At 54.6% G+C, this 69,743-nt stretch overlaps 1 protein-coding gene across 1 annotated transcript; it reads left to right on the forward strand.

The window, feature by feature from the left end:
• The first annotated feature begins 5,514 nt into the window (after nucleotides 1-5,514).
• On the forward strand, nucleotides 5,515-43,576 carry RAB11FIP4 (RAB11 family interacting protein 4). Its single transcript, XM_079725784.1, has 13 exons — nucleotides 5,515-5,595; nucleotides 30,584-30,813; nucleotides 32,460-32,654; nucleotides 33,199-33,333; nucleotides 33,592-33,627; nucleotides 34,794-34,893; nucleotides 35,177-35,280; nucleotides 36,374-36,514; nucleotides 38,470-38,551; nucleotides 39,386-39,523; nucleotides 39,614-39,772; nucleotides 40,911-41,054; nucleotides 42,129-43,576. Exons 1-13 carry the CDS (start codon nucleotides 5,566-5,568, stop codon nucleotides 42,243-42,245), a joined length of 1,611 nt encoding a protein of 536 aa, XP_079581910.1. The 5' UTR covers nucleotides 5,515-5,565; the 3' UTR covers nucleotides 42,246-43,576.
• The last annotated feature ends 26,167 nt before the right edge of the window (nucleotides 43,577-69,743 follow it).

Consider the following 69,743-nt stretch of genomic DNA (forward strand, 5'->3'; position numbering starts at 1 on the left):
CTGCCGATGCAAGTCAAAGACCTTGTTCCATTTCCTCCTCACCTGCCACCATCTCCTCTTAGATGATTGGATGAGTCAGAGGAAATGAGGTTCTCTCACCATTTTCCCCTCTTACTGGGTTTGTGTGAGTAAGAAAACCCATTGTTTACGTCTGCACAGGTTGACAAAAATAGAGCTCAGCCTTTCTGAACACTCAGCCCAGGTCTAGAGTCAGTAAGACCCGGCCCTTCCCCGTCTGCACAGTGTCCAGCCAGACATCACGCAGGACCCCAGCCCCCAGGACAGACTGCTGAAGGCATCCTGGCCAAAGGGCGGCCACCAACCCCGAGGTGTTTGCCAGTGGAAGGGGGCTCATGTTTCTGGGGCTCACAGCTGGTCCAATATCTGCTCCTGGGAGAGCGTGTAGCTGTAGGATGGGAAGTAATGCGCTGTCCAGACCGCAGCTTTCCAGAGGAAGGGATGGTCCCAGATGCCTCCTCTTCCCTACGCAGTGCAGACCCGCTGGACAGGCCCCTGCTGGAGTGCAAGGGCTCTGTTTGTTGCAAGCGGGAGATTGGGAACAACTGGGACTCGTTGAGGTTAAGGGGCGTCTCTAATCCCAGTATCCCACCTGCGGCCTCAGTAGCTGTTTCTCTTTCTGAAGCCACTGCTTAAGTCATCAGACGTTGAACTTGTCTCCTGGGATGGAAAGCTGAGACTTTTAACAGCTGGGGCTGATGCTTTCTGACTCCAGAGTCAAGGGACCTCTGAAGAGGAGGTTGGAGAAAACAAGTGTTTGCAGCAAAGTCTGAGCAGGCTACGCGGAGGGTTTTTCCACACAAAAAGCAGCAGCTGGTGATACCGTGTTTGGACAGAAATAAGGTCCAGTGTGTGACCAGGTGTGACTGATGTTGACGGTGCTGATTGATAACTGATGTCTGTCTTGGAGAGTACTAGACAGAGAGTCTTGAGTCCCAGCTCTGATCCCGGCTCTGCCACGAATTGTGAGCAGCTGTGAGGGGAGAAGCCCTTTCCCGCCTCTGGGCTTGTTTCCCTGTTTGGTAAATGAGTGGTTTCACTAGACTAGTGATTTAAAACACCTTTTAAGCCATGGAACTCTTTGTTCATGTGAAATTTCATGTGGAAGTCTACATGTAAAGCAGATAGAAATGGAGCTATTCCTGTTGCTTATCTAGAGCACACTCCGAACCCCACTTCTGCAAGGTCTCCACAGAACTGTGAGGGTTCCAAGGAACCCAGCTTGAGAACCACTGGACTTGATGCTTCCCCCCACCCCGCCCGCAGCTCTGGGGTTATTTGTGTTGCTGTTTTCTGTCTGTTCATTTGGCTAATGTTGGTTGGCATCAGCTGTTTGGCTAATGTTAACACTGGGTAATGCTCAGAGGGCTCTTTCCTGGTACAGTGATGCCCTTTATGCTTAGCCTGGCCTTCCATATGGCCCCAGACATGTACAAAACGTTGCCTCTTTACACCCTCTGATGTTGCGCTAACTCCTGCGTGGTGACAGCAGAAGGAAAGTAGACATAGGTAGATAGCTGGGGTACAGAGAGAATTTACTAATCTCTTCCCTCACCTGGATCACCCAGATGACCATGTGTTTTCCACCCCCGTAAGTTTCTGGAGGATCATTAACTCCTGCTTGTCAGTGTTCTGTTGGCTTTTCTCTGGCTTTGGCATTCAGCAACACCAGAGTATTCTTGTATCAACAATGGAAGAATCAGTTTCCTGACATAAAAAGAATTAATCAGAGTGACTTGCAGTCTAAAAATTACTCTTGGGTACATTCCCTGGGAGAGGGTTTCTGATTTTTTTTTAAAGCCTTTATTTATTTTAAAAATATTTCTTTATTTTGGCTGTGCCAGGTCTTAGTTGCGGCATGCGGGATCTAGTTCCCCAACCAGGGATCGAACCCAGGCCCCCTGCATTGGGAGAGCAGAGTCCTATCCGCTGAACCACCAGGGAGGTCCTGGGTTTCTGATTTTAATGAGACTGTTCTTTCTCTTGAAAAGACAAGTCAGACCCCTTAGGAGACTCACAGCGCCAGGCAAACGCTGTGAGGGAGTAACCTCCCTGCCACTCCCCACCCCCAGCCTGTCTGACCCCATCAGTAGGAAGGAGAGGGTCCGGCACTGGCAGTCAGGAGCCTGAGTTTCAGTCCCTGCTTATCTGGTATCTCACTGTGTGGCTTTGGACAAATTCCCAGCCTTCTCCGAGCCACTGTCTTACCATCCATAGCATGGGGGACAAGTGCCTTTGATACTTACCCAGAGAGTCTTCCTAGCTTAACATGGTTAGAGTCTAAACACATCTAAAACACATCTAGACATCTAAAACACAGCTATGCTAGGGGACCAGAGTAGCTAACTCAAGACCCTCCTTGTCCCAGCCTCATAGGTGGGGCTGTCTCAGAGGCAGAACTCTATTGCTTAATAACTGTGTCTCAGGCCCCACTTGATCAGATGACACTGAGTCCTCCATGTGCCCTAGTCTGGGCTGGAGCCCTTAGTTCCCACATTCCATTTCAGAAACAGTAGTTCCCCACACCCCCTCCCGCCTGCCCCAAAACTAGCACTGCTTCCCTGAACACTATGGAAGATGACAGGGCCTCTCCAGAAAGTCAGTGGCCTCAGTTCTCCTGAGAATTCTAATCCTCCTGAGGTTCTAATCCTCCCCCTAGTTCCTCGCCAGCCTCTTGCCATATGGTAATTGATAATGGCTACTGTTTATTGAGCACCTGCTATGAGCCAGGCCCTGTTCTAAGTATTTTATGGGTCCCGATTATCTTCATCTTCACACCAATCCGAAAATATGTATCACTATTATCTCCCACTTACAGATGAGGAAACTGAGACACTGGGAATTAAACCTGTCTGGAGTCATCCAGCTACAATGTGGGAAAGCCAAGAAATGACCCTCAGTTCTGGCTCCAGAGCTCTTGCACCTAATCAATCACTGGGTCAGACTGGGCCTCATTCATGCCACTGGGAGTAGCTAGCAGCTGGTATTTACTGAGTGCTTGCAGCTCAGGAGGCATTATAATAGCTACTTTTGTTTTTGTTTTGTTTTTGGCTACACGGCATATGGATCTTAGTTCCCTGAACAGGGATCGAACCCACGCCTGCTACACTGGCAGCGCGGAGTCTTAACCACTGGACCGCCAGGCAAGTCCCCTAGGCACTTCTTTTATCATTCCATTTACACCTCACAACTGGAAGAGGAAAGGTCCTGTTTCCATTTTATAAAGTTGGAAAACTGAGGCTCTGAAACATTACATGACTTCCCCATGGCAAATTGTAGAACTGGCAGGCTTCAACTCAGTGCGTCCTATGCTGATGTCTTGTGACACTCCTCTCTGTCATACTGCTTTTCAGGACAAATACCTGGAGATGCTCCCCACCCCACCAGTTTTTGGGAAAAATAAAGAGGGACCACTAGCAGCCCCTCTCCATGGAGCTCTGGACCATGTCCATCACGCTCCCCCCTGGTGGGGGTAGGGAAGCCAGGTCTGACTCTCCACTGACCTTCTCTGGGAGAAAGCCAATGATCACCTTAGGTTTCTGCTTCTCTTCCCCAGTTCTGCGTGACCCTGTCACGTGACCTGCTTTCTGGAGCCCCACACTGCTTAGGGGCAACATGAGACGCAGAAGGGTAAAGGGGAAGCCGAGATAGAAACCCTGAATTCAGCCCCACCCTAAAACCTCACCTAAGGCAGTTGAGCTAAGGCCTCAGGTTGCAGCTGGGAAGGCAGAAAGAGCAGGCCCAGGGTGCATGGGCTCATTCACACACCACACCTTTGATGAATGCCTAAGATCAAGTGTACCCACTGGGCCAGGGTGCAAAACAACCCATGAGGTAGACTGTGCCATTCCCATTTTACAGATGAAGACACTGAGTCTGAGACGTTATATGACTTATCCTAACACTGACAGCTGGCAAATAGGATTCAAACCCAGGTCTGTCCGATTCCAAAGCCAGTGCTCTTTCTGGTACGCCACAGTGCTCCTGCGTGTTTAGGGACTGTGGGGGTGGACACAAACTAGGGTGAGAAACAGCCTGTGGCCTCCGCACATAGATCTCTGAACTGCAGGGCATAAGCAGGGAGGAGAGGGCCAGCTGTGATGGAGTTTCCACCTCACCCACACTACCCCAGCCTCCCCGCCACATGTAGCCCTTGCCAGGAAGCCCCCCTCTGGCTAATGCTGTCCCTTTTGGAGAGTCCCCAGCAGGTCTGGGAACCCCAGTGGGATGCTTTGCCTCAGAGACAGGCCCTGGTAAACAGAAAGGTAGCTGGGAATTTATTTGCAAGGGAGATACTGGGGAGAAGGAAGTTGAGAGCAAAGAGCCAGAGGCAAGGGGGCTGAAAAGCTGTGTGTGTGTGTGTGTGTGTGTGTGTGTGTGTGTGTGTGTGTGTGTGAATTGGTGTACCAAAGGGCCCTGCCCATACCAAAATGCCACCTTGTTGGTCAGTGAGGACTCAAGGACCGCAAAGGTGGCTTCATACGGGCCTGAACCAGACAATTAGGAAGATAAATCCGCTCCCCACCCTCCCCCAGTTACACAGTACAACGTCAAGTCAAAGGGAAACCACACTTGCAAAATTTGCTGGTTTACAGTTTTCCTTCCTTTAATCCGGAGCATAATGAAGAGTTATGAGGGGGCACATTTTGGACTTAAATTATATTTACTAGGATCCAACAGAAGGAGTCCGTTCCTTCTTTTGTTTTTTAGTTCTTGTTGCCGCTTGGTTCTTCGTATTCCCGTAGTGGTTATAAAGACAGTTTTGACTTTACACGAAAAGATTGGGAAAGTTGTGGGTGGGATTCAGGATGAGAATCAATTTAGGAGTCACCAGACTCAGGCTGCTGGTGGTGGCGGGCTGTTGGCAGGTCTTCGTTCGCGTCCGCAAATGTGAACCAGGAAGCGGGGACAGCAAACTGAGAGTAGCCTGGAACTGGCAGCGGCGGCCACAGCGCCCGCCCGAGAGGCGTTTGAATTTACAAACTTCGTCTCCCGTAATCCCGAGGCCCCGGCCGCCCAAATCCCTGCGGCAGTAACCTTGCTGCGCGGGCTCGACAGGGCCCTGGCGAGCTCCACCTCCGGAGGCGCCCCCTGGGGCCCGGGAGCGGGTGCAGTGGCCTGGGCCCGCCCCGCGGCCACGTGGCCAATGGTCGGCGCCGCCCCAGACACCTGCCCCTACCTTAGGGGGCGGGGTTACCTGGGCCCCGCCCCCCGCGGCTCGGATTCCCAGGCCGCGCTTCCTCCTCCTCTAGCCCCGCCCCCAGCGCGAGGCCCCGCCCCTTCGAACCCTGAGCCCGGGCGCCTCGTGATGTCACGGCAGCTTTGATACAAAGAGCCCTTCGGCCCACGCGGGTCTCCCGGCAACGGGCTCGGGTGGGGGCGGGGCCGCCGCCTTCAACTGGGGCCGAACCGGGCAAGCAGCCGCAGCTCGGACCGGACAGTTTCTGCGCCCTCCGCTCGGCCGGCCGCATCCCCGTCGGCCCCGCTGAACCGCGCCCGCCCACTTCTCGCCCTTCGGCAGCACACCGACCCGCGGCCGGACTGGGGATGCGCACCCCGCCGGTCCCCGGGGGCCAGGTAAGCGGCGGCTGGGAGGCTCGGGGTCGCGGGGCTCCGGCGACACGCACCTGGCCCGGCCCGCAGCCTCGCCACCGGGGAAGTTGCCGGAGCGCGGAACTTCGCCCGCCCCGGGAGGGTCCGCCCTGTCGGCCCTGGCCGGGGAGGTCGGGTTACCTGCCCCCGGCTCGCTGGGCCACAGCGGGAAAGTCGCCCCCCCGCCTCCCCCTCCGACCCTCTGCCGGCGCCCAGGTGCGAGGTTGGGCAGCACTAGCCCCGGGGCGCGGGGAGACGAGGCCAATTCTCTCCTCGGCGCCGTTTCAGAAAGTGTTTTTAGGGGGACCTAGTTGGCCGGGAAGGAGGCTCGTTTGCCCGGACGCCTCCCTTGGGACATCCCGCGTCCTCGCGTCCCACCTCGGCTCCCAGCGCGCCTGCCCCTCCGGCACCAGTGTTGCCCCAGCTCCCTTCCCTTGGCCCCGCCGAGTCCCGAAGCAGGCTCTGCACGGCCGAAGATTTCCCGTAGCTTTTGGAGGCTGCACCGTTCCCGGGCTTCCCTCGTTTCCAAGGGTCCCTGCCAGGCAAGAGGGAGGACCAGCCTAGTTCGGGGTTTGGGGACAGGGCCCTGCTCCTTCCCAGCCGAGAGGCTGCGGAGGCCGGAGGTGTGCGCGGGCTCCCAGCTCGTAGCTCTCTGGGCCGCAAGAGCCGGCAAGTCCGCCCCGGTAGTAGTTGCTGTTGTCACAGCCGCTTCTCTGCGGGCGACAAGCGTCTCTGAGGTCTTGGCGGAGCAGCCTCTGGAGAACCGTGTGTGTGCTGCAGGAACCCTCCCCAGCCCCAGACTTTATTTATTCTCATCCCTGCATGCTCCAGTGTTCGTCTTTCCACATTTCCCCTTCTTGCTAGCCCTGCTCTCCCACAGATGGCTGGAGGTGACACATCTTTCAGCCCTGAGGGACATGCCAGTGTTCCTTAACTGGTTGATAGGCCGCCTCCTCAAAGGAGTGTAAGGGGGCTGAGTTCCTGCACTCAGCCTATAGGACTTGGGTGGGAGCCCTCTGGTCTGGTTTCTGTGGATCCACCAAACCTCTGGCCTCCCTACCTGGAGGCGGGTGCTAATCGCAGGGGCTCCTGGGAAGGGGCACCCCCAGGTCCTTTCCCTGGTGCAGTGTGGTTACAGTGATTGCTAGGCGGCGGGGGGAGGGTACCAGCTGTGTGTGTCTCAGACCTCTGCAGTAGAGTTCTCTCTCTCTCTCCCTCCCTGTAACCGTCTAACCCAGCCTTGGCGGAGTCCTTGAGTCACTGCCATTGACTGGGGTCTTGCCACCCACCTGGCACCAGCTTACTCAGATAGACTGGCCCAAACCTTACCCTGCTGGCCTGGCATTCGTGAAATGCTGATTATGTGCCCAAGGGCTATGACATGCAGATACTTCCCTCCCCTCAAGGTGTTTGAAGGCTGGTGGGAGACTGATAAACTGGGTCTAATCACTCCCTGCCCAGCCCTCAGGCAAAGTTGATCTGGGTTGTCTATGAGGTCCCCATGACTAGGCGTGTGTGTCCCCTGTGGGATTCTTGAGTAGCAGGCAGATGCTTGGGCACATGCTTGCTGGGGAACAGCTTTGTAATTTGGTGACTCCGGCTTTGATGGAGGGGTGGGGTGGATGACTAAGGCGGGCGGGAGATCAGACAGTGCTCAGGGGAGGGACAGCACTAAGCAGGCCAGGTGAGCAGGCAGGAGGCGAGACCTTTGCCCCAAGGAAGACCAGTAAGAGAGACTATCCGGAGCCTGTGCATAGAAAGGACTTTCAGTCTAGCAAGGGCAGGAAGGAGGAGAAATGAGCGTGCCTGGAGCAGCCTGCACTGGGGAGGCACTGGGCTGCAGCTTGAGAGCTTGCTGGTGGGTGTTCTCCTGGCCCCCACTCTCCTTCCCTGCTGGCCTCTCTTCAGAGTGTTTGGACCCTCCCCAAAGCACACTGGCCCCTTCATGGCCTCTCCTAGCCCCCTCCCCTCCTGGTGGGTCCAGCTACCCTCACACTCAGGGCTGTCTCTTCAGCTGCTTATGGGGGGCCCTCACAGCTCTCACCTTCCAGCACCCTCCCCACCCCACATCAGAGTGGCTGGAAACTTCCTTTCCTAGGGCTGCGTTCCCTCCTCTGAGGTGGCCTGTTATGATGTTTTCACAGCTGATCCTGCTCTAAGGGGCTTCACGGTTTCACTTCACTTCTTATATTTTAGGTGTGGATAGGGAGGAGGCACGGGGGAGCAGGGGGAGAGGCTCCCAGTAAATAGCAGGTGAGCAAGTCCGGAAGGCAGGCACCTCAGGGACTCAGGACCTTAGGCGGGGAAGGGACAGCCTGGGCAGAGGGAGCCCACCCTCTGGCCCTGTGCCCTGGCCCTGTCCCCCGGCGCAAGGCTTATTGCCTTTGGAAGAGGAAGCATCTGTCTGATCTGCCTGCTGTCCGGCGTTGGCAGCGGGCACAGTGCCCTGGCCTTGCTGGGCGTGCAGGATCCCTGGGGTTGGGCTGTGGTCCTCTGTGTCTTGACTCAGCACCTGAGCGTTGATGGCATCAAGTCACTGGCCTCTCGAATGAGGAGGACTGCTCAGGTCTTCCTGCTGCCCAGTCCTGCGACTGGATAATGTGCCCACGGCCAGCCGGGCATGGGACAGGCGTGTGGACTGGGCACATCCACCTGGCATCCTTCTGGACGTTGTGTGAACGTGTCTCCTGGCTGTGGTACACGGTCCCCTCCATCAGGTGGCTTCCAGGGCACAGATCCTTCCCCATGTCTCTTCACCCAGCCCCCACCAGGCACATTGCCCAGTACAGGCAATTCATTCATTCAGTAATATTTGAGCATCTAATTCGTGTTAGATTCTTTGCTGGGCACTGGAGACACAGCAGTGAACCCGACCGGCAACAATCCCTGCCTTCACGGAGCTCATATGACAGCAGAGGGCAGGCAAGCAGGTAAAACCTGCAGCGTGAGAGACGGCAGGAGAGAACGCGGGGTCCTGGGGAGTGCTGGGCAAGGAGCTGTGTTTTTAAACAGTTGGCAGGGCAGTCCTCGCTGAGAAGGTGGCCTCTGACCAAAGAGGCCCAGGCAGGGGAAGCAGCAACCGCAAAGGCCCTGAGGTGGGGCCGCGGCTGGCGAGGTGTATCCACGGACCTGCAGGGAGGCCGCTGTGATTGGAGAGTGAGCCAGGGGACGGGATGGAGAGGCCAGGGGGCGCCTGACGCTGCCAGGCAACAGCCGGAATCCCAGGAGGAGAACAGTAGCACAGCCGAGATTAGAAATTCCCGGGCACAGAATGCACTTCAGTGCCCTGTTCTCTTTAGCCCCTTGCTGTTGAGGGGTTTGGGCCTGAAGGCGTTCCTTGGGGAGAGGGGCCTGCACGTGGCCATCGCTGCATGGACTTCCTGCCCTCAGCGCGGGTCGGCTCAGACGAGCCTGTCTGAGTGGATATGGAAACGGTCCTTGCCAGACTGTCGATACGAGCCCAAACCACTGCAGTGCTGTCCGTACAGCTGTCTAAGCAGGCAGATCACGGTCGGGGCTGTCCCCGTCCCCACGGGCCAGTGCTACGGGGGTGCAGCAGGTGCAGCGCTCAAGACCCACGCGGTAGCAGGCAGCCCCCACTGGTCCGCGCTCTGGCCAGCCACCCCCAGGGCTCTGCTTCCTCGTCTCCTCCTTGGGCTCCCTCTTCACTCCCTCTACTCATGGCCAGGCGGCAGCTCACTTCTGTGCCCCGGTCTCCTTAGGAGCCCAGCCGAGGTGCTCACGCACCTGATCTCTGTATAGCTGGGGGCCCCAAGTGTGTGTGTGTGGGTGTGTGGAGAATAGGCATCCACAAATCAGTGCATCCTCCGAGGGGCGCGTGGAGGTCTGAGGAGGCAGCTCGGCGGTCCAGGGCCGGGGGCTCCGGGTGACCTCAGCCCAGCTTGGTCTGGCAGGCGGTACGAGTAATACCGACTTTTCTACCCCGCTTCTTGACTTCCTTCAGAAAAGGGGAAGTTGCCCGACTCTTGGGCATTTTTTAAATTGATTCAACCTGCTTCATCTTCCCAGACAAGTGGGTTCTTTCCCAGCAATGTAAACACGACTCAAACGAAAACAAAGCTCCGTAGCAGTTATTATTAATATCTGTGGCTCTGCTCGTGGGTGCTTTTCTCTTGTAAGGGATCCAGAAGAGGAAGGCCTGAACAGAACTGGAGTGTGGGAGAGTGGGTGGGAACCCTCTCACTCTTGAGTCATCTTTTGTCACCCCGACCCTCCTGCACTCTGCAGGCCTAATTACCATAAAAAGGGGGGGGTCTCACGTGTGTCACGTGGCCGGCGCTGTCTGCAGTGGACCCGGGGTAAGAGAGCTGAGAGGGCTCTGCTCTCAGCACCAGGCTTCAGTCTCCCTCTTAGGATAGGAGAGACACGGGAGCAAGTTTCTCCTTCCTGCACGCCGGTTTTCCTGGGAGAAACACCTGCCTCAGAACACAGGTGCCTTCATCTCGTGCTCGGTAACCCAATGCCTGTTTTCTTAAAATAGAAAAGAAGTGTCAGAGCAAGGAAACACCTGGGTCTAGGTCCTGGCCCTGCCGCTTGCTAGTTGTGGGACTTTGGGCAAGCTACCTCGCCTTCCTGGGCCTCAGTTTCCCCACTCCCGGCATGAGAGTGGTAATAGTATCCACCTCGCAGGGTGATGAAGCAGGTATAATGAGCTGCTGTGACCTAGAATACCCAGAGCGGGTTCTGACACTTGCTTGGCTGGGGCCTGGTGGACGGTTAGGTAGCTAGAAGCAGGATGGCGGGGTCCCTGAGAGCCTGGGCTCCGGAGTCGGGCTGTCTGGGTTCGGGTCCTGGTTCTACCAGTTGCTCTGTGTGGAACCTTAGGCAAATCATTTAACCTCTCTCTGCCTCCGTTTCCTTGTCTGTGAAAAGAGAGTGATGCTGTTACCTCTCTCATAAGGTTGTTACGTGGCTCAAACATGTAAAGGTATGAAAAGCACTTAAGACAATGCTTGGCTTACAAGCGAGCTGTTATTTTTAGTTCCTCCAGGCTTCTGCTGGTTTGATTCTTGTGACTGATAACCTTAGCTCCTAACAGAACTTCTTGCAGGGAAGATGTCAGCCCCAAAACAGGAAGGTGGCAGGGGAAAAACTCGGCTACCCGAGGGCAGGAGGAGCAAGATTCCACTTCCTCAGCTTCCGTGCTTTTAAGTAAACCCACTTGGCCTTTGCGGATGCAGACTCTGGGGCTGAGTGAAGTGACTGGCGCCTGCCCGAGAGGCAGCCTGTGAGTGAGATGCAAAGCACGTTCCCAGGTGAGGGCCGTCTCCCCTGGGCTCGGTGTGGAACAGTGCCTGGTCCTTCCTCCCAGAGGCCGCCTGCTCTGCCGGCCGTGGCCCCTCTACCCAGGAGGGTGGGTCCGCACCTCTGCCCACTGTCCTTCGCCTCCAGCCGGGACCTGCCTCTCTGTCCACCTGTGCTCGGCTGGAAAAGCCAGCTTGGAGCAGGGCTGCCCATCTGCCGCTGCCAACACAGTCCCTGCCTTATTGAAGCACTTTGCCTCTGGCTGGCTGCAGGCCCCAGGAGATCTGGAGAGGGGCCAGGTAGAAAGGTGTGGGCTCTGCAGCCACCCGGCCACGTCGAGTGACTGCCCTTGGTAGTTTTCCAAGGAGCAAACCTGCCTGTCTGTCTAGCTTGGCTGCTCAGAGGTCTGCAGCTCCACTGAGGCGAGGCTGGCCGGGCTGACTGGTCAGGTGGGTGGTGGTGAGGACAGCCTCTGGCTGACAGGGTTGAGTAACCTTGAACTGATGGCCTCCTGGCGAAATGAGGGTTCTTGTTGACAAGGCAGGTCTGGCCAGCACATTGTTGTGTGATTATCTGCAAGAGTTACTAGCAAAGAAGGAGCTCACAGCAGCAGGTGTGTGCGTGTGCGCGGACGTGCATGCACGGAGTTGTCATCACCCTTAAGTGTACGCACGCGCACACACAGTCAAAGGAACTGGCTGAATCCCTGTTCCCCACCAATAGTCACACTGTATTTTATAGATTCTAAGACATAACTTCTTCCTCACATTTTAACATCTCAAATTGCTATGTGTCATACATTTGCTGGTAGGTTATAATTTAATTGACAGTGCCGTTTCTTGGTACACTCGAAATAACAGTGCATCTTAAAATCAAAGACATCTTGGATTTGATGAAACACGGAAACTAGGTAACCACTAGAGAATGTACATAATTTGCCCCGTTTCTTTGAGGAAGGACGTAGAGCCACCTTGTAGTGGTGGGAGGATTTATAAAGCAACATTGATGTGGTTCAAGGGAATGAGCTTGGATACTGGGCAGACCTGGGCTCAGTTTCCAGCTTTATAGCTCAGAAGCTGTGTCACCTTGGGAAAGTAGAGCAACCTCTCTGAGCCTTGAGTTGTTCCTCTACCAGATGAGGGTCACGGCTCCACAGTCATCAGGAGTGTGTGCGAGGCACCCTTCCCTGTTTCTCTCTTGCTGGGTACTGTCTCAGGTACTGTTTCAGCCCTTCCACCTGGGCTGAAAGGGAAGATGAAGGCAGGGAGTGGGTCCTTGGCCTTCCCAAGGTAGCAGAGGGAAACTGGCCTTCATATCTTGGCTTCCTGACTCAGTTTACAATCCTTAAACATCATCTTTTCCTTCCTTCCCTCCTCCTCCCACTTGGTCTGAGTTTTCATTTTCACATGTTTCCCTTTAGCCATTTTCTTTCAAATCTCTCTCCTCTCCCTTTCTGTAAAATCTTCCCCCATGTAGCCTCTTTGAAGCTCCCTGTGGTGGGAAAGGGGAGGAGGCTATGCCCCGTGGCCAGGGTGGCACAAGCCCCAGGAGCCTCAGCTGACAGTAGTCAGTGGTCTAGTGTGCTGTGGTCCCTGCAACCTTCAGCTCAAGTCCAAGTTCTGGTGCCACCAGCCCAGCTAATTCCTGTGCCCAAGGCCTGCAGGGCTCACCCTGAGAGGCTGCTCCAATGCCGAGTGTTGGACCCTGCCATCTCCAAGTGTGTTTAGCATTCCTGCACCTTCCTTGCTGTGTTGAAATCAGACCTTGTTCAAACCCTAGTCCAGCTAGCTCTGTGACCTTTTCAAATTGGTTAACCTCTCTGAGCCCCAGTTTTCACATCTGAACGACGGCTGATGCACAGAAACACCCAGCACATGCTAGGTGCCTAATAGATGCATTCCTTCCTGGTCTTCCTCAAATGTTTGAGACCACCCTGTGTTTCTTTAGCTGGATGCCAAGGGCTCAGGGAGTGCCAGCTGACAGTGTCGCTCCAAGCAAATGCCCTGAGACAGATGGGGGAGTTCAGGGCAGGGAATAGCACAGGTGAAGGCATGGGGACTTGACTGTATAAGCGGGATGTGGTGGGTGGCCTGGCTGGGCTGCAGGGGGAGGGAATGGGGTGAACAGTCAGTGCCTTGGCACCTGTGGGGGGTGAGATTGACAAGGGGGGCTGCTCCCTAAGGGAGGAGCAGGGCTGGGGGAGCCGCAGGCCGAGGCTCAGTGAGAGGTGGTGGCTGGCGGGAGACCCTGCAGAGTGGGCAGTGGTCTTAAAGCTTAGTTTTGTCAGAGGTCTCCTCTCTCCTCTCAAGATGCTGATGAAAGCCAGTAGCCCCACTTCCTTAGTTTTGTGTATGGTGTCAGGGGTTGGCAGCCCAATTTTTTTTTTTAAATAAACTTATTTTATTTATTTATTTTTGGCTCCGTTGGGGCTTCGTTGCTGCGCGTGGGCTTTCTCTAGTTGTGTTGAGCGGGGGCTGCTCTTTGTTCCGGTGCGCGGGCTTCTCATTGCGGTGGCTTCTCTTGTTGCGGAGCACGGGCTCTAGGCGCGCAGGCTTCAGTAGTTGCGGTAGTTGTGGCTCGTGGGCTCTAGAGCGCAGGCTCAGTAGTTGTGGCACACGGGCTTAGTTGCTCCGCGGCATGTGGGATCTTCCCAGACCAGGGCTCGAGCCCACGTCCCCTGCATTGGCAGGCGGATTCTTAACCACTGCGCCACCAGGGAAGCCCTCGCAGCCCTCTTTTGATGAGGTGGTGTTGGGTCTCTGGCATAAAGGTGGACCTCTGTCCTTTGGGTGTACCAAGGGGTGTAATGAATTAAACCAGCCCTAAGAGAAACAGAGCTGCAGGTGGGGCAGAACTTTGCTTTCAAAGAGCCTATACAGGGCTTTCCTGGTGGCGCAGTGGTTGGGAGTCCGCCTGCCGATGCAGGGGACACGGGTTCGTGCCCCGGTCCGGGAGGATCCCATGTGCCGCGGAGCGGCTGGGCCCGTGAGCCATGGCCGCTGAGCCTGCGCGTCCGGAGCCTGTGCTCCGCAACGGGAGGGGCCACAGCAGTGAGAGGCCCGCGTACCGCAAAAAAAAAAAAAAAAAAAGCCTATAATACCTGGTGCAGTGGCCCCTATGGGACCCCCAGGAGGCAAGGCTACCACACAGCTCCTGGCTGGGGACAAGGGGAGCCAGTGGGTGAGCTGTACCAAGGCTGGAATGGAAAAGCTTCCCCCTTCTCTCCTTAAAATGGTACAGGAGGGGCGGGGGAGGTGAGGATGAGGACCCAGCCTGGCGTGTGCCTCCTTACCCGGTGCCCCAGGGAGAGTCACGGGCAGAGACAGGGCTCACCGGAGGGAGGGTGCCCAGAGGTGGCTGGAGGGCTCTAGAAGCTCATTTCTGGGCCTGGGGGTGAGGGACATAGGTGGAGGGTGGAGGGAGGGCATTGGCCTCCCAGATACAGTGACTTTCTAACTGGGGCTTGTTTAGGGACAGGCATGTGTGACCCAGGGAGGAATTGTGTTTCACATAATAAGGGACGTCACGTGCCAGGGCTTGGGGGCTGGGGGGTGAAGCTGGACAGGAGCTTGGGGTATGAAAGGAGCGGGAGAGGCAGTGTCGTGTCCTGAGGCCGAGACTGCCGCGGGGCCTGTGTGTGCTGGCCTGAGGAGTCAGGACCTGGTTCTGTGGCCACTGGGGAGCCCACAGGCTCTTTGAGGGGGTCTTGAGGGATTTCAGTACTCTAGGACTCCCTGGTGGCCTCCCCGCTCTGAGCCCCAAGCTATGGCTGCTGGCGGGACCTAGTGCTTTCCCGTCCCCACTGTGGGGGGCGCCTGGGAAGGGACCTGAGCCCTGGCCAGCTGTGCGCCGCTGGCCCCAGTGCAGGGCTGCACCCCTGGAACCGGCAGCTTGGGTAGCTGGACCTGGCAAAGAATGCAGGACAAAAAGGGACACCTCGACTGAGCCTGCCGGGAGCACTGCCGGGGACTCTGGGCTGATGGAAGGTGCCGGAAGGTTATAAAAACAGAGAGCCTGGCAGGGGTCTCTGTGGGGTGGGGAGGAGGAGAGTCGCTGTGTCATTGGCCTGCCTCATCCCACCCTGTCCACTCCAGGAGGATGGGTCAGAAGGAGCCTTGGTCATCAGCTGTGGGTAAACCCTGGCACCTGCTTGGCCTTTCAAGGCCCGAGGCTTTCTGTGGCAGAGAGGGGCTGGAGTGGGCACCCAGCCTCGCTCTGGACTGTCAGCTCCGCCCAGGTTTGCCCCCTGGGAGGTTATGTCACATCGTTGGAGGGTGCCCTGCTGAGGGAGTGCGGCTGGGCCCACCTGGTGGGCTCTCGGGGGCGGAGGACTGGCCCCTGCTATCCCTTCCCCAGCCTTCACTTTAAACTCCTCTTGTCAGGATGGTAACCCAGGGAGCCCCCAAGACAAGCCCCACAGACTCTTGGCTGTGTGAGTAATTAAGCCCTCACTTCAGACGGCCACATCTTTCAAAGCTATAATTTGTAGCCCAAAATAGTTGCCTGTTCAGAGAGCCAGGAGAGCCCTTGATGGGCCCCCCTTTCAGTGTGCGGCCTGTGGATTCGCTTTTTGCCGTTTGAGTTGCTCTCCACCTGGCCCGTGGTTTCCTCAGGAAGAGCCGTAGATATGATGGCTGGTGGGAGCTGGGGCTTCCCGGCGGGTACTTGGGGAATCTTTTTTTGAGAATTTGGAGGGGGCAATGGAAGTTAAGGCTCCTGATTCAGGTTCCCATGGCTCCACCTTTCTGTGTGATGACAAATGGGCGTGGAGAGAAAAATCACAGCATCACTTCAGGGCAGAGTGGATTAAATTCTCTGGACACCGGGTCCTCAACTGTAGGGAGGAGACGGTATTTACTGGCAGGATTTTTAGGGGAGGAAAATGAGACCCGCCCCAGTAAAGCACGGAGCAGACGCTGGCCACGTGGACGTGGTCGGTGCTCCCGTGTGTTACCTTCCTTTCCTTGCTTCCTCTCAGGTGTGGCTCCACCTGGCCTCTCGTAGACAGATCTTGCGTGTGGATTCGGGGAGGTGGATGGGGGGTACTCGACTCGGCCAACAGGAAACACCTCCCTTGACCTGCAGCGTCTCCAGGCTGACATGCCTAGAATTCTTGGGGCTGGCTGCTGGGTTTGGTTTCCAGATGTGGAAGCAATTTAAGTTCTGTTTTCATAATCCCCAACAGTTTGCCTCCAAAGTCCATGTTCTCTTTTGAAAATCAAGACCTTTGGCTCTGTCTACTTCAGGGGCAGTGGGGGAGACTAGCTGGCCTGTTGGAATCCTTTGTGTTCAGAAGGTAGATTCACCAGGGCACTCAGATCTGGGACCCTGGGCTTTGTTGGGACAGTTAGACCCCATCAAGGGCTTGATGCCCGTGGGAGCAAAAGTTGACCCTGAGACCACCTCCCCTATGGGTTTTCCTTGGAGGTGGGTCGCTTAGCCAAATTCAGCTGCAGCATCTGCCTGGCCTCTTGGTCACCATCACTGACCCTAGACAGCCAGCCTTGCGGCGGGGGAGGGGACTCTGGTTCTGGCAGTGTCGGGGGAGGCTGGCATCACAGCCGAGGAGGGTGCCCACATGTTCCAGGAGTGGTAGAGTACCCTCCTTCCTAAACTGACCACAACACAGGGAAGAAGTCTGCCCTGGATTTCAAGTAGCCAGAAATACTGCCTGGCATGGAGAAACTGGTAATATCTTGCTCAATTACTAGGCACTGCTGGCCACAGAGGTGGCCTGGCCCAGGATTAGAGGCTCTGTGGTTCCAGAGCTAACTGTTGGTCTCTTGTCAACCAGTCACTATTTAGGCAAAATAACTTTTATATTTGTACTATAACTACACTGTGTACAGCTCTGGGCAAACAAAAATTGCCTTTGCAATTTTAAGTGCCCGTGATTGAACTGCACACACGCATCTCTACAACGAAACTATAATACCTGTGCTATTGAGAGAACACAAGAAATGGAAATAATTTACTTAGATCCGTGTATAAAGTGCTCATGAAACATTGTCCTGATAATCGTAGATCCACCAGGCTTCAGCGTCAGCAAAATACAGTCTCTTTAGAAGCAGCGATATCCCAAAATGATCATGGAAGGGAGGCCAACAATTCCTTTGACCAAAAAAAAAAAAAAAAAAAAATCCCAAGTTTCTTGACAAGGTTCTGGAGATTCAGTAGTTAGTTCTCTATGGAGGTTGAATTGAATTGACCTTGAAGGAATTTGCTCTTATTATCCAGGTGGGAAAGTGGGCGGAAAGCACAGACCTAGCTGAGGGGTCTCCACACAGCCTTCCTAGAGGAGGAGGAAAGAGTATTAGTTCTAGGGCTGCCCTAACAGTACTCCCGGGTCGTGTGTGTGTCTGTGTGTGCGTGCCCGTGTCCGTCCACATCCTAATTTCCTAATGAGGACGCTGGTCATACTGGATTAGGGCCACCCTTATAATAACCTCATTTTACTTTAATTACCTCTTTGAAGACCCTGTCTCCAAACACAGTTACATTCTAAGAGACTGCTGGTTGGGGGGTGAGGAGGACACAATTCTGCCCATAACAGAAAGGTTCTCCGGAATCATCCTCCAAGGGGGGAGGAGGGGGAGGAGGAGGAGGGTGAGCAGAGCCTGGCACCCAGGGAGAGCCCAAGAGGAGGGGAGGTAGCTCTGCCTTCAGGCAAAGGCCCGCCATCGATGAGGGGCCCTTCACATTCTTACAGCTTGAGCCGCCCCTGCCTCTTGATCTAGTCATTTGTAACCTAGACTGCTCACCCTTCAGCTCTTATTCTCAAGCGCTGGTTTTACCCGAGGATGTTGTGCTGGTCCTCTGAGCTCCCTCTTTCCCCTGACTCTACCTTTAGGGTAGCATTTTTAAAGGGTGGCTGCCCCTTTTCATAGTTCTTTTATTTTTGAAAACTTTTTAAAAGTCTGTTCAGATCCTTCATGCATTTTATCTGTTTTATTAAATTTATTATTTTATTATTATTTTATTAATTGATTAATTAATTTGGCTGTGCCACGCAGCATGCAGGATCCTAGTTCCCCAACCGGGGATCGAACCCGCACCGCCCTCCCGCACTGCCCCCCCCCGCCCCAGTGGAAGCGCAGAGTCTTAACCACTGGACCACCAGGGATGTCCCCCCATATTCCTTTTAAATGGAGCTAAGTTTGTAAGAGATTTTACACTTTTCCTTAACCAGTTCAGCAAGTTTGGGGCAACTGTCTTTCACGCTCTATGTAGGTAAGGTTTACTTCTGACGTGTTGAAAAAAATGAGACCTGTAAGAACTGATTATGGGAGGCCACTGCGGCTGGGATTGGCCCCCATTCTCGGCCACCAACCTGCACGACTCCCATAGGTTTTGCCGTAAGCAGTGCCCTGCAGTGGCTCACAGCACCTGCTCCCCAGCCCTCGTGGCTCCAGAGCCCACCATACAGCCCCTGCAATAGCCGTGCCTCCATCACCACACAAGGGAACCCCACAGTGTTTCTTGGAGAGCCCAGATCAACCCCTGCAACCAGGACAGACCATCAGGGAGCTGGTCGTGGAGGGAGACTGCACCGTTAAGGATTCTCATGCCCAGATGCTCCCCGGTGCTGCTACCATATTTGCTTTATGTCTGTGTGGGAGATTTTTCTCTGAGCCATTTGAAATAAAATTCGGCAAGATGTTATTAAAACTAAGGGCAGGGCTTCCCTGGTGGCGCAGTGGTTGAGAGTCCGCCTGCCGATGCAGGGGACACGGGCTCGTGCCCCGGTCCGGGAAGATCCCACATGCCGGGGAGCGGCTAGGCCCGTGAGCCATGGCCGCTGAGCCTGCGCGTCCGGAGCCTGGGCTCTGCAAAGGGAGAGGCCACAGCAGTGAGAGGCCCGCGTACCGCAAAAAAAAAAACAAACAAAAAAACCTAAGGGCATTTCTCCTTCATAACTAGATACCGTTAACACACCTAGCAAAATCGAGCATCATTCCCTAATATCACCCAGTATCTACTCCATATTCCAGTTTCCCTGCTTGTCCCCAAAAGATCTTTTACAGCTAGGTGGTGGTTTGCTTGCTTGCTTGAACCGGGATCTAATCAAAGATAATGTTCAGTTTTTATATCTCTTGGTTAATTGAAAACAACAGTTCTCCCAGTGTGGCCCTGGGACCAGTAGCATCAGCATAACCTGACAACTTGTTAGAAATGCACTTTAAAAAAAAAAAAAACCTACTTCAACCTATTGAAATGCACATTTTCAGACATCACCCCAAACCTACTAAATCAGAAACTGATTCAATCTGAGTTTTAACAATCCACCGCACCCTCCAAATGACTCTAAAGTTTGAGAACCACTCGTCTAGAAGAATCCCCCTCCCTCTTTTTTTTTTTAACATCTTTTTTGGAGTATAATTGCTTTACAATGGTGTGTTAGTTTCTGCTTTATAACAGAGTGAATCAGCTCTACATATACACATATCCCCATATCTCTTGCGTCTCCCACCCTCCCTATCCCACCCCTCTAGGTGGTCACAAAGCACTGAGCTGATCTCCCTGTGCTATGCGGCTGCTTCCCACTAGCTGTCTATTTTACGTTCGGTAGTGTATATATGTCCATGCGACTCTCTCTCTTTGACCTAGCTTACCCTTCCCCATCCCCGTATCCTCAAGTAGGTCTGTGACTTTATTCCCGTCTTGCCCCTAGGTTCTTCATGACCTTTTTTTTGCGGGGGGGAGAATTCCATATACATGTGTTAGTATACGGTATTTGTTTTTCTCTTTCTGACTTACTTCACTCTGTACAACAAACTCTAGGTCCATCCCCCTAACTGCAAATAACTCAATTTCGTTTCTTCTTATGGCTGAGTAATATTCCATTGTATATATGTGTCACATCTTCTTTATCCATTCATCTGTCGATGGACACTTAGGTTGCTTCCATGTCCTGGCTATTGTAAATAGAGCTGCAATGAACATTTTGGTACATGACTCTTTTTGAATTATGGTTTTCTCAGGGTATATGCCCAGTAGTGGGATTGCTGGGTCATACAGTAGTTCTATTTTTATCTTTTTAAGGAACCTCCATACTGTTTTCCATAGTGGCTGTATCAATTTACATTCCCACCAACAGTGCAAGAGGGTTCCCTTTTCTCCACACCCTCTCCAGCATTTATTGTTTGTAGATTTTTTGATGATGGCCATTCTGACCGGTGTGAGGTGATACCTCATTGTAGTTTTGATTTTCATTTCTCTAATGGTTAGTGATGTTGAACATTCTTTCATGTGTTTGTTGGCAATCTGTATATCTTCTTTGGAGAAATGTCTGTTTAGGTCTTCTGCCCATTTTTGGATTGGGTTGTTTGTTTTTTTTGATATTGAGCTGCATGAGCTGCTTGTAAATTTTGGAGATTAATCCTTTGTCAGTTGCTTCATTTGCAAATATTTTCTCCCATTCTGAGGGTTGTCTTTTCATCTTGTTTGTGGTTTCCTTTGCTGTGCAAAAGCTTTTATGTTTCATTAGGTCCCATTTATTTGTTTATTCTTGTTTTTATTTCCATTTCTCTTAAGAGGTGGGTCAAAAAGGATCTTGCTGTGATTTATGTCATAGAGGGTTCTGCCTATGTTTTTCTCTAAGAGGTTGATAGTGTCTGGCCTTACATTTAGGTCTTTAATCCATTTTGAGTTTATTTTTGTGTATGGTGTTAGGGAGTGTTCTAATTTCATTCTTTTCATATAGCTGTCCAGTTTTCCCAGCACCACTTATTGAAGAGGCTGTCTTTTCTCCACTGTATATTCTTGGCTCCTTTATCAAAGATAAGGTGACCATATGTGCATGGGTTTATCTCTGGGCTTTCTGTCCTGTTCCATTGATCTATATTTCTGTTTTTGTGCCAGTACCATACTGTCTTGACCACTGTAGCTTTGTAGTATAGTCTGAAGTCAGGGACCCTCCCTCTTCTTTATGACTTTCTCTTTTGGGAAAGACCAGGCCAGTTGTCTTAGAAGGTGCCACATCCTTTCTGTCTGATTGTTTCCCCGTGGTGATGTGTAACTTGTTTCTCTGTCCCCTGCTTTCCCATTTAGTAGAGGTTAGGTTTTAAGGCTTGATTAGAATTCAGTGTTTTGTAAAGACTATATGATAGGTGATGCTGTGTCCTTCATAATGGAACACATCAGGAGACCAGTGTGTGATTGGTCCTAATTAGCGGTGCCAGGTTTGATCACTGCATTAAAATGACAGTAGCCTGTTTTCTCCATGGTAGTGGTACTGGGGGTGGGGTCAGGGGGTTGCAGTAATCTGTAGGGTGATTCTTTGGTATTGTGCAAGTATCCAAATGCTCATCAACCTTGGATCTAATGGTTTTATTCTACAGCTGTTGGGTGTAATGTTATATTTGTGTCCTGTCAAGCTTGTGTTCACATCTTCTGACTCCCTTCTAATTATCTTGTTTGTGTGCTTTATCATTTACTGAGAGAGATGAGTTAAGTTTTGCTCTGTATATTTTGAAACCACGTTATTAGATGCATAAATGCTTAGGAGTGTTATATCTTGTTAAATTGATTTTTATCATTTTTTTAATGTCTCTCTGTCTCTTGTCTGATATTAATATAGCCCCTCCAACTTCTAGTTGGTGTTTGCGTGGTGTATCTTTTTTCATTCTTTTACTTCCCACCTATGTGTGTCCTTATGCTTAAATTCTGTCTCTGGTAAATGGCGTGTAGTTTTTTTAATCTAGTCTGACAATATTTCTCTTTTAATAGGATGGTTTATTCAATTTTCATTTAATGAATTACTGATATGGTTGAGCTCTTTATTATGCGTCTTTTTGTTTTTTCCAATCTGATCTTTGATTCTCCTTTTCTCCCTTTTCCTGAATCCTTTTGGATGACTTAAGTATTCTCCTCTTCCATTTTCTTCTCCATTAGATTTTTAGCAACACATTTTTATTTTTATTTTTTAACTGATACCTTTTGACGTGCTCAAATGTGTTATTGGAACAGAAGTGGGGATAGAGGGCTCAGAGTGTCTCCTGGGTGGGGCTATGGCCCCGGTGTGAGCGGCATTTCCAGTGGGGTCCAGGGTCTGACCCGTTGCCTAATGGGCTTGGAAAGCAGATCTTGTTGGCCCTTCCCACACCCCTGGGACTCGAGTGCCACTTATGCCTGCAGGTTGTCCCTCCTTGGACGCACAGAGCCAAAACTCCAGCTGATTCATTCTCAGTGAGCATTGCACTCCGGCAGCGAGCTCGGGCAGCCCTCCTCTCATTGTCAGCAGGCTCCTGGGAAGCTTGTCCTGATCCGAAGGCTGGTGGGTGAACTTGGACCCCGGGGAGCTGGTTAGAAGGTCTGAATGGACATGGAGTGGTCTCCAGCTCTGGTGCCAGTTCAGCGAGACCCCACAGCCTTTAGGGCAGACTGGACATTCAGGTCAGCCAGACAAAAGACCCCTGGCCAGTGCCTGGGTGGTCACTGCCAGGATCTGCCTCAGAATCTCGCCCCAACCCTTAAGACTTCCAGCCCCTCTGTTCTGCTGCCCTGCAGGGGATTCGCCCACCTCTGGCCTTCGTTTGGCTGCCAGGGGCCGATCCAGCATCCCTCATTTCTATAGTTTTTCTGGGAGCTGCGTCATGCCCTCCTTTCCCTTGCACTCCTGGGGCGCTACCTTAGCAGCAGCGTGTGTGCTGCGGGGAGGGTGTGGAGATCAGGCAGAGAGACAGTTGAGGAGTTGCAGTTAAAACACTGAAAAAAGGCAGTGTGGGCTTCCACGCCCCTTCCACACCCCTTCCGTCGTTGTGGTGGTGGTGGTGGTGGTGGTGGTGTGTGCAACAGCAGACAGACTCATCTGACCACCTTGGCTTTATGTAAATGGAAGTTCTTGAGAAACACGAGCATGACTTTCTCTTCCGTTCATTACCAGCTTGAGGCTCCACAGCTGGTGGAGGCCAGATCCTGGACTGAACCAAGTTTGCCCGAGAGCCTCAGTCTCCCCATCTGCAAAATGGGCTGGTTTAGTACCTCCCTCCAGGGGGTGATGGGAGAATCAAACCCTCTTAGTATTTCCCACTTGAGACTAATAATAAGCTCCTGAGGAAATCCTGTTGTCACTGTTGTCCCCCTCCTGGGATCTGTGGGTCTACTTTATGATAAAAGTAGTGTAGCTGCTGGGGCGTCTACACTGAGATCCACTCCTGGGTAGGAACCCAGTCAGGGGTGGTCTTCAGCTGCCGGTGGTGCTCTCCCTGAAGTGAGGGTTCAGGAGGTGGATCCTGGAGCCCCTGGCTGGGAGGAGACAGCCTGAAAGCTGCTCTGGGTGCCCCACCCCTGGGAGGGAGCTTAACTAGAGGGGATTCTGCTCTAGCCTTGGGGGGGGCAATCTGTTTGCCTGACCTTGGCCTCCCCATCAGAGTGGGAAGTTTGGGCTGCAGAGCTTTGATCTCACAGTGTGAGGTTAGTCCCCAGGGCTGGCTGAGACGGGTGATAACCTCTAATAGTTTGGTGACCTGGTGCTCCCAGGTTTGCCCTTGGCCCTGTTGTGGGCAAGCTGAGGCCTCGTATCTGAGTCAAGGTTGCTTTTGTTCAGAAGGCAAGGCTGAGGCACCAGCCCCTCTGTGTGGACCCCTAAATCCCTCTTATTCCCACCCTCACCCCTTGACTGGCGCCCGGGCGACCCTCTGCTGAAAAGTCTCCTATGAGCCACTGATGAGCACCAACCGCCTGCAGAGCAAGGCCTGGCTTCAGGACGGGAGTTGGGGACAGCCTGCCTTGCTGCTAACCTCTACTGCCACCATCTCTGCTTGATGAGAGCTGCTGAGCCACAGTGGTGTGTAGTGGATCCTGGCCCAGGTAACCCCATCCCCTCCCTGTGCACCTGGGGCATTGGCACCAACAAGTTAGCTCCTTAACCTGAATCGTCTGCTACCTGGGGAAAGACGCAGCGAGACCCTGACCGGGCCTATCACTGTTCCTGGGCTGTTGGCTGGCTGGGAGGGTGGATGAGGGCTTTGACTGCCCACACCCCCAGTCCCCTCAAGCCTGATCAGCCTCGCCAGGCGGCAGGCTGGCCTCTCCCCGTGCCTGGGCTTAGTTTGTGTCCATCCCTCCCCCCATACCTTCCCTGCAGTGGGGCTCCACGTGTGCCCGCTGGTGCCTCGCAGCACGGGAAGCTGGGATGTGCCCGCCCGAGCTATTTTTACCCAGCCCTGTCCCCATGGAGCTGTTCTTTGGCTCCACATTACTGCCTGGGGAACAGAGCCATTGCCAGGGCTGGGGGTGGAGAACCAGAGCCTGGGAGCCTCGCGGACTCCCTCGCCCAGGCGGCATCTCAGCCTAACACTTAATAAAGGGTATAATTAATGCACAGAGAGACCTTCCAAGACAGTGGGCAGAAGACAGCCCTGGTGGGGAGAAAAGAGGCACCTGGCCTGTTTGGAGGGCCGGCTTTGCACCATGGGGTGTCTGGCTTCCAGAAGCTGCACCCAGCCTACCTTCACACCGTGTGCCACCGGGGTCAGAGGGATAGGATCCCGGGGGCTGGAGAGAGACCACTAGGCCGGCATGCACCCCTGGCTGTCTTTTCTCAATACAATGAAGATAATAATAGCTCAGGTTTGAGCACTTGCTGCTTAGAATATGTACCAACTCATTTCATGCTAATAGTTAACCCCATTCCATAGATGGGGAAACTGAGGCACTGAAGTTCAGTAAACCTAAGAGCGCAGAGCTGGTAGTGCAGTGCAGGTGGACTGACCAGGATTTGAACCGGTCAGTCCACCTGCAGAGCTTTTGCTTCTAACGCCACTCCGCCCCCCGCTCTCTGCCGTGTTTCCAAGCATCCATGAGGTGTGAGGCATTATTATTCTCCAGGGCAATCTTGCCAGGTAGGTATTTCCATCCCTGTTTTTAGATGAGGCTCAGAAATCCAACAGCTGGGTCACAGCCAACCAGCGACCAAGCGGGGATCAGCGCCCAGGCCTCAGGCTTCCAGCGCCGGGCTCTTGCCAGCTGACCATCAGCAGTGCAGCTTGGGCCCAGTTGCTGACCACCTGCCCCGTGCTCCCTGTGACGCTGGCTGTGGGGTTCAGATGTAGAAGTCCTCATGTTTACCCCTTTAGGGGCTTCCCTCTCCCTGGGAATGTGGAAATGAGGTCACCTGGAGTCAGCTGCCAGGAAAATGGGCCAGGTGGGGTAGTGGGAGGACCAAAGGAAGCAGTCGAGTCTGGGCCCTGCTGCACCCCCTCCGAGGGTGTGGCCAGTGGGGCGTTGTTGGCCCCTCTGAGGCCTGGAAGGGCCCCACGGGTACTGATGCTTGGCCTTCTCACCAGCCGTTGAATTCAGCTCGTGCCGACTTGCTACAGAGGAAGACGTGACTTTGGGGCCTGCTGGCGGGTGAAGGCTGCTCCTGAGGCTGGAGAAGGCGGCCCCACAGGCAGGCTTTGTGCCTCCAGGCTCCCACTTCCAGCCCGGGCCAGCGGCATCCAGCCCCAGTCAGAGACATGGGTGGGGGGCTGGAGAACCCTGGTGCCGCAGACCTGCCCTGCCGGAGCGGCTGGCTGGGGCGTGTTTGCCCAGCCTTGGGCCTCAGAACTCTCCAGAAACCCTCTTGAGGATGACCTGCCTCCTGGCCTCCTGTCTGTCCGGGATCTCACCAGCTGACTAGCCAGGGACCCATGGGCTTCAGGGGCAGCTCGGCTTCTGCAACACGCAGCCCCGAAGGAGGCCGGATCAGGATTGAATGCTTCCACAGCTGCCAGCTCTTTGGTGCCTGTGAAAATTGTCACGTGTGGTCCTTAGAGTAGCCTCTGAGGTAGGGGTGACCGTCCCCATTCTGTAGGTAAGGAGTCAGGAGCTCAGAGATCACTTGCCTAAGGTCACACTGCTTGTGAGTGGCCAGGCCAGCCAGGACTAAAAACCTAGTCTGCCAGGCTCCAGAGCAGCACCGTCACCCAGCCCTGCTCACAGGGGTGTCCTGGGGCCCCTCCAGGTGACCTGGAGTGCGCTGGACATATGCCAGCCACGCCCGTGTGGCCCTGGCGGGACAGGGAGCTCCATGTGCAGGACTGGCTCTGGGTCCTGAGGAACAGAGCCCTGGGGACATGAGTCACCCACAGATGTTGCCTGGAGCTACCTGCTGAGGACACTGTCCCTTCCCTAAAGGCCCCCAAAAAATCAAACACCCCCTTTTCTGTGAAATCCCATTACCCACTCCCCTGATCCTGCCACCCCTCCAGAGCAGGCCTAGGATCCGGGACCACCAGGCGTCCTCTGACGCCCGAGGAGCTCGCTGCTGCGGAGGGAGGTCTGGATGTGGACCAGTTGGCCTGGGGCGTGCTGGCAGCTCTCGGGGTTCTCAGCCTAGCAGTGCCCACGAGCAGGAGGTGCCCCGTGGAGCGATGTCCTCCTCCTCCCCCCACCTTCCCCCAGCTCCATCCCAGGGCTGCCGCAGCCCAGTTTCCTGCTGTCGGGAATCAGCCTAGGGTTTGTCTGGGAACTCTGGAATCTTGGAGCAACAGGAGAATCTGCCTCACCGCGCCCAGGCAGATTACTGTTTAGCTCTTGCACATTCCCCAGAGTTCTTCCTCTTCACGGAAGCACATGTGACACGGGGGCTCCATGGGGACCCCGACCAGCCCAGGGCCCTGACTGGAGGGTAACTGGGCCTCAGGAAGCCCCTGCTGTCAGGTGCAGCATCTTCCCAGGCCTTCTGGAAACCTCGTGAGGACGGTACTTTTATTATGGATAAGTTCTTCCTCTTCCTCTGTAACTTTATCTAAAAAATATAAAAGAAACTGGCTCAGAAGGGTTTCTGATGTGACTTTGGTTCTCCCAGCCAGGGAATGATGGCTCCAGGTGGGGTGAGAGGTTGCCTTCCAGCACCTTCCAGCAGCCATCCCTGCTTGCCTCCCTTCCTGAGCTGTCTGGGATCAGAGCAGGCTGTCCCCCAACCTCAGCGGCGCTGCCTCCCCACCCCACCCAGTGCCACACTCAGCCGTTCCCTGGAGGGCCAGGGAGAGTGGAAGCTGGGCTGGGACCCAGGCCCCCAGGAAGGAGCACGGGTGACAGGGCCACTTTTGTCCAGGAAAAAAGCCAAACTGGTACCATCCCAGACTAACCAAGGTATACAGTTAGTTACTTTTCTTATAGCTGTCTTTATATTATTTAAATTGGGGGGGGAACTACAGATCTTAGTGGGATGTAACCCGGTTGTATAGATAAGTGGAAACTGCATTTAATACACCTAACCTACCAAACATCCTAACTTCGCCTAGAATACCTTAAACAAAATCACCCAGCACAAAGCCTATTTTTAAATTAAGTGTTGGATAGCTCATGTAATTGATTGAACGCTGTACCAAAAGTGAAAAACAATGGTTGTAAGCATATCAGTGGTTCACCCCCGTGATCGGGTGGCTGGCGGGGAGCCGCGGCTGCCCAGCATCGGGAGAGCGTCAGACCACACATCACTAGCCCAGGAAAAGAGCAAAATTCCAACTTTGAAGTACAGTTTCTACGGAATGCCTATCACTTTCACTCCATTGTAAAGTCAAAAAAATCGTAGGTCGAGCCATCGTAAGTTGGAGGACCGGCTGCACTAGAAATGGTTTTGAAGTTGTAGTTAAAATTTCCACTTGCCTTGGGCAACCAGTTGTGGCTTGAATGAAGAGGTGTTGACGTAGGGATAGCAGCCGTTTTTTAAGAGAAAAGGCTGGCGTGCCGGGAGCGTGTGTGCACACGTGTGTAGCAGAGGGGGGTGTCAGGGTGGATGAGGGGCTGGGACTTGGCGCGTCGGGAGCCTGGCTCCAGGTCTCAGGTCCCTCTGTAGCCGGGAAGTTCCAGGCAGTCCCCTCCCTCTCCGAGTCTCATCTTCCCTGAGTGTCAGATGGAGAAGATGAATCCTTCATCCTGCCCTGTTCACCCCCCGGAGCTCTCCCAGGGCTGCTGTGAGAGGTGAACGGTGTGTGTGGGAGGCAGACAGGATGCTTTGTCAAGTGTGAAGGGCCGGACAGGTGTGGACTCTGCTTAGTCAGAGGGTAAAAATATGCCCAGGAGGGGTTGGTCTAGTTGGGAGGGAGGGACCCCTGTGGGGTGTCTGACCCCTCCTGCCGCCCCTGCTGTGGCTGAGACAGGCCACCCGAGACCACTCTTTCCACCCCGGGCAGGGCCTTGGGCCAGGTGTCAGGAGTTATGGGTATGTCGCCGTGGGACCTCAGGTGAGGGGGTTGGTCCCCACCTGTGTACCATGGGTTGGGTGTTGGGAACAGAGTGCCTGGCAGAAACGCGGCCTCCGTATCTCAGTGTCCAGTGAGGCAGACGTGAGTTGGCCAGAAGCCAAGCCAGATGCTTAATCACAGGCGCTGGGCTCCACTTGGCCCCCCGCCGGCCTTCTGGGGGCAGGGTGGGCGGCAGCCTCTTGCGGACCCCTGCTGACGCGGTTCCAGGGGGAAAGCATGGGCGTTGGTGACTCACAGTCCAGTCCCAGCCCTGCCACTGACTCCCACGCGGCCCCAAGCAAGTCACTTCACCTCCCTACACAGAAGGGGAAGGAGACCCACCTTTCAGGGCTGTGAAGAGGAGAAGAAACACCCACTTGCAAAGTGACCAAGCCCCCTTGTGAGCCACAGAGCAGGGACTCGCAGCCAGTGCTGCCTTTCCCCTGCCATGTGTCTGGGAGGGTGAAAAGCTGCAGGTGGAGGAACAGAACACACGCCTTGCTTCTCCACGAGCCCCAGCTCTCCACGGAGGGCCTCTCTCCGGGTGACCACACACTAGCCCGGACCACTCCCTGCTGGGGGCCGGAAGGGGGCGGCATGTGGAAGTCGCAGCATTAGGCAGAGTGCCTGGGCTTCATAATTAGTAATGTGTTCCTGTGATGCGTCTCTCCTCATGGTCCCCATGGGGTTTGAAAAATCCGTGAAGCGTGGGTTGCATCAGCGATAAATGGAACCAAGCGAGCGGTGGCCAGAGGCAGGTGGGCCCCTCTGCCTACCGGCCGGTGGACTTCCAGCAGGTTACTCTCTGAGCCTTGACTTCCTCGTTCGTAAAATAAGGATGGGATATAAAGCAGAAACTAACACACCGTTGTAAAGCAATTATACTCCAATAAAGATGTAAAAAAAAAAAAAAGATGAAGAGTATCCACAATATATGATATGGAGCACAGAATGATTAAATAGTAATGATGTAAGCTGTCCTTGTCAGGGGAATATTTAATGTTATACACAGGGGGGTGTCATGGTGCTGTTAAAAAAAAAAAAAATAGGGATGGGAATCCCTGTCCTGAAGGGCCATGAAGCCCAAATGGGGTAATATATTAGTTCCTAACTCCGTCTCCGGAACTCGGTGGTGGTTCTGTAAATGTTGGTTTCCCTTTCTTTCTACTGGGACAGCTTCGGGCTTGCAGACAAGAGCTCACTTAGGACACAAGATTTGATAAGGTTGGGAGCTGTGTGGGATTGATTAGTGACACGTAGGTGCAAAGGGCCGCGTGAACACTCTGGGGGAGTTTAATTACACAGCCCCTCGGCCTCCACAGTCAGAGGCTCCTGGCTGCCTGATGCCGGCTTTATTGGTCCATCTGGTGCTCAGCCCGAGTCATGGCACAGGCAGGAGCCAAGCTCATTAATTGCCATCTATTCTTAGCGCTGGCGTGTGTCTTGGTGGGGACAGACCCCCTGGACAGCTGCACACGTCTGGGCGGGCACAGCCAAGCCGCTCGCTGACCACCTTCCTTGGATGTCCCTGATCCTGTTCTTGTCTGAGATGCCCCGAGGCTTTTCACAGCCCTTGTTACTGTTACTCTTCTTGTGGTCCTGGGGCTGGAGGACGCACCTTTAACGGGGGCCCTGCCAGCCCTAGCTAAGGAGCACGCTGAAGAACCTGGGGAATCGTTGACATCTCCAGTGGGAGCAGGTGGAGGCTGTCACCTCCAAGGTTCCTACCTCCTCAGGGGCAAAGCAGCCCCGAGAAATGGTCTGTAGAGGTCTGCCCCTCGGACTAGGTAAACTCTGAATAAAGCCAGAGCTCTTCTCCTGTAAGATGGGTTTAGCAAAAGGTTTGGGCAAATCTTTATGGTGCGCTGACATTGCCGGGCAGGGTGCTAGGCACCGAGGACCAGTCCAAAGCTCAGACTTGGAAGACCTAGAATTCTTGCTCCCCAGCTTGGCTGTGACAGGGCCGGGGCAGATCTGAGGCCTAGACTTATCCACTGAGGTCCTGCTGTGACACAGCGATCCCTCTGTAAGATTCCATGGCCATTCTCAACTTACAGAGGCCAGAACTGAGGTTCAGAGATGCTGTTTGACATGCCCAGAACCGTGGGGGGCAGACCCCATGCTGGGCAGTCCCTGTATCACGCTGCATCAAACTCTGCTAGGTCAGAGTCATTGTCATTGGGGCTGTGTCTTTTTAATCACTAAGAAGCCGCCTCGGAGTCACTTGGCTTCCTGTGCAGACTTTGTGTTGGGGACCCTGCCAAGTAGCCCAGGTGCCCTGGATAATGCAGCTGGCCTGGCTGTGGCCCTTCTCCATGGAAGGCTGTCCCGGAGGTTCCCACCCCTCACTGGCCTTGCACGAGAGGTACCCGAGGTGAATCATCTGCCAGGGTCTCATACCCGAGGTTTCAGTGTCTGGGCTTCCCGGCTTCCCCGGGCTTCCCCGGCCCTGCTGGCGTCCTTGCGCTCTGAGGAGCAGTGCTGAGCCTCGGGGAGCCAGGCTCACTCGCGCTGCCCCCCTCTGTCTTCCCCAGGGCAGCGAGGTGCCAGACCCCACCTTTGCTGATGGCGAGCTCCTCCCCAGGGAGTCCGGCTTCTTTCCTGTGGATGAGGACGAGGCCATGACGCTGGCCCCGCCCGAGGGCCCCCAGGAGTCGGACATGGACGGCCCCACGGAGAGCACCCGGAGCCTGGAGGGGCCGGTCGGGATTCCCGTCGAGGAGAAGGATGCAGGGCTGGGGGGCCTGTTCCTTCCAGAGGACAAGTGAGTTAAAACTGCCTGGAGCTCCACTTGTTGGGAGAAGGTGATGGTCACGGCCGGAGATTTGGAGAGGGAGGAGAGGGCTTCCGGTATCAGTCTTACCATTTGAAATTGTCAATTTTTAATCATGTTCGACCTTCAAGAAAAAGGCAAGTTCATATGTTTCAACCTAGTATATTTCCCCAGTGCAGGGGTTCGCAAACCCAAGGGTGTCTGGGAATCACACTGTTGAGGAGGGGCCCTTTGGAGCTGTTCATCCGTGTTGCTTCCCGGGGGCGGTCCATCCGCTGCACTGCTGACCAGCCAGCCCGAGGACAGCTGGTCCTGGTCGTATGGCTAATCATCTGCCACCTGATCGTTCCGGTTGTTATCTGGGGCCAGTCATGGCCCCAGGAGGCAGCCAGCAGCAGGTGCCGAGAGATTTAGTAAAATTTACAGGAGAAAGAAGTGAGGAATGTGACTAATTCAACCCGAGGTGCTAAGGAGCCCAAGGACAGATAAATAAGTGAATAAATAAAATAAGGTGGAGATACCCAGCGACTTGATCTTCAGCGCCCTGTCATTAACGCTGTGATTCTTAGATGGAAACCAGGGTTCCTCTGGGGCACAGTTTTAAAATCACTGTTTCCCACTCTTTGCACAGGCTTATCAGTAGGTTGGAGAGATCCCAGTTTATGAGTAAGGATACACAGAAACTGCTGCACAACGACTCAAGGGAAGATATGTTTTGGCAGGTGATGAGTTAGTTGCACTTCTTTGTTCTTAGGTTGTAGACAGCGTTCAGCCAGGCACTGACTCTGTCCCAGGCCACACTGGGTCACCCGTGAGAGGCCTGGGGTCTCTGACCTGTGTTCTGTGGCATTAGGCTTCTTTGGACTAGAAATCCGCTCTGTGGACTAGGAGAAGCATCCTGCCTACAGGCTCATTGTTGTTTATTTTTAAACCTCATTCATTGTTGGAGCATAAGCACTTACACAGGACTTGAAAAAGGGAGGAAAAGTGAGAATGAAGGGCAAATAACTTACTTTACTCGTGGTCCCACCACCCAAACCCAGGACCTCTTACCATTTAAATATTTTTATTTCCTGCTTTACCTTCTTCTGTGTAGACCCTTTACATGCTTAGACTTATTATGTCTAAAATTTTATATCTAACTTTTAGTTTAATTTTTAGTTTTTAATTTTTAAAACTTCAAAATAATTTTTTTGTTTAGTTTTTAGTTTTAATTTTCAGTACGTTCTTCAAAAAAAACTTTCGCTTTTAATTTTTCCACATTACTGCCAGTATTTTTTACAAACCTATCCACAATGATTTGAGAGTCCATACTTTATGTGACCATTTCATTTACTGATATATAGTATAATTTAACAGCTAATTCAGTGTAGCTGTCCGTACACCATTAAGCTGTAAGCAGTGTTTGGCTGCTCTAGGGCATCGGTTTGAACATCTCTCGTGCGGAAACCTTTTCTGTGGTGAGGTGTTTCCCTTAGGATAAGGTCCCGAGAGTGTGCTTACCAGGTCAAGAAGTACAGGCTTCATCAGGCTCCTGGTATCTTGGCGCCCGTGGACCTCCTGGAAGGTGTGGCCAGTTTGGGCCCCGCAGGCTGTGGTGGCGCCTCGTTCACAGCTGACCCTTGTCTTACACTCAGGTCCCTGGGCCACACTCCGTCCGTGACCACGTCGGACCTCTCCACACACTCCACCACCTCACTCATCAGCAACGAGGAGCAGTTTGAAGACTACGGGGAGGCGGATGACGTGGACTGTGCCCCCAGCAGCCCCTGCCCCGACGACGAGACCAGGACCAACGTCTACTCGGACCTGGGGTCGTCGGTGTCCTCCAGGTGGCCCCTTGGTCTGGAGTGGCATTTGGGGTCTAGGAAAAGTGGCAGAACCTGTCCAGCCTCATCCTAGCGGGGGTTCAGCTGGCAGAGTCGTGAGCTAACTGGGTTCTGCTCCTGTAGTGGTGGGGGGGGCCGGGGGGCGGTGCTGCCTTTGCACCCTGATTGGGGGTCTGGAATTCCTCCTTCCTTCTGTCTTGGGGAAGAAACACAACCACCCTGGAAGGCCGAAGGCTCCAAGTGGCGTATTGATACCTTTCCACGCAGCTGAGTCATTGCTCTGACCTTAGCTCTCAGTTGCCTTCTCTGTGAAATGGGTACAACTCATTGGCTTCCTCTCTTTGAGAGCGCTGGAGGAGGGAGATCTATTGCTGTAGTTCCACTCCCCACCCCCCCACCCCCAAACACACACACACACACACACACACACACCCACCCACCCACCTCACAGGTTTTGGAGAATCTAGTAATAAGCTCGGCAGGACGGGGCAGGGCACCAGACTGGACAGCAGTTCAGAAGGTGATTTCTTTCCCTCTCGTGACCCAGCGCGGGGCAGACCCCTAGGAAGACGCGGCACGCGTACAACAGCGAATTGCTGGATGTTTACTGCTCTCAGTGCTGCAAGAAAATCAACCTGCTCAATGATCTGGAAGCCCGACTGAAAAACCTGAAGGCCAACAGGTGAGGCTCCGGGGCCCAGCATAGGGGCGGGTGGGGTGGGGTGGGGACCAGAGGGGGAAGCAGCGGGGAAGGTGGCTGTGCTCTGTCCTGGCAGGTGATCGGGGGCTGCTGCTCAGGGCCAAGCTGATGAGTGAGGGCAGGAAAAAGCCTCGCCCGCGCTTTGATCTCTTGCAGCCGGGGCAGAGGAGGGAGTGGGCTGAAGGCCTCTGTTCAACCATCCCCTCCTCTCTCTCCCCCCACCCCCCTCTCTGTCTCTAGCCCCAACCGGAAGATCTCTAGCACCGCCTTTGGACGGTAAGGCCTCCCTCAGGGTAGTGCGGGTTGAACGCGGTCCCCTTTCACTGTGCTCCTGCTGCCAGGGTGGCCGACTCCGTGCCAGCAGCCCACACCCAGCCAGTGCCCTGCGTGCGTCTGCACGTGCAGAGGGGGCCGAGGCGGCCCCGGCGGTGCAGGCAGAGGAAGCTCCGCTTGCGAGAACGCGGGGCCGGCCTCCTCGCCAGCCCCATCCCTCGTCCCTTCTGCCCCTCTGGCAGCGGGCGGCCTCTCCAAGCCCTCCGTTGCCCCCGCCTCAGGCAGGCACACCAGGGGTGCCCTGAGAGACACAGCCGCCCTCACGGCTGCCGGTGCCTTTCCCTGGGCTCCGGAGCTGGCAGCTCTACCAGCAGAGGCCCTGGGCTTCCCGCTGGCAGAGATGGGGCGTGAGTGTCCCCGCCGGAGCCGGTCCCTCTGCTGCAGGTTAAGTCCTGCACAGCTGACCTCCTGGGCCTGCCAGGGTCCCGCTCCCGCTCTCCTGCAGACTCGCCCCAGTTCCACACCCAGGGCTCTGGGAGCTGCCAGCAAGTGTCCAGGAGCTGGCGTGGGACAGTCTCTTGGCTGAGACCCTGGCTGCTGGCTGGGAGGGGGAAGCGGCTGGGTTCTGCCTCAGGCAAGAGTTACCTGGACAGCAGTGCCCGTTTCCTGTCCCACCCACCGACCCACCGTCCTCCCGTCCTGCAAAGCCTGGGTGGGTCTCCCTCCCCCTGCCCACCACCTGGGTCCCCAGAGATATAGCGGGAGCCGGCTGTGTGGTCTCAGGGGGCCCAGGCCCTCTGCTGGGGCTGTGGTGCCAGGCTGCCTGCACGGGGCGGTTTTCCAGGTGGAAGGGGCCAGGGGTGGGGGGCTCCTCCACCAGCTCTGGTCTGTGGCAGCTGCCCGCTGGAACACCGGTGTGCACAGCGTACTGACGCAGCGGGAAAGAGCTCTGATGGGTTGGCCATGTCTGCCGGGGCTCAGGAGCCCCGCCTGCCGTCCTCGGAGCAGGACGATCTCTTGGGTTCAGAAGTCAGGCCACTCTGCTCCCCTGACTGGGTGAGGGCACCCTCCCTGGGGTCCCGGGTGCTCCCCCAGCCCATAGCCTGAGTCTGGACCCCAGTCTCCCCAGGGCCCCTGCAGCCAGACATGCCTCCCCCCACCGTGTGCAGGCAGCTCATGCACAGCAGCAACTTCAGCAGCAGCAATGGCAGCACCGAGGACCTGTTCCGGGACAGCATCGACTCCTGTGACAACGACATCACTGAGAAGGTGGGCCTGGGCGGGCCGGCAGGGACACAATATGGGCATGCCCCCTGGGGTGGGGGAGGGGCTCCTGACGGCTGCCTGGGGACTTGGGAGACCCTGTCCCTGCCCAGGAGTTGGGGATAGGTGACCCCGATCACACGGGCACATCCACCCCCGGCCCCACCTAGCACGACTCTTCACTCACACAGTCACGCGGGGGTCCTAGCCGTCAGTCCCACCATCGTTAGGTTCTCAGTCCTGTGGACTTAAAGGTTTCCTCCGCCCCACCCCTGCCCCCCTACGGTAGGTGAGTTTTCTGGAAAAAAAGGTGACAGAGCTGGAGAATGACAGCCTGACCAACGGGGACCTGAAGAGCAAGCTGAAGCAGGAGAACACACAGCTGGTGCACAGGTCAGGCCCGGCCTTGGCTGAGACGCGGGCATGGAGGGTGGTCCGTGTTACTGAGCCCCCAGGAGAAGCTGGGCGGCGTGAGGTGGGGTGGGTTACCTGTAGGTCCTTCTAGCTCTGAGGGTCTGTGATACGTCAGCCCCTGGCTGTGGGCCCTGCCCACGCTGGGTGCCCAGGAGGACAGGTCTTTGGGGACAGGGAGACGGGCAGAGCTTGACCTCGGCCCCCCAGTTCTGCAGCCCCAACTCAGGTGAAAGGGAGGAGTTGGGATCCATTTCCTGTCTCTCTCTGTCCCACAACGATGAGAGCCTGACCTCCCTTCTGGGGGAGAAGCTCTGAAGAGGGAGAGGCTGGTGCGAGTTGGGGGTTCACACCTGCCACCAGTGGGGAAGGGTCCAGGCATTGCTGCGCCCTCCACCCAGCAGGCCCACTGACCGTGACTCAGTGCGGTGGTGCGTGTATGGTGTAGTCCTCACAGGATGGCATAAAACTTGGTAAACTGATCCCCGTCCAGGGTCTGGTCCTCAACCTTGTAGCGCCCAAAGATGAGTCCTCTTGTACACCCCAGAAGTTCAGCTCCATGGAGGGACTGTTGCCAGTGAAAGGTGCCCCAGACTGATATACCAACTAGGCCGCCAGTAGTGGGGTTACGATGTCCACAGTGGGGCCTGGCCTTACCCGGCTCTGGCAGGCTCACCACCAGCCAGGATGTGCCTATCTTTGCAGTCAGGGTGCCCAGTGAGCTGAGCTATTGATCAGAGGGGGACCAGCTGGGAAAGAAGGGAGCAAAAAGGGTAGGTGAGGCCTGAGGGCTGTTTGAACCACTCTGGCGAGGCCACCCCTCTGTGCCCACCCTGGGAGAACCCCTTCAACTGCCAGGGCTGCCCCCTCCCGGCTCGGGTGGCGGATGTGGCTGGCACGCCTCTCCTTAGATGCCGTGGGGTCCCTTGTTCATCTGTCAGCAAAGCTGCCAGCCCACAGTCGGGGTGTCAGGGTCTTGGGGTCCGGGGCTCCCAGTGGTCGCAGCCTGGGTCGGGGGAGGAGAGTCAGGCCACGAGAGCTTGCCCTGCACTGGAGTCCTTGCCCCTCTCCTCAGGGTGCACGAACTGGAGGAGATGGTGAAGGATCAGGAGACCACGGCCGAGCAGGCCCTGGAGGAGGAGGCTCGGCGCCACCGTGAGGCCTACAGCAAGCTGGAACGGGAGCGCAGCACGGAGATCGAGCTGCTGAACACCAGGTGGGCCCATGGGATGGCCCAGTGCCCTCCGCCCTCTGATGCGCCCTCACACCCAGCTCTCGCCCTGTGGGCGGGCGCCGTTCCCATTGTATGGATGGGAAAACTGAGCCCCAAGGGGAAGCCTCCTGTAAATCTACTTTTGATACTTGAACACATGGATGTGTTCTCTAGGAAGCAGGTAAAAGAATGTTCCTAGTAGGTACAACTGGAAACAACGCTTGTCTATCGATAGAAGAATAGGTTAAAAAAAAACCCACAGTGGTCTTGCCCTGAGTCCTGTACTGGGTCTGATGTCCAGGCTTGGAGCGCCCCCTGCTGTCAGATTCTTCCCGACCCTGAACACTTGGGCACACTGACCCCAGGCCCCAGGGACCAAGGATAAGCAGGGCTGCTCCTGGGCCTCAGATATGGCTGTTGGAACCTGCGGTAGGCAGAGAGAGGAGGACGGACCTGGGAGTCTGGCTTGGTCACCCGTTAGCTCCATGACGTTGGACATACTCGGTCACTCTCTGGGCCTCAGTATCCATCTGTCAGCCCTCCCTGGAGAGTGACCAGGAAGGCAGGTCGGCTGATGCACGTCAGAACACTGCACACAGGTGAGGGCTCTGATGATGCCAAGGCCCTCCCCCGACACAGGCCAGGGAGGCCCCCTGGGCCCCTGGCAGAGAGGATGGCTGCCCCTGCTCTTCTCAGGCCCCCTGTGGCCCCGGTCTCTGAGCTGAGCCCCCGGAGTCTGACAGGTCCAGCCAGGGTGGAGGGTGGGTTGGGAGGTGGGCTCCCTCCTTGTACCTCACAGCTGGCAGGCAGGTGGTCCCCTGCCTGCTGAGGTCAAGCAGGCCCAAAGGAACTTGGTGGGCCAGACCCCTGTGCAGCTGGGTGAGACCTCCCAACTCCCCGGTGCCTGAGACCAGCTTTGTCCCCTTTATCAACCAGGGCTTCATCTTAAGTTTCCACGGGTGTTCTAGAAGCTGCTGTTTTGCATCTGTTTCTTAATGAGGCAGGTACCTCATTAAGCATCACGTTCTCTGCCTGCTTCTGACAGCCGGCCAGTTGGTTGGCCTGGGAGAGGTGGCTGGGACGCAGGTGGTGGAAGAAGACCGTGGGAGTGTGGACCAGGGCCGAGGCCGAGCACTGTCCCCTAACCCGTGCCCCTGTCCAACTCCAGGGGGCGCTGTTCCCACAGACGCTGCAGGCAGCGCTCCCAGAGTCTGCAGTGTGCTTTGTGCCTCAAGAGAGGTGGCCTCGTCGGGGGGTGGGGGGGTGGTCTGAATCCCCCTTAGGCCCTGGCCCAGGGGCTTCTCCTGGGGAGCCCAGAGGGCAGTAGGGGCCAGGAAGCCCTCTCTCCACGAAGGAAGGAGGACATGACAGTGGGAAGGAGTGGGAATGCCCTACCAGAAGTGGCCCTGCACTCACCTACCCCTCTTCTCAGGTCACTGAAAACTGACCTGGACAGTCCCTGGTGAACATTAACCCAGAGGAACCACTGCCCGTGGGCGTCAGAGGCAGCTGCAGTGAGCACTTGGAGGGCAGAGCCCTGGGGGAGATGCGGGGGAGGAGGTCGCCTTCCAGTGGTGAATCCTAACAGGAGGGCCCTGCCCCGGAGGACTCTCCATTAGCAGAGGAGAGTCCACTGCCTACCCCCTCCCCAACCCCGGGGGGGTTTCAGGCCCTAAGCAGTATGCAGAAAGAACCTTATCTTCTTATTCATTCACAAACAAGTGTTTCCTTTTATCCAAAAATAATAATAACTCAGGGTCTTTACTATTTTGCCTTGGATGACAGGAAGCTCAAAGCCATATTACCATTTGGAACAATTATTCATATTCTCCCTCTCTTTCTCTCTCTCTCTCTCTCTCATTTCTGGTATGTACCCTCCAGGGAGTGGAGAATTGCTGCAAACTCAAATTGTAAGGGAATCTCCATTTTTTACATTCTTGTCCTTCTCCTTTCCCCAGGGTGCAGCAATTAGAGGAAGAAAATACCGAGCTTAGAACGACAGTGACTCGGCTGAAGTCACAAACAGAGAAGCTGGATGAGGTAAGCAGCAGGTCCAGGCATCGCTCAGACTTGGATCTTGAGCCAAATCCACAGAGAGCCTGCTGCGCTGGCCATCGGAGGCCTTTAGTTTCTAGTTTCTGAAATTCTAATAAAATTGCTCTAGCCAAAAAAAAAAAAAAAAAAAAGGCATCAAACATGGATAATCATTCATTTTTCCATATTTCTTATTTTCCAGATTTTCTGTAGTCAATGTCTATTTCCTTGTATTACGGGGGAAAATAAAAAAAGAAAGAGGTTAGCTTCTGTTTGGGGTCTTACCTTCTTTTTTTAAAAATTCTATTTATTTATTTATTTAGTTTTGGCTGCATTGGGTCTTTGTTGCTGTGCACGGGCTTTCTGTAGTTGCAGCGAGCAGGGGCTACTCTTCCTTGCGGTGCGCCAGCTTCTCATTGCGGTGGCCTCTCTTGTGCAGCACGGGCTCTAGGCTCACAGACTTCAGTAGTTGTGGCTCACAGGCTTAGTTGCTCCACGGCATGTGGAATCTTCCCAGACTAGGGCTCGAACCCGTGTCCCCTGCATTGGTGGGCGGATTCTTAACCAATGCGCCACCAGGGAAGTCCAGGGTGTCTTACCTTCTTATTCAGGTCCATCTGGCATCATTGAAGGGCTTCAAAGACCTGAGATTTTTCTAGCTGTGTCTCTAGACTCCTAGGAGATCTGGCCATTTCTTCAATCCGTGCCTCGGAGGGCTCTGTCCAAGGGCTGATCTGATGGCCCATTTGTCGAGGTGGCTGCCCCGGCCCCCAGCAAAGCCCCTGGGGCACAGCGGGCCCCCTGGGAACTCTCCCCCTGCCCCGGTCTCCCCGGCTCCAGGAGCGGCAGCGCATGTCCGACCGGCTGGAGGACACCAGCCTGCGGCTCAAGGATGAGATGGACCTTTACAAGCGCATGATGGACAAGCTGCGGCAGAACCGCCTTGAGTTCCAGAAGGAGCGGGAAGCGACGCAGGAGGTGGGTCCCGGGCCGGCAGGTGCCAGGGCTCCCCCCACCCCCGCATGCCCCGCGCCCCTGTTCCCGCCAACCAGCCTCTTGCCCCCGCAGCTCATCGAGGACTTGCGCAAGGAGTTGGAGCACCTGCAGATGTACAAGCTGGACTGTGAGCGGCCGGGCAGGGGCCGCGGCTCGTCCTCCGGCCTGGGCGAGTTCAATGCCAGGGCCCGAGAGGTGGAGCTGGAGCATGAGGTCAAGCGGCTCAAGCAGGTGGGCCCTGGGAGCCTCTGACCCACGGGATAAGGTGTCCAAGTCCCCTCCGGGTGGGTCTCCTGTGAGGGGCCGAGAGCCGTAGCGCCCCCTTCCCCGACGAAACTGCCTGCTCTTCCCGACACCCTCGTCAGGGCTGCTGGTCCCCGTCTCACAGCTCAGCCAAGGCAGTTGGAAATCCCAGGGGCTCTGCTCAGCATCCGTGAAAAGAAGCAGACACCAGTCTTCTGTCCTGGGCACATGGGGTGTGGGAGGAGACTCTACCCAGCCACCCAGTAGTGCCTCGCTGCGTTGGGTTCTCCCAGGAGCAGACCCTGCGCCCAGGATTCCATTTCAGATGGTTTCCGGAAGCACTCCCATGATTGGAGACCAGTTGGGGGTGGGGGAAGCGGGATCAGGATAGGGCAGTGACCCAGCGAGGGCATGATGGTGCGGGAAGCCTGCACCCAGGGACTCTGAGTTGACCACCCCCCGACCCCCGGAAGCAGAGGTGCTGGAGGTTCTGCTCCCACAGCAATCCTAAACCCCAGCCCTTCTCAGCCACGAGGGGGCGCCCTAGGCCCCAAGTGTGAGCAGTTAGGAGCCTTTAGGCAAAAGCTAGAGTGCAGGGCTGGTCACCAGGGTCTGGGCAGGACAGTACTGGGCCTGCCGTACTCAGGAGCGAGGGTGCCCCTGGAAAGAACTCCCAAGAGCGGGATTCCTGAGCCCGGCTGCAGGAGGAGCCACGGAGATGAGCTGACCTGCCAGCCCAGAGATCCAGAGCATCACTTCTCCTCACCAAGGGCCAGTGTTGGAGAAGGAGCCGCTGGGTGGGCGGTGTCCTCACACAGGGCCTTCGGGGCCCCTCTTCTGACTCACTCACCTCCAGGGAGGAAGGGGTGGCCTGGAGCCATGCCCCTGTCTGGAGACTTGGCTCCCTGAGCAGGGCTGTTAACTCCTTCTCAGACCCCCAGGACCTCCCAGGACCCAGCCCTCGTCCCCCTCAAGCGTGGCAGATGCCACGTCATCTGTGGGTGCCCTGAACGGGCCGTGTCACATGCCCAAGGGGTGGAGAGGGTGCTGGTGGCAGTCAGGGCACAGTGGATGCAGAGAAGTGGGTTCCGGTGGGAGCTGGTATTGCCTTTGTCCCCCTCCCCAGGAGAATCATAAGCTGCGGGATCAGAATGACGACTTGAACGGGCAGATCTTGAGCCTCAGCCTCTACGAAGCGAAGAACCTCTTTGCCACCCAGACCAAAGCCCAGTCGCTGGCTGCGGAAATAGACACAGCCTCTCGTGATGAGGTAATGTGCCCACCGGCTCTTGCCGTGGAGCCTGGCTCCGCATCTGCGAGTCCTGCCCCATCTCACCTGTCTCGATGACAAGCCTCGGGCTGCCCAGGGCCTGGCCCCTCGACGTCCCCATCTGCAGTGACCCCGAGTGACAGGGTAGAGTGGTGAGGCAAGGAGGCTGCAGGTGGAGTTAAATCCGCTCTGATTTCCTATACGTGGTGGGAGGAGCATGGGTTTGGGAGCAGAACGGAGTTTTGAGTCTTCGCTCTGCCAGGAACGTGCCGAAATGGCCAGTTGATTTCATCAACTTATAATCCAGGGGAGGCTGGACGACCCCTCCCCCAAGTCAAGAGGGGAAGGACGCTGGCGTTTCTCGGGCACCTGCTTGCAGTATGTCTTCACCTAATCTTCTGAGAACTCGAAGGCTCTCTGAACACCTGCCTGTCACAGATCGGGAGATCAGGACACAAGATCACCCAGCTTACGGAGGGAGAGGGACCCAGGTCTCTAGCTGCAAAGCCCACTCTTTCTGCCCCACTGGGGTGTGCTTATGAAAGATCAGGCCTCCGAAATTCCCAGATTAGATTTCAACACGAACATGAGTCACTGATCCCTTACCCTGTGCTTGGGACACACAGCTAAGATCTGGCCCCTGGGCCTCAAGGAGCTCCCATGTGAGCTGGGCACCAGCCTCCAGCCTGCGGGCAGAGGCAGCATTTCAGTTACAGCCTAAAGGACACGGCAGGAGTCGACCTGGAGAAGGACAGTGGCAGGGCCGGAGGGTGGTGAGAGGGACATTCCAGGCAGAGGAAACAGCTGGCAGTCTTAAGGACTTTGGATGTCACTCCTGATTATAAATGCCTCTGGCCAGTGTTCTCTACCTTTATCAGAAAATCACCCATACCTGGACTCCTCCATGGGCCAGTGATATGAGACTCTCTGGGGGTGTGGCCTGGGTATTTAACCCTCCCTGGGTGTGACGCCCTAGACGCGTGCCCTGGCTCCGAGCGCTGAGGCTGGTCTTGGGGCACTGCCCGCACCCCAGCCCCGGCCCGGCCTCTCACCTCTCTTTCTTGTTCCCTTCAGCTCATGGAAGCCCTAAAAGAGCAGGAGGAGATCAACTTCCGGCTGAGGCAGTACATGGACAAGATTATCCTTGCCATCCTGGACCACAATCCCTCCATCCTCGAGATCAAACACTGAGACAAGGGGCCTGGCTGCAGAGCGGCCTCGGGACCCCTGGACCCCAGGATTAAGGGCCAGATCCTGCCTGAGGCTGCAGCCCAGGCCGGGCTCCCACGCACACTGTAAATGTGTCTCTGGCCATGGTGGTGTAACGTGTACCGGTGTGTATGTGGGGAGGCCATGTGCACAGCAAGGGGTGAGCGTGGGCCGTGGCCGCGGGCGCCATCTGCGCTGTGAGCCGTCCTTGCACTTTGTGGTCCCTTTGCGAGGGGCAGAGGGTCCCCGAGGTGGGCGGGGGCGAGGTCGGCGGTCAGGAGTTACTGTAGTGACGAGAGCTGGAAGCTTGTGTTTCAGATACTGGATAAAATGATTCTACCTCTGGGGACCAGGATTAAAAAGTACTCCAGTGAGACAGGCTCTTCCACCGCATCCCTGTTTCCCCCTGGGAGTGGGAGCAAAATTACGATCTTTTCCAGGAGTTCAAATGCCTCACCAACCTCTTCGGCCACCTTTCAGGCCAGGTGCTTGAGCTCGGAGAGGAAGAAGGAGCGTATGGGGGGAACGTGTAGGGGCCCCTCACGAGCCCCCCCACCCCCAGCCGGCAGCCCGTGTGAGGCTTGTGCACAGTGTGTCCCAAGGACTCAGGTTTGTGGAGGAGCTGGCGGGGCGACCTTCATCCTGAGAATTCTTGGCGTTTTGAGAGTTCCCTGCAAACTTCTCCCTCCCTGCTCACGTACCTCCCCCTCTCTGTCTTTTTTGTTTTTTAAGACAGTGAAAAAGAAGCAGCGTTCACCTGGGTGTACATGAAGGGTTAAAAGAAAGGGAAAGGAGGCTGGGGACAGTCTCAGGCACGTGTTGGCGTTGGGCAACCAAAGACACGATTTTCGGGCGGGAGCACGCTCAGGTCCCTTTCCCGTGGATGCCTTTTAAGAGAGGACATGGATGGACCCTCTCGACAGCTCCCTCGGGCTAGAAGTGGGCCTTGCTTACCTGTCCCTGGTGATGGCCTTGGGTTTGGGTTTTCAGAATCCAGGCTCTGGGCTTGGCTCAGTTGGGTGGTGAGGGCCCCGTGTTCCAGCCTTTAGAAACACACCTGTACTCGGGTCTCAGCTGCGGGAACAAACGCTGTGCTGGTGGGAGAGACAGTTGTGGAAGTTGCAGGGAAACCTTAGTCTTCCATCCTGGTGACACGTGGTGGAAACTCACCCTCTGGATCTTTCATGTGATGTTTTGTTCTAGGTGTCTGGGAGTAGATATGGTACTTTCCTTTGAGTTTTCCAATGTGTCTCAGTTTTGTATGGCTTGTGAATTGTTTCCTTAATCCAAATACATATAAACAATGTATGGTCTTATTCCCCCCCCTGCAGTTTCTTGTTTCCTTCAGCACTTCTAGTGTGAACAGGAAAGCTTGGGCATCTTGGGGAGGGGTGTATGCAAAGGAGAGAGGGCAGGAGAGGGTGAAGAGGGGACCTAGGGCCTCGAGTGTGTTCCCGCTCACAGAGCAGGGCTATGGCCAGGACTGATCTTCATCCCATTCCAGTCAACGTTTGCTTTTGTTGGATTTCGTGATTTCTTTCTAAGCGTAGGTAGGCATGGGATTTGTTTCCTGCAGCAAATCATGGGGCTGCATTGGTCTGATCCAGGACTTTGGGGCTGCCCACACCAGGAAGATGAGGGCAGGGGTCAGTCTCCTGGGAGTCTCTCAACCCCCGAAGGACACTGGTCTCCTTGGGCCCCCCAGGGGTCTGAGCAGAAGCAGCGGTGGAACGAAGGCACGAGGAGTGGGTCTCTTGAGAATTTGCTAGTCGGAAGGAATGGCATGAGTTAAAGGACAGGAAAGATGATGAATCACGAGGTGGCTTTGGTCTGGGTTTTATATGGGGAGGCATCCTGCAGAGAGGCCAGCCGGATCCGGATCCTGGTCTGTGGGGGACTCGCCCCAGGGATAAGCATTTTATGTGTACCTGTTGATGTGCTGTTTAGCCGCCCTGATGTGGAATTCCAGGGGAGGCCGCAGAGGCCTGAGTTAATAAAGTCACAATGTGGGAAGGAATCTCCGCCAAGGGGAAAGCGGTGGAAGAAGCTGTCAGCCTGCAGGGGGCGCCACGGGAGCGGACTCCCGCGGGAAGCGCTCGTCGGGAAGGCCCCTCGGGACCTGGTCTCTGGAACGGGCTGGCTGTAAAATGAGACTTGAGTTCCACTTAACACACGCCCCATGTTAAATCCAACCTTCTCACTTCAGCCAGAATGTATCAGATTGGCTTTTTAAGAGCCTGTAGCTTTTTAGCCTGAGGGGGGCAGATGCCGGAGGGGTCCCAGCCCCACAGCCTCTGAGCAGGTTCCAGAGCTGGACTGACTGGTCCAGGTGGGGCAGAACTGCTCTCTTCCTGTGTTTTCTCCTTCCTTTGTTTTCCGGTGGAGGGTTCTGCTTTTCTCTCTCAGCTGCGGGGCTGCTAGATAGTATACAGGATGCCCAGTGAAATCTGAATTTCAGGTAAGCAAATGACTTTCAGTAGGTGTTCCCTGCAGTACTTGGGACACATTTTAAATGGAGAAGCTTTTAAAATTCTGATAACTGGGCCCAGTCCCCAGAGGTTCTGATTCCGTCGGTGTGGGGTGTGGCCCAGGCATCAGTGGTGTTGTTTTTTTAAAGAATTCCCCAGGTGATTATAATTTAACTGGGTGCCCCATGTGGGTTTTGGTTTTGCCGAGCCTGGCAACTGTACCAAGTAGGGATTACGGTAACTTGTGTGAAGTTTAGAGGTGTTTGGGGGTGTGGGGGGTAGGCCCTGCAGCAGATTCACATTTTACATGACTCGGGGCTATCCTTGCATTCAATCAGGGCCCCAGCAAAATTCGTTGAACCAGCAAGTGTTTAAAAAAAAAAAAATTAACTTTGAATTGCCAGAGTTAGGCAAGCTATCTTAAATGCGTAGATTCTTCAAGAATTGTCAGAGGGAAATTATCCTTTATCTATAAATATCTAATACACTTTATTTCTCACCTATTAAAAACACAAAGCTGGACAACCTCCCAAAGTACCTGGGCCTGAAACAGGGGTTCTCAACTTGGGCTGTGCATTGGAATCACCTGGGGAGATATTTTAACTGCTGCTGCCTGAGCCCCCAGAGATTTGGATTTAATTGGTGTGGGTGTGGCCCAGGCACCCAGGTGATGGTAATGTGGAGACAAGGAGGTTGCTGGCCGGAGGCAGAGAAAACCTCTGTTGGGCTTGTTAACCCAGGTGCGGGTTCTCCTGCTGGGATGTTGGTGGCTTTTCCTGTAATGATGTCGGGTGGTGAGACGTTAGCCGACCCCTCGCCCCCCAGGACGGGAGGCCAGATGCCTTCAGGAGTGGGTGGATCCAGCTGTTTTCATTAGCCTAGGGGTTAGCGAACCCGAGTGGGCCGGTCTCTGCCTGTTGCTGCTCATGGAGCCGGTGGGTGGCACATGTTGGGATGTATCAGACACAGTCCAGAGTGGGAGTAGAACGGAGTGGGGGTGGGGAAGGGGCGGGTGGGTGCTGAAAGCAGCCTCAGAAACAGCAGCCACCTACTTGCACAGCTGAGCCCGACGGGATTCCCGCTTTGGGGGTTTTGCCTCTGATCTGTTTTCAGGCTGGGGGGTTAAAGGTCACCCCAGCACCTCCCCTGTTAGTAGCCATACCAGCATCCCCGCCCAGCTCTGGAGGCTCCAGGCGCTAATCTGCTGGATTCCTGGCCGAGCCAGGTCCTGAGGGTCAGGACGGCTCTTTTGTTCCATCGAGGGACTTAAAACGGGCAAAGGCCTTCAGGGGCCGGTGGGGCCTGGGGGACCAGGAAGAAATTAAGCCCTCTTTTTGTGCTCCGTGGGTATGTGTGTTTAATGCATTAGCAAATTTAAACCTAAAAGCGAACTTTAGATGCCATGCGATCGGAACAGGGGAAGCATCGGGGTGGTTATAGTGCCAAGGAAACGACTGTTCGCCCGGCAGATCTACAGCGACTCTCTTTCAGGGCTGAGGTGGGTTTTAGATGAAGGAGAGGGGCCATTCGGGACTGCAGCCCTGGCGCCCGCCCCGGCCTTTCCTCCTTTGGGACTAGGCCAGCTCCTCTAATGCTATGCTTCAGGCTGGTGAGAGGCCTCAAGCTAGAGGGGCCACGCCCTCCTGGGTGACTTTGCGCAAGTCCCTTCCCTCCGCTGACCTTAGGGACCTCCGGGCCCTGCCACCCCATTCTGAGTGCGCCCATGAACGGGCAGGGAGCACGAGAGGCCGGAGCCACGGGCCTGTTTCCCTGCCCTCCTGCCACGCCCCACCTACCTGGGAAACAGGCTGCCTTCTAGAAAGGTGTGTTTCTAGAAGCGTAGACCCTGCGAAGCCTGATGCCACATGACGTTGGTGCTCCGACCTCGTAGGCTCATCTTTCCGTTGTGATTGTAACGGAGGGATGTCTGCCCGGAGCCAGCAGCAGGGGGGTGGCTGGGAGAGGCACCCTGGCGCCGACCCTGCAGGATCTCGGTGCTGTCGTCTGGGGAGACGTGCCTTCTCCGGGCCCCTCCGCTTTGCTGTGCTGCACAGGCTGTGTTTTGTCTGCATGGTTTGGGGTCATTGTCCTCGTGCCTTCTCTCCCCTGTCACCACTGTACAGGAGTTTCCACTGCCCCCTTTTCTACGTGCTCTGTTTACCCGAGCCCTGTAAAGTGTACATAGTGTCCCCTTCGCGTCCACGCGCCTCCGCCCCGCGAGGCCTGCCCCCCACACGCCCGTCCACAGGCCCCAGCCCCGCTTCCTCCGCTCGCTCAGCCGTGCAGACTTGCTGACCTGGGACAGGTGTTTCATTGTGGTCTCACTCAGCCCGTCGTCCAGCCTGCCGCTGTTTAGGCGCCTTGCACACTAGAAAAGCCTCACTCTGTGCAAAGCAGCTTCTCCCTCCCTGAGTCGGTGTCAGTACCTGTGCCGGCAGAACGCACCTTCTTAATCTGGGGCGTCGGCCCGGCCGCGATGTCGTGGGTCTGCGGCCACTCTGTGGGCCCCTCGGAGGAGGCACCCCCGGCCCACGGGAGAAGCTCCAGCCGCGCAGCTTCCAGTGCTTGGCACTGGGCCTGGGTTCAGGGCCATCGCCATCTGGTGTCTACACAGCTTCGGACCCCAAACAGGCAGAAGGAAGAGGCTTCTGGCTGCATCCCCTGCCTGCCACTGACAACCGCCCAGCTCTTCCTCATCTACCGAAGGTGCTCAGACCCGGGTGCCGTTCAATCCCCGGTGAGGTCAGGACCGCCGTCGGACCATGCGTCGCTGAGGACTGGCTCGCAGCCCGCTGGCTCCCTCGTCCCCGGCTCTTCCCGCTTTCTTGGCTGGAGTCTCCGGGGCCCGGGTGGGATGAGCTGCATGTGAGGGTTCATCCGAGGGTTTGTCGGGTGGCTCTGATGCATCGTGGGTTTTCACCTGAGTCTTTTGCCCCAGGAGCCTCCGTCTGGAAGCAGGTTTAGCTTTGGGGCTGGAGTGAGACCTCCACCTCCAGGCCCCAGGGTGGGGAGAGGATGGGGAGGCTCCAAGGCTGCGTCCCGGGGTCCCGAGCTGTCTGCCAAGAAGGAGCAGGCTCTCAGAGGCAGGCTCCCTCGGGAACGCTCACGTACAGGCCCAGGTGTAAATAAACACTTTGCTCTTCTTGCCTGACTTGACGGTGTCTCTGTGGCAGCGGAGGGAGGGCGGAAGAGGTGAGGCCTGGTCCCAGAGCTCCTGGGGTCGGTCTCCCGTAGGAAGAGCGGGCCTCATCCAGGGTAGCAGGGTGGCTGGTGCCCCTCCGGGGGCAGGGGCTCACCCTGCAGACCCCCTTTTGAGCCTGTCCTAGGGACAGCACCTAGGAGAGGGGATGGGCATCCCAGAAGCCCTGATAACGGCACCATCCAGCCCTCGGGACTGTGATGTTTGAAAACGGTGTCCTCACTGCAGCCACGTTCCCTTTCCCAGCAAGGGCCTCCCAGGGCTCTCAACTTGTTCTGGTCACTGACGGGTCCCCACACAGGCCCAGGTGCTATAGGTCTGCAGCCACGTTCCCTTTCCCAGCAAGGGCCTCCCAGGGCTCTCAACTTGTTCTGGTCACTGACGCGTCCCCACACAGGCCCAGGTGCTATAGGTCTGCCCTAGTGGGCAGACGGTGCCCCATTCATCGGATTCACATGGCCTCCTGGGCTCGCAGCAAAGTCCTCTTCCACACTGGGCGTTCTGTGATCTGGACCTTTACTCTCTCCCTCCTAACGCGCCTTTCCCTTCCCAACGAGGGTTGCCAGATTCTGCAAGTCAAGATACAGGATACCCAGCTAAATTCGAATTTCAGACAAATAATTTTTCAGTGTAAGTATGTCCCAAGCAGTACTAAAGTTATCCATTGTATATCTGAAATTCAGATTTAACTGGGCGTCCTGTATTTTATCTGACAACCCTATTCCCCACTCCTTCTAGGACCCCTCTGCTGCCGGCCGGGTGTCTCCAATTCCTGAGCACTGGCCCTGCACCCCTGTTTCAAAAACGGCTTCCCTCTTAGTTTGCCACTACTTGTTTTTGAGACTGGTTCTGCCTTCCCTACCCCAGCCATCCAGAAGCAACTGCTGGCCTTTCCAGAAGCTGTAGCCCCCTTGCACCCTGCCTTGGGGTGTGTGTGTTGAGATCTGAAGTCCTGAAAAGGTGAACTCGTTGTTAAGGAAGCAGAGGAGAGTGCAATGGGGTCTCGGGAACCAGGGTGGGGACGGGGTGTCACTGAGAAAACCCCAGTATTAAACTTCCAATCTGCTGATGTTTCACAATAATTAGGCCATTTCTGAGCACCAACTCTGTGTTCATGGAAAAAGTCCTGCACTTGAAATCAGACCCCCATTCTATGACTTCCTTCTGTGTGACTAAGCAAGTTTTCTGAGTTTTCGGTTGCCTCGTCCATAAAGCAAGGGAAGTAACAGTTCCTACCCATGGAGTCAAGCCACCAGATGGGGATCCAGTAAGTGCTTGCAGAATCAGAATCTGGATTTCGGGAGGCAAAACTCATCTTCCCCCAAAGGTTCCTTATCGAAACGTCTCCTCTATTAAATTAGTTTTCTAGGGCAGCTATAAAAATGCACCACAGGGGACTTCCCTGGCAGTCCAGTGGTTAAGACTCCGAGCTCCCCATGCAGGGGCACGGGTTCAATCCCTGGTCAGGGAAGATTCCCACATGCTGCGTGGCATGGCCAAAAAAAAAAAAAAGGTACCACAAATTGGGGGAGGGGTGGGATGGTGCTTAAAACAACAGAAATTGATTCGCAGTTCTGGAGGCCAGAAGTCTGAGATCAAAGTGTCGGCAGGGTTAGTGCCTTCCGCAATCTCTGAGGGAGGATCTGCTCCGCGCCTCTCCTGGCTGACGGTTGCCAGCAATCCTTGGTGCTCCTTGGCTTGTGGCGGCATTGCTCCAGTCTCTGCCTTTGTTGTCGCATGGCCATCTTCCGTCTGGGTATCTCTGTGACCAAGATTTGCTCTTATAAGGACACCAGACGTTGGATTAGGGCCACCCTACTTTAGTATGACCTCAACGTGATCACAACTGCCATCACCCTATTCCCAAATAAGGCTTCGTTCACAAGTACAGGGCTCAGGACTTTAACATACCGTTCGGAGGGGACACGATTCAACTCAGTTTACTCTCCTGGAGAGAGGTGAGAGCAAGCCCTGCAGTGTGTGCAGGCTGGGACCCCTGCACAGTCTTGGAGACCGTTTTCTCACCCTCTTTATTACAACGTTGTCCCTACGCCGCTTAGAGGTCACGGTTCCTGCCAAAGTGTTCCATTGTTGGATCCCACCAGCTCACCATGCCCTCAAATTTAGGCCCTTTTAGAGTCATCTGGGCCCAGGACAAAGTCTTCTGAGGGGTCAAAAATATCTGGATACAAAATCACTCAACCAACAGACTTAATCTACCGGGCACCAGTGGGGGATGGGAGCCGGGGGCAAAGGGACTGAGGCCAGTGGGCATCAGGGACAGCTTCCCCGAGGAAGGGCTGTTTCAGCAGAGCCCTGAAGAATTGTAGGATCTGGGGATCACGTGGGAGACCTGTAGAAAGCACGGCCGTTTCAGGGTACGGTGGCCGGGAGGTGAGTGGAGAGGTGGGGCTGGAGAGAGAGGACAGCTGAGGCCCTGCAGAGCCTGCTGGGCCAAGGGTGGATCTCATCATCCATTAAGCAAACGTTTCATCAGCACGTCATAGACGCTCAGTGTAGGGTGAGGCGCTGGGTTTGTGACCGCAAAACAAACCCGCTCCCCAACCTCAAGGCACAGCAGCTTCTAGAAAGGGAGGTTCTCAAACTTGGCTGCATATTTGAATCACCTGGAGGAATTTTAAACCACGTGGGTGTAGGGCCCCAGCACAGTGATTTGGATTCAGGTGGGGCTAGACGCTAGGGTTTTTTCCAAACCACCCCCACCCCGCCCCCCCAGTGATGCCAGTGTGTGGCCAGGGCTGAGAGTCATGGGTGCGTAATCACTGCTGAAATTGTTTTAGGAGTCAGGAGATTTCAACTAGGCCTGAAGGAGGAGCTGGAGATGGCCAGGTGAGAGAGGTTGGGAAAAAACACAGAGAAAGAACAGGTGCAAAGGCCTTAGGAGAACTAGCGGGGCAGAGGGCAGGGGGCAGGGCGTGGCAACCACTGAAGGATCATAAGCCAGCGGCGGCCTGCTCCGAGCTGAGTTTCAGAGAGCGGCAGCAGGACCAGGTAGGTTGCCGAGAGAGGAACCAAGATGAAGGCAGCGTGGACTCAGGTAAGACCTGGTTGGTTTTGTTTTTTGCTGCGTGAGGCGGACAGTTGGAATTACCAGCTTTGGGTGGTCACTTGGGCAAGGGAGCCAGGCTTCTCATGGCCTTGCTGGGCAGGTCCACCCAGCCAACCCATCTCCGGAAAATGACTGACCTACGCCCAGGCGTGGAGAAAGCTATTCCCGTGGCATCTCGCAGGCCCAGGATCCTCGGGGGAGGAGGTGCAGCCCTGCTAACCGTGGCATCCAGAGATCCGTGGTCAGCAGGGGGCCCTTGGTGAGGGGTGAGTCGGGTTCGGTCGGTCCATCTGGCTGCTCTCTGACCTTTGAGCCACGGAGAAGTGGGATTTGGCAACCCTCCTCCCCCTACAGCCCCCCTCCCCTCCCTGATCCCTGTGCCTAGTGCGGTGTTTGGCCCACAAGATGCAACAACTAGGTGGTTCGTGTCGCTGGCGTGTCTTTAGGGCTCACCGTGCGCCCTGCAGTGTTCTGAGTGCTTGGCGTGGGGCCGTGGGCTCTTTAGAAGCAACGGCCCACAGGTGGGACTTGTGCGGCCTGTTTGCACTGCTGGGGGGGCAGGAGCGGAGGCCCAGGAAGGATGGTGGTTCCACCAGGGGTCAGCCTGGTTGGCCAGGCTACACCTTAATGTGGGCTGAGGGGTGAGTGGTGCCCCAAGCCCGCTGGGGCAAGGTTGTGGGCTCTAGGGCCCGGGAAGCCCGGAGCCAGCTTCAAGCCAGTCCTTCTGGAACTCACCAGGTGGCTGAGTTGGGGCTGCAGGAAGTTCCCCTCATTCTCCTGCCATTCCTGGTTTGGCCCTGACTTTCTCTCCAAGCTCTGATTTTGCTACTGGGTTCTGATTTCGGCTCCGTGACACTGATGTGGCCTCCGGGTTTAACAACAACGAAAAAAAAATTGCTGGAGGGCTTCCCTGGTGGCGCAGCGGTTGAGAGTCCGCCTGCTGATGCAGGGGACACGGGTTTGTGCCCCGGTCCGGGAGGCTCCCACGTGCCGCGGAGCGGCTGGGCCCGTGAGCCATGGCTGCTGAGCCTGCGCGTCCGGAGCCTGTGCTCCGCAACGGGAGAGGCCACAACAGTGAGAGGCCCGCGTACCGCAAAAAAAAAAAAAAATTGCTGGAGCTCCTGAAAGGCCCAAACCCAGAGGGCGAAGGCACTGAAGTTTGGGCCCACTTTCCAGATTCCGTTTGGTGTCAGTAAGCCCAGGGGAGCCTGTGAGACCCTCATCCCCTGTGTTCTAGCCCAACTGGCCCCCTCTGTCTCCACGTGGCCTTCTCAGTTATCCAGTCCAGTAGGCGACCCCCAGACCAAAGGCTGGACTCTTCGGGTCTCTGGCAGCGTCAGGCCAGACCCTCAGTGCTTCGGCCTGCAATCGTGGTGGTGCTGGGGGGTGGGGGAGGGGATGCTGTAAACGTCAACTCCGGAGGCTGTCAAGGCAGAAAGGAGACTAGGAGAGGGTCTAGTCCGACCTGCCCCACTAGAGAGCCCTCAGATGTTTCCATTTTCTGAGGTGGAGGTGGGCACAAAGGAGCCCCACCTCATATCTCTCTGCATACCTCTACATTTGGAGGTAGCTGGTCACACAGCAATAGGTGCATGAGATAGCAAGTCTTCAGCGGTTTCGGCCCTACCAGGCTTCTTTTCAGGAGATCCATCTTTCCCAAAAGAAATCCACCCAAACAGGACCCATCTTGGGGAATGACTTGGTCCATCAGTGCTCTGATCTCAGCCAGGTAGATCTCGTACTGTCCAGGAGCCTCCATGGAGACTCCTCACTGTCCATCACAGCAGGATCGTGTTCAGGGAAAGGAATGGTCCCAAGGGCTGTAGCTGCTGAGTGCTGGTGCTCAATAAGGCTCCTGCCTTGTTTGGGGCCTTCTGAGGAGGCCTGAATTATACCCCAATAAAAAAAAAAAAAAAAAAGATTTACAATGTTGTGTTCGTTTCAGGTGTACAGCGAAGTGAATCTGTTGTACCTATATCTACTCTTTAGCTTCTTTTCCCATGTAGGCCATTACAGAGTACTGAGTAGAGTTCCCTGTGCTATACAGTAGGTCCTTACTAGTTATCTATAGATATTTTCTATATAGGGGTATGTATGTGTCAATCCCAATCGTCCAATTTATCCCTCCCCCACTTATTTAGCCTGTGATCCACCTGTGAGCCCTCCCCAACCCTTTCAATTACAGCCACCTGTAAGTATTTTGTTACCAGGGAAGGCTCTACCAACGGGTGGAGGAGTTGGGAAAAGGTAAACGACTAAACCCTGAGAAGGGGAAGAAAGAGAGAAAAAAATCAAACCGCGTTAACCCCAAGTATGAAAAGCAGCCTTAATTTAAATGTCTACACATGTGGCCATACACTCTCCAAAAAGGTTTCAACCTGCGTTGACTTTTTTCTCCTACTAGCAGCAGCCTTAATTTAGAGCCTTCGTGCTGGCAAAGGGACTGTGAAACTTGAGGAAAGGGAAAGTGTCAGGTTGCTGTTGCACGCACCTATGGAAAAAGGGTCAAGCGGCATTTCACACCCCTGCTCACTTCAGCAGTGAATAATGAAGAAGGTGGTTCAATTTTTAATTAATGCAGGGCTGTGGCTAATAGCGAACAAACTCTCCCATTTTGTGGATGAGGAAATTGAGATTAAATAACCTCTGAGGGGCCACTGGGCATGGCCCCTGCCTCATTGATCCAGCATCATAAAAGTTTCGATTACTCCATGCAAATAACCCCCAGCCCACAAACCTAGAACCAGAAAGTGTGTTAGTTGAATGTAACCTCCTATATCTAGCAACTATTATTGCTAAGTAACAAACTACCCTCACAACCCTACCATGAGAACAATTTATTATTTTGTGGGTAGGCTGGCAGCTCCTCTGCAGGGTGTGCCTGGGTTTGCTCATATAGCTGAGGGGTCAGTGGGGCTGGGAGGCCTGAAGTGGCCAAGCTGACGTGTCTAGTAGGTGGTGCTGGCTTTTGGCTGCGAGATGCCTCACAGCCTCTCATCCTCCAATAGCTGGACTGCCTTTCTTACACAGCGGTCTCAGGACAGGCTTCTGAGATAGCAAAGGCAGAAGCTACAAGGTCTCTTGAGACCTAAGCTTTAGAACTTATACACCATCACTAGGCCCTCATTCTATTGGTCAAGGCAAGCCAGACAGGCAGCCCATACCCCAAGATGGGGAATAGACTCTACCTTTGGGTGGGAAAAGCAGCAAAGAATTTGTGACTGCTTTTAATCTACTATATCTCTCTTTAAAGTTGCCACCCTCCATCCTACCTGCAGAACTTCCCATCCTTCTTCTCTGCTTTATTTTTCTCCCTAGTACTTATCACCATTTGATATACTATACGTTTCGCTTATTTAAGAATAGAAGCTCCATGAGGGCAGGGATCTGTGACGCTTAGTTTACTGCTATAGCCCCAGCACTGAGAAAAGATTCTAGCACCTAGTAGGTGCTCACTGAGGAGTTGTTGAATGACTGGATGATCTTATCACTGCACTACATGGAAGTAGGTATGGCCTGATTGTCGGCTAGGAGCTTCTGGAACCAGCTCTCACCTTTTGGTCAAGTTTCAAAGCATCTTTCCCAAGGCAAAAGCTCTATATTAAAAATGGTACATGTGAGTTTAGGAAACAGAAGTTAGACCATGCTCTTACGTCTGCTCACTGCTGGAAGAAGAACAAAATCAGCCTCCTGGGCCAGGCCCACAGGGACCCCCACCAAGGAGCAGCCCCAGCGCAGCCCAGGGTTGGCTGCGACTCACAGCACAGGAGTCAGAGCAGAGGATTCAAGAATTACCTCTTTTTTTTTTTTTTTTTTAGTGTCTTTTAAAGGTATTAAAAAATAAACTTTATTTTTTAGAGCAGTTTTAGGTCCATAGCAAAACTGAGTGGGAAGCACCCTCCCCTCCCCGACGCACAGCTTCTCCTGCTATCAACATCCCGTACCAGAGTTGTACGCCTGTTACAGTCCATGAAATGATCCACTTTTAAAGACGTGGGACGTGCTCATCTTACAATGGTGAGAAAAATGAGGACACCATGAAATATACGAATGTGAAAATATGAGTCTGACTCTCCTAACTGTATTATATATGTATATACTCCATTTCATCAAATGCATCGATTTAAAAAAACATACGTGCCACTAAAAAAAATTGCCAACTGTAAAACTCCAACTAAAACCAGTTGTCATATTGATTTCTAATGGTTAAAATGTGAAAAAAAAAACAACCGTGTATCTCGGAAAAAATGAATTAGTGTGTTTTATACATACAGGAATGCAGGCATTGTGCTTCTCTCTGGTGGTAAGACTACGGGTCCTTTGAATTCTCCTTTTTAGGCTTTTAAAAACTTTCCTGTCTCCAACAAATGGTGCTGGGAAATCTGCATATCCACATGCAAAATAATGAAGTTGGATGCTCACTTTCCACCACATACAAAAATTAAGTCAAAATGGACTAAAGACCTAAACATAAGACCTGAGTTGATATAACTCTTAGAAGAAAAAATAGGGGGAAGGCTTCAGGACATTCGATTTGGCAATGATTGATTGCTTGAAGAGGACACCAAAAAAAAAGGCAATGAAGGCAAAAACAGACAAATGGAACTACATCAAACGGAAAACTTCTGCACAGTAAAGGAAACAATCAACAGAGTGAAAAATCCAACTAAGGAATGGGAGAAAATATTTGCAAACCATATATGCGATAAGAGGTTAACATCCAGGATACATAAAGAACTCCTAAAACTAAAACCCAAACAAACAAAAACCCAATAACTTGATTTAAAAATTAGCAAAGAATTTAAATAGACATTTCTTCAAAGAAAAACAAATGGCCAACAAACATAGGAAAATATGCTCAACATCACTAATCAGGGAAATACAAATCCAAGCACAATGAAATTACACAACCTCACACCTATTCGGATGGCCACTATAAAAACAAAACAAGTATTGGCACTGATGTGGAGAAATCTGAACCCTTGTGCACAGACGGTGGGATTGTAAAATGGTGTAGCCACTGTGGAAAACAGTTGGGAGGTACCTCAAAAAATTAAAAATGGAATTACCATGTGATCCAGTATTCCCACTTCTGTGTATATATCCAAAAGAACTGAATACAGGATCACGAGATAGTTGCACCCCCATGTTCATTGCAACATGATTCACAATATCCAAGAGGTGGAAGTAAACTAAGTGTCCAATGACGGAAGAATGGATAAAGAAACATACAATGGAATAATTGAGCCTTAAGAAAGGAAATCATGTCATATGTAGATGAACACGGATGAACCTTGACCTTATGCTCATTGAAATAAGCCAGTCACAAAAAGAAAGACACTTATATGAGGTACCCTGAGTAGCCAAATTCTTACAAAGATTAGAACGGTGGTAGCCAGGGGCTGGGGGAGGAGCGAAAGGGGAGTTGCTGCTCAGTGGATACAGAGTTTTTTTGCAAGATGAAAAAGTTGTGGAGATTGTTACACAGCCATGGGCCTGTAGTTAACACTATTGTACATTTCAAAATGGTTGACAGTGGTTTTTATAGCTTTCCTGACTTTCCCCAAATCTCCACCAGCTATAGTTTTGAAAAATTTCTAGGATGACTTGGGCAGTGGAGGTGGCAGGGTCGGCAAAGGAGGGATTGGTCTGGTTTGTGTCCCCACCCCTGACGCCTGTGTACACGAGGGCTGGGGCCTGAGGGAGGCTGGCAGTTGGCCACCCCCTGCCTTGGGACTGGGACTCCCCTTCCCCACTTCTCCCCACTCACCTCTCCTGGAACAGACGCTATGGCCACAGGCCAAACAAGGACAGAGGGACCTAGTTTCGTTTCCTTTAAAAAAAAAAAAAAAAATTTTTTTTTTAAATTTATTTTGGCCGCCTCTCATGGCCATGCGGGATCTTATGTCCCCGACCAGGGATCGAATCTGTGCCTAACTGCAGTGGAAGTGCGGAGTCCTAACCTCTGGACGGCCAGGGAATTGCCTTCCTTTCTTTTTAATTTAAAGAAAATACGAAACCTATAGTATCGTAATAAACACTCGTATCCCCAACCTCTCAGCTTTTTGCCTCTTTCACAGAATAGAAACAAAACATGACCAGTAAACTCCCCTTTGGTCCCTATCTCCAGTCTCCCCCGCTCTCTATTTTTCTAATGTTTTTACTTTTATCTACTTTGTGTGTCTTTCCCTTTGCTTTAGTAAGTGGCACGTATTGTTCCACATCTTAAAATCACACGTGCTTTTAGTGCTCCTTCTATGCTGATAATCATTCCTTTGAATCTAGATCATTCCTTCTAAGAGTATCCTACTGTTCCGTGGTATGGCCAGACTAACAGACTCCTCCATTCAGGTCGCCTCCAGCTGGTCACTCTAGCACTGTCCCCAGAACATCCCTGGGGGCATCTCTTGTGCGTCCACACCTGACCCTGTTGGGCAAGGCCACAAACAGATGTTTACTCGGAGTCTCCAGGCCCGAGGCCCGTGCCAGAGGCTGAAGGGCAAGAGGGTAGTGAGAGCAACCGAGGAAGGTTTTGCTTACACAGACGGCCGCCCCTGAGGGATCAGCCAGGCGCGCTCACTTCCCTTCGCCCCTGCAGCGTGGCGCCCATCCCTCCCGGCTCCCTGCATCTTTCTCCGAGGGCCGGTCCCGTTCCTGCCTGCACCGCCCTTCTTGCCCCCTCGGTTCCCCGTGAACTCGGCCCGAGCTCCAGCGCGCTGCCCCAGTATCCTGCCGACCGAATGGAAATGACCCGGCCAAGGTCACAGGGCGGCGCCCTGAGCCTGCGGAGACGCCAGCGCGGACGCTCTGCCCTGGCTCGCTCGCCGCCGCCGTCTCCGCTTGGGCTCCGTCACAGGCGTCGGTCGTGGTTTCTCCCCACCTGGGTTCTCCGCCCGCCGCCGCTCCTTTCGAAAGCCGCTCGGGCCTCTCCGCAGGCGCCGTGCCCCTGGGGGCGCTAGAGGCGGGGCGGGCCCGGGCCCGGGCCGGCGGGCGCCGCGAGTTCGGATCCCGCCGCCGGCAGGACGCGGGTGCCTGGCCTTGACGCTGAGAGGGCCCCAGCGGCTCCGAGAGCTAGGTCCCGGACAGCGGGTCTGGAGGGCAGGACGGCGGGGCCGGGGGCGGGGCCGGAGGCGAGGCGCCACCCCTCCCGCGCCTGCGCCGCCTCCCCTCCACTGAGAGCTTCCACCGCTCCCTCGGCTGTCAGGCGCGGTGGCCAAGTGGTAAGGCGTCGGTCTCGTAAACCGAAGATCGCGGGTTCGAACCCCGTCCGTGCCTGGTTCTTGAAGTTGGGGTCGATTGTGGGGGCTTCAATGTTCCCATGTATATCGTCTCTTTCCTCTGCGATGTGGCATTTTTTACTTTTCACGTTGTGTTCAGGTGTCCTCCAGCCCCACCCTTCCCCGTCCACCCGCATTCCTCGGCTCTGCGGTCACCAACGCAGGCCGAGCCAGGGCACCAGGGCTCGCGGGCACCAGCTATGTCGCGCTTCGCTGGCCGCCCTGCGTCTCCTCTCTCCGAACCTCCATTCACCCAGACGCACTGGGCAGGGCGGGGCTGGCCTGGGATCCTTGTGTTACCTGTGGGGACACTAAGGCCCGTGCTAGGCACTGGTGTCGCCAGCGGCGGGTAGGGTGGAGGTAGAGGTCCGGTCTCACTGGTTTTGCGCGTCTCGAGAGTGGGAGAAATTTCCAGAACGGGCGTTTGAGTTTTTGGAGCAGTGTTTTCTGATTTCTGGTTTTTGCTTGAAAGGTGAGTTCTCCACGTGATGCTCGCTGTCTGCCTTCTTGTCTAGGAAGCCAGCCACATCGTTCAGCTGGCGGGTGCCCTTGTGAACTGACCCTTTAAGTCTGGCACCTGCCTGTGTAATCCTTTGAATCTGGCTCCTAGCCAGTTATGATACTCCCCAAGTCATTTCTAGGATAAATAGACCAATTTAATATGACATGATGTTTAGTGCCTCTCATTCCCGATATGCTCTGGTCTATCTGTCCCCTTCTTCAATTGTGACACTCAGGACTGAAGTGACACATACTACTCCAGGTGTAGTCTCATTAATGTTACTTCACCTCCCTCATTCTATATCTCATTCTTCTGTTAACGTGACCCCAAAACACACCTTTCTGCAGGTCCCGCTGCACAGTTGACCACGTGGAGCTTCAGGTGGATTGAATGTCAGCAGAGTCTCTTTGGGGCAGGATCATAGAAGACAGGATATGGGGCTCAGGAAGCAGGGAAATATATTGATCTTTTCCCCTAAGATTCCAATAAATGGAAGAGATACACTTAGCTTTTGAAGGGAATGCTGAGCTAGGGTACCAGTGTCATCATGGAATTGTTCCTAAATGCAAATCGATTTTCCAGACATTCAGATTTCAGACATTCTGGGATAGGAAGGGGAAAGGTCCTGAACTACTGGATATGGTCTTGAATCCTCTCCCTTAGTTTGGATTCCTGATGAGAAGGAACTCGGAGGCTGGACACTGGGTTTCCTGCAGCTGCTGGAGCAGAGAATTCCACCCCAACAGAGCGGGGTGGATGAGCCAAGCCAAAGTCAATAAAAGAGGGTCAAGGTACAGAAGAGGTCAACATACGGATGTTGGGGGAAACATGGGCCCCTAGAGGCAGGGGTCAAATATGGATCCCAAGTCAAGGTTGGTGAGAGGAGATGGAAGGGCAGGTGGGTCAGATACAAGCACCAGGGTGAGCGTAGGAGCCGAGAGGCCTAGCAGTTACCTTGTAGGTAACTTGTAGTTACCTTGTGGTTACATTGTAGGCCCACAGGTATCTATACTCACCTCCGTGAGACTGGAGGTAGGTCATTGGCTTGAAGGGGGAGGGTAGAAGCAGAAGGGGACACCTGCGTTGAGTTTATTGCATGAGCCTTGTTAAATCACATACCCCGGATTTCAATTTCCTTAGTTGCAAAATTAGAGAGTTGAAAGAGATGTTTCCTAAATGCCTTGTGGCTTGAAAATCAAAGCTTCTACCTTAGAGCTTGGCCCTTGGAGAAGCGGTGTGTGTTTTGGTGGGGGGGGCTGCCTCGAGCTAGCGCCACGCCCAGTCTCTCTTGGGGCTGCCAAAGTAGTGAATCATAGCATCCCCTTTCACAGTGGGACTTGGTCGTGGCGCCCTCGCAATGAGACTATATGGCCCTGGCTCCCACATCCAGAGTTACAGCCAGTCCTCCCTGATGGGCAGGACCAGAACTACGAAGCCCCTCCCCCCTGTCAGTTTCCCCTTGCTCGGACCTCCCCACAGTGGCTCCCCCCAGAGTCTAGGACAAACATAGGGCCTCTGGGACTGCAGTTGGAGAGCCACGTATGCAGGCACAGTCATTTGTGGGCAGCTAAAAACCTCCAGGATATTTTTAAAAATACAAACTACTTTAGGTCAGGCCGCTTCTTTCCTGCGAGCAAATATTATTTGACTTAAAAGCAGAATTTGGCAAGTGTATATATTTTGCCTCGTGCCGTCAGTTTTAGTCCAATATTCCAGCCTGGAGACATCTATTTTTAAATCTTTTATTGTACAATAAAACACAATTTCAGAAACCACACAAATCAAGTGAATGTCTTAATGAGTTATAAGTAGAACACCACCCAGGTCAGAGAACTTTGCCAGACACCCAGAAACCTCTTTCATGGGCCCACCCTCGCAATCACAACCCCCTACAGCTAGAGGCAACCGTACCCCTTACTTTTATAGTAATCAATCACTTCCTTGCGTTTTAACTTATCACCTTGTTGTACATCTTTACATCTTTATACCCTATAGTTTAACTTTGCCTATTTTAAAAACTGATATGTCTTTTAAGCTTTTTTTTTTCCCCCCCAATCAGTAGGATTCTCTTCCTTCCCTTTTATTTCCTTGCAGTGTGTCTGTTGAGGAACCTGGCCCATTTGACCTGGAGAGTTTCCCATAGTCTAGACTTTGCTGACTGCAGACTCTTAGTGCAGTTCCATTTCTTCTGTCCTCGGTATTCCCTGCAAATTAGCAGCTAGATCCAGACACTGGATCAGAGTCAGATTCCATCCCTTTGGCGAGACTCAGGTATCACCTTCTCTGAGAAACCTCTGATCCCCCCAGGTAATGAGTCACAGCTTATTGTCTGGGACCCCTCTGTGTGTTTCACACCATAGCTGGGAGGCCCCTCAGGACTGGGACAGTGTCTTGCTTGTGTCTGTGTTTCCAGCATCTGGTACAGAGAGAGAGCCCTCTTACAAGAGAGGACCTTGCTTAAAGGGTTGCGGAGGTCTTCCCAGAGGAGGTGATGTCATACCTGGGCTCTGGAGGATGAATAGGAATTTGCCAGAGCACCACAATCTTGGCTACTTCTGCCCTCATTCAATCATCGTTGACACGCAAACATTATGATCTAGGTTGCAACTAAGCAGGCAGGGGTGCTTTTCTCCTCCCTAAGCCCCCACCCCCCCACCCCCAGCTGCCATCCCCTCTGACCTTGCACATAAAATGAGATTTCAAATTAAGAAACAAATGCTGTCTGTCGATGCTTTTATAAGCAAACACTAAAGGTCCAACCCTATACTTTGGGACAAAAGTTGCCAGTTTGGAATCATGGTCTGATAGGAATGAAAGCAACCACCCAACCCTCTCATTGTACAGCCACAGAGACAGGCAAAGAGAAGGGAAGTGATTTGTTCAAGATCATCCAGAAAGCGCTACCTTTATGACATAGGTTAAACTCTTCTGCAGGATGAGCACAAATCTGCTTGGAAAAGTCATCTTTGATTATAACCTGACCTGTACCCGGGAGATGGCCCATCTCTTTGCCCGCCCATGGGGCAAGCAGGTACTTCTCTTGTCTAATAGTCACCCCTGATCAACAGAAAAAGCACATAGTGAACAAAATCACTAGGCTTGACCCCAGTACTCAGGCTGTGGAGACAAGGGAGGGACACAGAAACTCCCTAGCGCCAGTTGGATTCCCCAGGAGACAGACTCCTAGATCTTCTGAACCAAGGGCTCTCCTGTCTTCCAGGCACTTACCCTGCCCAGAGAAAGCCTTTCTGAGAACCCCGAGTGACAGGGCTGGCACTCTGAGCCAGCAGGGCTCCTTTGTGTCCTTACTTTCCAGGATTTTCCCACCACCCTCTCAGCCTCACTCCCTGGGTCACGTTCAGAGTGACCACCTCCCCTCCCCACCCCCCATCAGGCAGGAAAACCTCATCCAGCTCGAAGCGCTGCCTTGGCCTTGCGGAAATATCATTACACCTGGAAAGAATCGACTCCTTTCTGGGGACTTTATCCCCCTGCTGCTTCTTGCAGGCAAAGGTTGTGTCCTGTCTTCTCAAGAGAGGAGAAGCTGGGAGAAATCACAGAGAAAATCCCATCCCAGTTTTGCCAATGACACACGGAGGCCCCAGGCAGAGAACTTAGCAGAGTTTGCACAGGCGTGAGGAGGTGAAATGGGCTCGGATGTTGACAGAATCGGTGATCCCAGTAGTGGCTTTTCTGCTGTCAAGATTTCGTGCCAAAACCTGTCTTTCCCCTGAGCTCTGGGGCTCTCTTCCTGTCCAAGCCATCTGGGCCGAGAGAAACAAAAGCCATGTAAATTGCCACCTGAGCAAAATCTGCTGAGAAAGTCAGCCCCATGAATTCCATATTCACATACAAAATGATTTTATTTGCAGTCCTTCTCTCCCTCTGGTCACCAGGATCCCCGTGGCTTCTGTCCGAGCTCTTTCTGACTGATGGCAGGAAGCTGAAAAGAACACAGCACAACCGTGACTGTAGAAGATGCACAATCGTGGCATCTGATAGTCTGGATGGTCCGGAGGAGGACATTGAGGGCAAAGAGCTCGGTACAGAGTGACCTTGCGTAAATCATTTCATCTCCCCAAGCCCCGTATCAGTAAAATCGGGGTTCTCATTCCTGTCCTGCCATGTCACACCACTTAATGCCTTGCTAGAGAGATGACACGTGTTCGTTATTAGCAGAGAATCAGGACTGTAACGTGGGGTTGATATTAAGTACCTTGCAGGGTTTGCGCATTGGAGGCCGTGGTGAATGTGGTCCTCCTGCCTTGGGGTCATCCTCTGAGAGGAAAAGGGTGAAATCAACAGGTGTTAGAGTGTGTCTGTGCCTCTGTGTGTGTGTGGCTCAGCCCTGGCGGGGGTGGGGGGCCTGAATGGGGAAGGGTTGGGGGCAGCCAAGCCCATCCAGTAATGGCAAAAACTGAGCTCACAGGGCAGTGTATGCAGGACTGAAAGGCATTCAGCACGTACTTGCTGAGACTGCATTATGTGTATGGGGATACGGTAGTGTACAAAAGAAACAAAAAGTCCGACCCCTGTGGAGCTTACATCCTGGGAGTTGGAGGCAAAGATCAGCAGGGAGACAGGCCCTATGCACATGAGTAAAAGATGTGGCATATTAGAGGGGATGAGGGCTCCGGAGGGAGAAAAATGCTGGGTTGGGGATAAGACATGATGGAAAAAGAGGCTGCAGTTTCAAATAGAGTAGCCAGGGAAGGCCTAGGGAAGGATCTCGAGCGAGGGGAGCCAGAGAGAAAGGTCAGTGTCTCCCGATCTGTGGGATTTTGTCCCCAAGGCAGGTCGATCCCTCCCAGGCGCAGAGATGGACGTGTGTAGCAGGGAGGCCGGGACATTTAGGTGGTCCTTGTCACACCACACACCCCACCCCCATCTCAGGGGCTCTGAGCTCAGCTTGTTAAGGAGCCTGCCTCCCGTAGGTCATCTGTGGATGGGGGGAAACCGGGCAGGAGCCACAGGGCAGACTTGGAGGGATGGACTACATTGTGGGGAGGGCAAACGTGGCATGAATTACTCGGAGTGAGCTGGTGGGAAGTGCGCTAGACCAGAGTGGAAAGGGGCTGCTCTCGGCCAGGCCGAGTGACCCTGGCAAGTAATTCCACCTGTAGAATGTAGGCAATAATAATACCTCTGACCTAGGGTCATTGTGAGAGTGTAAGGAGAAGCTCTTCGCACGGGCTCTTGGCACTGAAAAATGTCTCACTGACTGAGGGCTACCATCATCTTCATCATCATCATCATCACATGTTGATATTCTCTAAGGCAGGGTTTTTCAAACTGCAGGAGGTAACCCATGAGTGGATCATGAAGTAAACGTAATAGCTTGCAAGCAGCATTTCTTTCTCATGGAACAGAATAGGATTGCATCAAATTTATTTGCATGTATAAGGATTGTTTCATAAAACATTTTATATACATATATAGATACATTTCCAACCATGGGGCATGACTGAATGTTTGAAAACCACCGTTCTAAGGCAGTGTTTCTCTAAAAATGATCCGAAAGAGTGTTTTTCTAATTAGTAATTGGCAGGCCACTGCCATCACTTTTGCCATAGCAGAATACCACTTGTGCTATTATTTACTAAATACTGGTCTTTGAGTTAGCTCATGTTAACATCATTGTAGCCACAATATTCATGAAATTTATTTTTGAAAATATATATTACATATTTTTAGCCTAAAACCATCTCACACATGCGCACCACGCTTTGGGAACACGAGTGGTAAGGAGTGTCTTTGTGAAAGCATTCTCTGAAAGCTGGGAGCTAACAGAACTGTGAGACACAGAGGAGTCCCAACCCTTTCAGGATCCCGTTCTGCCCTGGAGGCAGGCCCAGCTCCACTGCCCAGTTTTCTGAATTCTTGTGGTTGACCTTCCCACAGTGGCCACCTCAAGAAGCAAAGAACAGGCCCTCTCTGCTTGTGGACTGGCTCGGGACCTTTCCTGGGATGTAACCCTGGTGGAGGAGGCCAGAGCCCTGGTGTATCTATCTTTTCTCTTGTGAGCTGTGTCCTGACGCTGCACCAAGTTTGCAGATTTCCTTTCTTGTCCAGCTTTGATTCCATTGATGGGATTAGGTGCCCCCTACGGCCATGTCCTTTGATGTGGTCAGGGGGTAGCAGGGAGATTTCAAGCTCAGGGAGCAAATCTTAATCTTCTGCGGGCTTCTCTGGGATCAGCGCTGGGGTAAACCCATTACATCCCTGCACTTTCATCCCCCCAGGACACCGGCTCCTCCAGGCTCCTCAAGTCTCAGAGATCCAAAGGGTTTGTCAGATTTAGAGACAGTAATAAAAGGGGAAGAGAAAGCAGAGCATGAACCCCAGACCCCTGCCAGCACCGGCAGCATCACCAGCAACGTCAGGGCATCTTCCTCTTTCTTCCCTTCTAATCCTGGGCTCCCACAAAATGAGGATTACAGAGGCTTGGGGCCAGAGGCCCGCCCTGCCCCAGCACTGGGCACCTCTGCAGTGCCTGGCTGCCATCTGCCCTCCATCCCTCCCAGAGCTGCTCTCCTGGGAGCACCTGGTCCTGCACATCTGTCTGACCTGCCCTGGGGTCGCCATGTGGGGTGTGGGGCCAGCTGGCAAACTGAACAGATAAACCACTCAGCCCTCACCACAGTGAAGTCTTAAGGCACGATTTGGATCGGTGAGGCCAGGAAACAAGACAGGAATATAGCCAATATCTATGCGTGGCCACAAGCAGGTATGTCTCATTATTTAAATTAAACCTGACTCCAAGGCTCCATCCGAAGACAGGCAGCGCAACTCCATCTCAGTCATTATTTGCGTTTACCCATCCCTCCCTCTGCCATGGTCCCTGGAGTCCTGGCCATCTTGAGGATGGGGATCCTGGCCTATGGATGCTCCAGACTGGTCTCAAGATGAGGCATGTGGTTACTACCCCCGTCCCGGCGTCTCCAGAGAGAGAGAGTGAGGCACTAGGTCCCCACCAGAGGGGATTCCACCGAACTCGGATCCCTCTCCAACCTTGGGAAAGCTCTCCCTCGGCCTCGAAGCTTTTCTGTACAATCCTTCCTCCCTACAGTCCCCCTAAAGGAACTTGGGTTTTCAGAAAGCGCAGCCAGGAAGAGAGAAGTGGGTAAGCAGACAACTGGGAGGGGGAGAGGAAAACACAAAATTAACATTTCAAAAAGCGTGCTGCACGGCCCTCCGCTTGGCGCCTTACATTTATTTTCTCGTTGGTTTGCCAACGAGAAGGGCCTGGCCGGCCACAGGTTCCAGGTGGGGAGGTTGAGGCCGGCCGCAGGCGCGCTTCGCCGGGCCGGCGACACGGCCCGGGAGCAGAGCGGCCGGCAGGGGGCTCTCGGCGCCGGCCTTCGCGGGAGGAGGCGCTGGCTGCGGCTCCGACCGGTCAGAGGAGGAAAAGGGAAAATTACTGGAGCTCGGGGGCGGGAAGGGCTGCGTGACTGGGAGGAAGGCACTTGAGACTGTCGAGTCTGGCAGCCCGCGGCCGGATTCGATCCCCCGGGCAGCTCGGACGGCCAGGGAAAGGGGCGCCGGTGCGGCCCCCACCCCGCCCGGGAGTCCTCCCGCGGGTGCCGCAGGCTGGAGAGGGCTCCGCGGCCCGGGGCGGGGGCGGGGGCGCCGAGGGGCGGGCGGAGGGCGGGCCGGGGCGGGGCGCGTCCGCCCGGCTCCGGGAGGCGGTGCGGGCGGGCGCTGGCCGCGTCCGCCCGCCGGGAGCCGTGGGGCGCGCAGCCTTCCTGATGTGTCACCAGCACGTGGAGCCAGCTCGGGCTGCGCCGCGAGCGGGAGGAACTCCCCTAACTTTCGAGGGGTCTCGCCGCCCCACTCCTCTGCCCGCGGCGCCCGGCCCGTGCTCCTCGGGGAGGTGGCGGCAGCGGCCCCCAGGTCCAGGGCGGGTTGAGCGAGGCCCCGGCGCACGCGGGGCGCCCGGGACGTCGGGGCTCCGGGTCCGGCTGGCGGCTGCTCCCCACGACCCCCGGCTGGGGCGCGGGCTCGGCGGCGCGGGACGGCGAGGCCTGCGGTGCGAGCGGCCCGGCCGGCCCCGCGCCCGGCGGATCTGAGCGCAGGTAACCCAGGCGGCGCGGAGCTGGGCCTCGCGAGCGCGGCGTGGGATCGCGGCGAAGTTTCTCGGCGTGTAACTCTTGCTCTCGACCGGGGGTTGGAGGATGGGGGAAGGCTAGGTTCCCGTGCCTCCCCCACCCCAGCTCAGTGTCTCGGCCTGCACCCCGGTGGCCCGGACGCCGCCGCGCGCTAGGTGTCGTGTAACCCTTCGGGGGCTGGTCTCGGAGCCCTCGGGTCGAGGTCGGGCGAGCAGGATGCCGCCTTTGGGGGACGCCGCTTGGGGAAAACCTAGAATCTCGGACGAGCAGAGCGCCTGGAAAGCGGGCAGCCGGATCCAGTCCCAGGAAGCCCGTCGGGGGCGCAGCCCGAATCCGAGACGCGCGGGAGCTGAGAGCTGGGTCTTTGCGGGCGAGATGAGGATGTCGGTTCAACTGGCCTACAAAGTCCCAGTTCTCGGCCCCCGGGACCGACGGCTTCTCCTCACCCCTCACCGTTTTCTCCCGGGCGGGCGAGAGGTCGGCGCCCAGGCGGGGCAGGGACCCCGGCCGGGCCGCACCTCTCGGGGTCCACACTGGAGATGGAGTGGCAAGGCATGTTCGCCGCGGACTCTGTGCGGAGGTTCGAGGGATCCCTGGGCTTAGCAGGAGCAATGGGAACGCACTCGGAAATTCGAGTTGGTCACTGCTTGCGGATTTTGTTCTCCGGGTGGAGCCGGATCCCCGCCGGGGCCGACCTGGAGGGAAGGGAGAGACGGAACCCCTCTTCCTAACCGGCGGAGCCTATTCGTCTACCAGGCCCTGCCCTGCTGCGCGTTCCGGAGCCGCAGTCTTGAGCTTGGGGGTGGTGAGGACCGCCCGAGGTCTAGAGTTGTCCCTGGGAATATGGGCCGGGATGTGGAGGTTTTGTCCCTCTCCCTGCGCCCCACCACCATTTCTTTAAAGATGCATCTTTGTGGGTGTGTTCCTAATGGCTAGCCTTTTGTTCCCTGACATTTGCAGCAGAATGCTGACCCACCCTGAGTCCCCTTAATGTTTTATGCTGAGATTCCCTTCTTAAACCGTTTATTCAGTAACTGCTTCTACCTTCCTCCTGCAAAAGAAAAAACCCCCACCAACCCCCTGAAACCTCCGGTCTGCCTGGCGTTGGAACTTTTTATTTTTGTTTGTTTGTATTGTGTTTTGGCTGTCTTGGCAGTGAGGTGACCTGAACCGTGCGAAGGACCAGTTGACAAAATAGGGCACTTTGGGCCCCCTTCTTCCTGGCTTTGGAAAACAGGAGAGGTTTCTAGAAGCAGGGAGGAGGGAGAGGGAGAAACCAGCCCAGCCAGGTTGGCCCACCTCTCTCGAAGTTGTGGAAGCTTCTTCTAGAGGCTTCTCCAACTTCTGCGGGTCCGTGTAGAGGAGACCTCACAGGGTACCTACCACATCTGTGTCCCTGTTTTGGTGGCCATGAGGGGGCGTGAATGGAGGGGAGCCCCACGGGCTGTGGGATCACCGAGGCAGAGTTGGGCCCGTGAGCCCAGGAGTGGGCATAGCCCCAAACTGCAGTTGGCCGGCATTTTTTCCGTGTGAGCTTTGTCGTGCTGGCTCTAACCAGTGGACTGTGCAGACGTCAGAACTGTGGGAGAGAAGAGTTTATTTGGCCAAGTATCTAAATGTACAGGCATCTTGGTCAGTTTTGAGGCATAATCGTCTCGGAGTGGACTGGTGGGAGTTTCAGCTGGAGGCTTTGCCCTAATTAAGGAAAACGCTCTGTTCAGAGTACTGAGTCAGGTTGGGAAAACAGAGTTCTCCCTTTGAACCCATGCCTCTCCCGGCCCTGGGGATCAGTACCTTAAATTAAATGAAGTGGAAATCTCCAGAATATTGCGTGGTCTAAAACATCCGCAGGACTGGTCTGGAGCAGTGAGATGCGGAAAAGCTTTGCAAACACCCTGGAGGGGACAGGCACGGGGACGAGGGGCGGAAATCACTGGGAATAAGGGAAAAGGAGCCGGGCAGTGCCCCAGGCCTCCCCTGGCCTGGCCCAGGTAGCCGACAGTTTTCCCTCAGGCTGTGCCCAGTTCTCAGGGGCTGCCCAGGGTTTTAGGGATTTTTAGGAAATGCCTCGGGGCTTCATTTCTTTGGGTGGGGGTGGGAGTGAATGGTTAGGTTTTTCCTTTGCAGGATGTAATCGAGTCGGCACTATGCCGTGGGCTGGCCTGGCCTCCAGCAGCTGATCAGTGCTGTGATTTAGGCTGTGGTATTTAGGAATTGTGTTTTAGCTGGGAGCTTTTTGACTTCGCCGCCCCTTTTGAATCCTCAGAGTTCCTGAGCAGATGCCTCCTCCCGCCCCCCACCCACCCCAACCCCAATCCATCCCTCTAAGCTGGGTACCTAGAAGCTTCGCGGGGGGGAGGGTGAAGTGGCTTAAACGGCAGACTTGTTTGCCCTGGAGCCATCTTCAGAAAGCAGCTAAATGCAAGGTGGGAAGCTGGTGGGAGGGTAGGGTTTTAGCCAGACCCCCAGGGAGACGCACGGAAGACTGTGTGAAATCCAGCTGGACTCATGGTCCTACCTACTGAGAGGAAACGTTCATTCCCTTAACTCTTAAGTAAATTGCAACCTGGTGAATAATTAACCTTGCCCATTTCGATTTTTTTCTTTTCTTTTTTTTTTTTTAGAAAAATGATATCCCAACCTGTGAAAGATTAGAGATCAATTTTTGTTCAGCGCGATTGCATTGACAAAGGAGCACCGGGAGAAGCCGACCCTCTCCCTTCCACTCCAAGTCCTAGCAACTCAGGAAATTCTGCTACTTAGAAATCCCTCCAGGCTTTCTCTGGTGCCAGTTGGGAGGAACGGCCTCTGAGCTGCCTCCCCAGGTCTCCTGCAGTTCCTCTGCCTAAAGCCGAG

Source organism: Hyperoodon ampullatus (assembly GCF_949752795.1).
Source record: "Hyperoodon ampullatus genome assembly, chromosome: 19".
In the NCBI taxonomy this organism is placed as follows: Eukaryota; Metazoa; Chordata; class Mammalia; order Artiodactyla; family Ziphiidae; genus Hyperoodon; species Hyperoodon ampullatus.

Excerpts from the sequence above, each read along its gene's own strand:
- RAB11FIP4 (XM_079725784.1), top strand. The coding sequence starts at position 5,566 with ATGCGCACCCCGCCGGTCCCCGGGGGCCAG. Across the intron at positions 33,334-33,591 it reads AAAAACCTGAAGGCCAACAG|CCCCAACCGGAAGATCTCTA; the intron begins GTGAGGCTCCGG and ends CTCTGTCTCTAG. Across the intron at positions 34,894-35,176 it reads ACAACGACATCACTGAGAAG|GTGAGTTTTCTGGAAAAAAA; the intron begins GTGGGCCTGGGC and ends CCCCTACGGTAG.